The 69,932-nt window shown below is 36.7% G+C and overlaps 7 protein-coding genes, 1 long non-coding RNA gene, 6 other non-coding genes and 2 pseudogenes across 14 annotated transcripts in view; 5 read left to right on the top strand and 11 right to left on the bottom strand.

Moving 5' to 3' along the window:
* LOC110796075 (protein transport protein SEC23 D) overlaps positions 1–3,919 on the bottom strand; it is an 8,008-nt gene extending 4,089 nt beyond the window's left edge. The window contains exons 1-8 of the mRNA XM_022001105.2: positions 3,443–3,919; positions 2,498–2,563; positions 1,518–1,571; positions 1,272–1,444; positions 935–1,121; positions 622–767; positions 391–545; positions 87–168 (exon numbers count right to left, since the gene is read on the bottom strand). Of these exons, the coding sequence (XP_021856797.1) occupies positions 87–168; positions 391–545; positions 622–767; positions 935–1,121; positions 1,272–1,444; positions 1,518–1,571; positions 2,498–2,563; positions 3,443–3,770 (1,191 nt within the window). The 5' untranslated portion in view covers positions 3,771–3,919. The remainder of the gene's footprint in view (positions 1–86; positions 169–390; positions 546–621; positions 768–934; positions 1,122–1,271; positions 1,445–1,517; positions 1,572–2,497; positions 2,564–3,442) is intronic.
* Positions 3,920–16,640: 12,721 nt separating this feature from the next.
* On the top strand, positions 16,641–16,740 carry LOC130464548 (uncharacterized; annotated as a pseudogene).
* A 5,252-nt stretch (positions 16,741–21,992) lies between these two features.
* LOC130463522 (mitochondrial outer membrane protein porin of 36 kDa-like) lies at positions 21,993–23,507 on the top strand (annotated as a pseudogene).
* A 4,273-nt stretch (positions 23,508–27,780) lies between these two features.
* On the bottom strand, positions 27,781–29,533 carry LOC110796077 (uncharacterized). Its single transcript, XM_056831079.1, has 2 exons — positions 28,950–29,533; positions 27,781–28,426 (listed from the first exon to the last, which is right to left on the bottom strand). The coding sequence occupies exons 1-2, from the start codon at positions 29,041–29,043 to the stop codon at positions 28,125–28,127; spliced, it is 396 nt and encodes a 131-aa protein (XP_056687057.1). The 5' UTR covers positions 29,044–29,533; the 3' UTR covers positions 27,781–28,124.
* Positions 29,534–29,688: 155 nt separating this feature from the next.
* Positions 29,689–32,996, bottom strand: LOC110796076 (40S ribosomal protein S25-3). The gene is made up of 4 exons (XM_022001106.2): positions 32,851–32,996; positions 32,682–32,756; positions 32,455–32,589; positions 29,689–29,992 (listed from the first exon to the last, which is right to left on the bottom strand). The coding sequence occupies exons 1-4, from the start codon at positions 32,851–32,853 to the stop codon at positions 29,873–29,875; spliced, it is 333 nt and encodes a 110-aa protein (XP_021856798.1). The 5' UTR covers positions 32,854–32,996; the 3' UTR covers positions 29,689–29,872.
* LOC130464708 (small nucleolar RNA Z159/U59) lies at positions 30,666–30,749 on the bottom strand. Its single transcript, XR_008925063.1, has one exon. It is a non-coding gene; the product is annotated as a small nucleolar RNA Z159/U59 (small nucleolar RNA).
* Positions 30,884–30,955, bottom strand: LOC130464709 (small nucleolar RNA Z159/U59). Its single transcript, XR_008925064.1, has one exon. It is a non-coding gene; the product is annotated as a small nucleolar RNA Z159/U59 (small nucleolar RNA).
* Positions 31,077–31,162, bottom strand: LOC130464703 (small nucleolar RNA Z159/U59). Its single transcript, XR_008925058.1, has one exon. It is a non-coding gene; the product is annotated as a small nucleolar RNA Z159/U59 (small nucleolar RNA).
* Positions 31,483–31,568, bottom strand: LOC130464705 (small nucleolar RNA Z159/U59). Its single transcript, XR_008925060.1, has one exon. It is a non-coding gene; the product is annotated as a small nucleolar RNA Z159/U59 (small nucleolar RNA).
* LOC130464706 (small nucleolar RNA Z159/U59) lies at positions 31,900–31,985 on the bottom strand. Its single transcript, XR_008925061.1, has one exon. It is a non-coding gene; the product is annotated as a small nucleolar RNA Z159/U59 (small nucleolar RNA).
* Positions 32,324–32,409, bottom strand: LOC130464707 (small nucleolar RNA Z159/U59). Its single transcript, XR_008925062.1, has one exon. It is a non-coding gene; the product is annotated as a small nucleolar RNA Z159/U59 (small nucleolar RNA).
* A 1,965-nt stretch (positions 32,997–34,961) lies between the features above and the next one.
* LOC130462722 (uncharacterized) lies at positions 34,962–36,780 on the top strand. Its single transcript, XR_008923426.1, has 2 exons — positions 34,962–35,121; positions 36,438–36,780. It is a non-coding gene; the product is annotated as an uncharacterized lncRNA (long non-coding RNA).
* Positions 36,781–43,053: 6,273 nt separating this feature from the next.
* Positions 43,054–47,049, top strand: LOC110796080 (uncharacterized protein At2g27730, mitochondrial). The gene is made up of 4 exons (XM_022001108.2): positions 43,054–43,212; positions 45,038–45,171; positions 46,025–46,063; positions 46,633–47,049. The coding sequence occupies exons 2-4, from the start codon at positions 45,070–45,072 to the stop codon at positions 46,840–46,842; spliced, it is 351 nt and encodes a 116-aa protein (XP_021856800.1). The 5' UTR covers positions 43,054–43,212; positions 45,038–45,069; the 3' UTR covers positions 46,843–47,049.
* Positions 47,050–47,594: 545 nt separating this feature from the next.
* LOC110796078 (N-carbamoylputrescine amidase) lies at positions 47,595–59,655 on the top strand. Its single transcript, XM_022001107.2, has 9 exons — positions 47,595–48,118; positions 56,540–56,588; positions 56,795–56,886; positions 57,406–57,557; positions 57,728–57,774; positions 58,330–58,363; positions 58,548–58,714; positions 59,063–59,159; positions 59,256–59,655. The coding sequence occupies exons 1-9, from the start codon at positions 48,036–48,038 to the stop codon at positions 59,429–59,431; spliced, it is 897 nt and encodes a 298-aa protein (XP_021856799.1). The 5' UTR covers positions 47,595–48,035; the 3' UTR covers positions 59,432–59,655.
* Positions 59,656–62,731: 3,076 nt separating this feature from the next.
* Positions 62,732–64,594, bottom strand: LOC110796081 (protein FANTASTIC FOUR 3). Its single transcript, XM_022001109.2, has one exon. It carries the CDS (start codon positions 63,930–63,932, stop codon positions 62,994–62,996), a length of 939 nt encoding a protein of 312 aa, XP_021856801.2. The 5' UTR covers positions 63,933–64,594; the 3' UTR covers positions 62,732–62,993.
* Positions 64,595–67,527: 2,933 nt separating this feature from the next.
* The window catches only part of LOC110796082 (rho GTPase-activating protein 5), a 5,126-nt gene continuing 2,721 nt past the window's right edge, over positions 67,528–69,932 (bottom strand). Inside the window, exons 2-5 of the mRNA XM_022001110.2 lie at positions 69,746–69,866; positions 69,446–69,565; positions 68,944–69,174; positions 67,528–68,372 (exon numbers count right to left, since the gene is read on the bottom strand). Coding sequence (XP_021856802.1) covers positions 67,863–68,372; positions 68,944–69,174; positions 69,446–69,565; positions 69,746–69,866 — 982 coding nt within the window. The 3' untranslated portion in view covers positions 67,528–67,862. The remainder of the gene's footprint in view (positions 68,373–68,943; positions 69,175–69,445; positions 69,566–69,745; positions 69,867–69,932) is intronic.

Genomic DNA, 69,932 nt, shown 5'->3' with positions numbered 1-69,932 from the left:
ATGAAAGAGTTGTTGGCACAAAATTAGCAACTCAATAACAAGAACTGTTATCAAATGACTCAAGAAAACAGGAAGCACCAACTCACAGAGCGACCAATTTTGAATTCAGAAGACGTTCTCAATCGTAAAACACAATTGAAGGCATACGGTCGACTTAACATGCGATACCTGTAAGGTCGTTTAAGAAATCAATTAAGCTTAAAGAAGAATTTTCAAAAATCAGAACATAATATTCTTAGTTTTCAAGCTTCAACGCAATAGAAACAGTACAATTGCAATAGTTACTAACATGACTAGAGAAAAGTAATCTCACATATCTAATTTAGTACTCTAGTGAAATTTATGAACAAGAAAAGTATATTGTGCTTTTGAGAATATTTTGTTACTCACATGTCCTGAGGAAGCGTAGAATCGTCAGTACTTGGATACAGAAACAGGGACCCTCCACTTTCAATGCTGAGGAACTTAAGGGATGCCAAATCAGTATACTCATTTGTAACAGCAAATAAGTCCACACAAACACCTGCTTGAACAGCGACAGCAGCCTGTGAAATATATGACAGTGCTTATATTACCTAGTCGTAGGTAACTACGGAATAATTAAAATTGAACATAACTTACCAGTTCCTTGTAAAATGAGGTCTGCTCGGGAAGTAAAGCACGGTCAGCATCTTCTCCTTTACTAGCATATTGCTCCCCGTACCGTCTTGTATCGAGTTGCCCAGCTCCAAAATCAGGAACACCAGACAAGAAAGCAAAAACCCTAGCTGCAGTATTGTTACAGAAGAAACATATATTTTAGGTACAGAAGTTTTCAATCATAGAGAAAGATTGCTTCAACTACTAAATTATCCATTTTCCTTCATCTAGCACAGAAACTGTAGAGCCAGGGCACATCACATCACTACAGCTTGAAGCCTTGAAGCAACAATACCTAATGCAAATGTGGTTCCATATTCTGATCCAAGGTAACTGAAAAGGGCTTCCATTGCTGATCCAAAACCTCGGCCACCTAGTAGGACACCATCTAGAGATTGACTAGCAGCTGCTGATCTTTCCCATGATGTCATTGGTTTAAGAGTTTCGATGGCAGATGCAATCCGCTCTTTACAGGTCTCCACCTAGGTAATGACAGGAGGGTCCAAGACTTAGGGTACACAGTCATATACTCCGTAGAATTTTCAAAGTTATAGAAGACAGAAGTGGCTAATTAGAAATTGCAACTACTTGAAATAGAGCTACTGCTAACCAATAACTACTTGAGGACATACTGGGGCTAAGAAGGAAAACAAGGGCATGACATCTTGAAGCTCTATTTGTATAGAGCCATCTGCATCAGACGGGATGAAAACATTCTTCACAACTGGAACGGGGCCTTGCACATCATACAACCCTAATTTGACGCTGAACACAGCAAGTCCGAAGAGTGCTCCAGCAGGAAGTGCTGTACAAATATTGAAATATCAATCATCAATAAGCAGGCAAAAAGTAGCAAACAATAAGAACTGCAATCTGACCTTCCAAAGCCGCCAGTAATGCACTTTTAATAAGGTCCAGAAACTCTTCTGAAGCTGCAAAAGGGGGGAGAAGTCAGCTATTTTTGCCAACTTCCATGAACAAGAACAGAAGAAAAATGCATCTAAATATCGGGATCAACCATCTTCAAAAGTTTCAGTTATGGTTGTCAAACGATAGGTCAATCTCCCCATTCCAATAGGCCAAATCCATTACTAGGCTATCCTACATGCAAGACTCACTAATGGTTAATGAAGTTGAGAACTTTAACACTCCAATGAACCCAAGATAGTGTTTCATACAGCATTTAATTCTCAGATTTCTTGCTCAGAACTGGACTACTGGAGCATAAATGACCATAATCAGTTATCTGACCCCCTCTATGTTCGACGATGATGAATGCAACATAACCTCTTTTTACAGCCTAGTACATGCCCATTGCTTGATCCACCATCAAAACTAAACAAAATTAAAATACATCTGTTATAGCCTGGTTAGTAGTTACAATGTTGTAACAATATAAACTCTTTGCTTGAGTCACTAACTTAAATAAGAATGCACAGCATTAGAAAAAGGCTAAGAACATCCATGTAATCCACAAATTCATCTAAACCTCTGAATAACCATTGCTATCACCGCTCTTCCAAGTTACATATTACCAACCAGTTCATAAGATTATCTGATAGCAATTGACTGGAGAAACAATAGACAACATATGGTAAGTTGGTAATATGAGAGAAATATACGAGGCCAACACAACTATAGAAGTATTAAACAGAAGAGATCTACTGTGCACAAATAAGAGAATCAAACAGAAGCTAATGATACAAAAGTGAAACATTTCCCAAGTGAAGCTCCTCTAGTTTTGCCAACAGCTCTTCATCAACTTTGAGAGGACACACAGATTGAAAACTTTCAGGGAAAAATTATGAAAGTGAATGTCACTAATTAGAGAGAAGGGGAGAGGGGGGCTCAAACTTACATGATAGGTCAACTGCCGCCACATAGACTGGACAAGCTTGCATTGATTCGTCTTCATATCCTTCCACTGAAACCACAAATGCAACGATCCCAACACACAGAAGTCAAACTCAGGTGCCGATTTCAAACAATATGTTCGAAAATCAAGTTCCTTTTTATTACATTTCATGTGACCGAACATTTAAAAGATCCTTCCAAACTCATTTTTCATCAGTTCCACCTAACATACAAAATTGCAAACCCAAAAAGAAACACTTCATACCATTTTCTAAGCAACCAAACAGAATACTGCACTGTTAAAAGCTAAAAACTCATAGGCCATTTCAACCACCTCAAACATCCAAATCAGCTGAAAATGTTCAATTAAACTAGCTAATTGTCAGTTAGAATGAAAACTTCATAAATTGGACCACACATAAAACATAGTGAAGTAAGGCTGATGGCCTTTTCAAACTTTCGGTCATTTCACTTTAATTTTCTTAGATTAAAACTATACTTCAGCTGTACATAACATAAGGTGCATGGAGTATATTAGTGAGCTCAAATGACACTAATATAGACAGGATTGAATCCCAGGCAACACCTTCGAGACTTTACCAACTAAGCTAGACGTAGTCAGGTTTCCACACAAATACAGCAGTAATATCAGTACATTTATTCTGTTTTCCTTCAATGACTTGATCAAAGTACTTATAACTTATAAGTCCAAAAACAATCAAAATTGAAGGCCCTTTTTGCTGATTATCACACTTATCAGTAATCCAACATCAAATGATGTAACCTTGATTCTGCATTTCTCACTAATCAAATAAAAATCATGCACTCTAATTTTTCCAACCCAATTAATTAAAATACATCTAAATTTGACAATTAAATGTAAAACAATAATTTCCCCACAAAATTTAACCCTCGAAAAAAAATCAAAAAAAAAAAAAATGCAACTTACAAGGCAATTCGAGATCAAAGAAAGACGAAGACATCTCAGGGCAGGATTGAGGGTTAGAGTATTTGGCAATGGAGTGGGATGAAAGCCCGTTAAGAGTTCCACAAAGTGAGCAAGTCCAAGCCCATTGATCAAGCTCGCAATAAGAGTTGAAGTAAGCCCAACAATTCTCACACCTCGGTAAATTCTCGCCGTCTGATCCCATCGCTGGTGGGGTTCCGTTCTCGTCTCTCCCGGAAAATGGTGAAACCGTCACTCCCCATGGTAGACCCGACGACTCTTGCTCATCTGGGTCCATCGGAAACCGGGTCACCGTCGGCCGAACCGCCATTCTTAAGCAGGAGAGAGAAATTCAGGAAGCAAAAGATTTGATTTGGTTTGATGGGGTGAATCGGGTGATGCAAGTGTGGGAGCGTGTTTGAAGGTTGATGATGGTTGAGGTGTAGGATTAGAGGAATGGCGTATGTTAGCGATTTGTTGGGGCTGAATTGTCTTAAACGAACTCCATGTCGGACGAACCAATTGTTGATCGCCTCTTGGAGATGATGTGTAATCGAACTAGATTACTTAGAGCATCAATTATAAGGGCACAAAATCTTGTTTATAAAGGGTGTACAGTAATTTATTGTACACCAAGCCCATTTTACACAAATATAATAGACTCCCACGTGTGAGTTCATTTAGACTTTTTATTTTTTAATTTCGAAGGGGTTTTGCTTCCACTTCATTTTCTCTTAATTCCTCTTTCTTCAACCGTGTTTCTCTCTTTTCTCTCTCCTCTCCCCTTTCTCTCTCTCTCCCCTGCGAATATGTTGCGACTTTCTTGCGATTTCTTCGCGAATTGGAGCTGCTTTCTCTTCGATTGTTTTTCAAGGTTAATTTTCTTCCTATTTTTTCGTTTTTTTGTTTTTTTTATATTTAGGTTTTAGGTTTTCTACTAGGTTTTGTGAGAGATGGTTCTTCATTGTGCATAATTTTTCAATATTATGTTTTGATTTAGGTTTTCTAGTAGGTTTTATTGATTGTTTCGATTTTTAGGATTTATTCTGTGAATTGTGTTGAAGATCAATATTATGTTTTGATTTAGGTTTTCTAGTAGGTTTTATTGATTGTTGCGATTTTTGGAATTGCGTTTTTCTGTGTTTGTTTTTGTTGCGATTTACAGTTATGCCTGAATTGTTGCTCTTTGCAAGTCTAGTTGTGGAGAAAGGGCTTGCTCACGGTCGTGATGAATCCTATGTCAAACAATTGTCCAAATTCATAGTACCAGTTATTATTAGATGTGGTAGTTTATGTTTTCTTAATGCTCGACTGTTGTGTAATCCCTAAATCTAAATTGTTTGCAGGAGGCTGATGTTGAAATTTCTTAGCATGTTGGATGCATTAAATGAGTGTTTACAGGTTAGCTAGATTCTCAGTGTTTTCTTTGGAAAGCTAAGTTGTGTAATCTAGATTCTCTGTTTGTGGATACTTTGGCATATTGGTTATATCTTTGGATTATGGATGACAAGGAAGTAGAAACTAATGTTTGTTTGCTGCAAAGGGCAACTATGAACTATTGTATCATTCTTTTACAGTAGATGTTTGCTTTTAATCCCTTTGTTAAGAACTCCTTGGAGATAACTTATATTGAAAGGGCTAAGCCAGTTGAAGCTTGGCAGAGGTCCTTTGGTTGCTCAAATATTGTTTGCAACGATGTTTGTGTTGTTCTTCTCAAGCGTATATGGTCTCCTCGATGCACATTGGCGCTTCACAAATGTTGTTGCCATTAGTCCGACAGAACAAGTCCTTAAAGGTCATCACCTTCTCGAAGCAACTCTTCTTGTACACCTTGAATCAGATCCCTCGTCTGATTCTGTTGCTTTTCCCAATGATACTACAAAAGGCTATTAGCTCAAACGGCAGAGCAATGTGCATTATGTACATGATGTGGGTTCAAATCCCGCATAGCCTACATGCTTGCAAGTTGCAAACCAAGTTATGAGGTTTCACTTAAGTGAAAAATTAGGAATATCAATATACTATGTAAAAGTTACGAATTTCAATGTAAAAGTTAGCTCAGGTGTAATAAAAGTTAAGAAAAATCTTATATTAGTTAACCTAACTTTTACTAGATAAACGTTGACTTTTAATGCAAAAAATGTAACTTTTACTTCTTTTTTTTAACTCAAAAAGGCCAACTTTAACTTCTGGGTGTTCACTTAAGTGAAAAATTAGGAATATCAATATACTATGTCAAAGTTACGAATTTCAATGTAAAAGTTAGCTCTGGTGTAATAAAAGTTAAGAAAAATCTTATATTAGTTAGCCTAACTTTTACTAGATGAACGTTGACTTTTAATGCAAAAAAGGCAACTTTTACTTTTTTATAACTCAAAAATGCTAACTTTAACTTTCGTGGGTCACTTAAGTGAAAAATTAGGAATATCAATATACTATGTCGTATCAAGCCTAACTTTTACTTTTAATAACTTAACTTTAACGACTAAAAGTGTGACTTTTATATTTCTACCTTTTTTCAGCTAATGTGAGTCATCCAATCTTTTTATTGCACACATTGTAGTTTTATGTGTTAAAGTTGTAGTTTTGTAGGTTAAAGTTATGGAAATTGTTCTAAAAGTTAAGACAGTCTTTTTCATCTCAACCCTAACTTTTACCTTTTTAACTTAACTTTAAGCGCTAAAAGTCCGACTTTTATATTTCTCCCTTTCTTCGGCTAATGTGAATCATGCAATTTGTTTTATTTCACACCTATTAAGTTTATGTGTTAAAGTTGTGGTACTATGGGTTAAAGTTATAGAAATTATTCTAAAAGTTAAGACAACCTTCCGTCGTATCAAGCCTAACTTTTACTTTTAATAACTTAACTTTAACGACTAAAAGTCTGACTTTTATATTTCTACATTTTTTCAGCTAATGTGAGTCATCCAATCTTTTTATTGCACACATTGTAGTTTTATGTGTTAAAGTTGTAGTTTTGTAGGTTAAAGTTAAGGAAATTGTTCTAAAAGTTAAGACAGCCTTTTTCATCTCAAACCTAACTTTTACTTTTATTAACTTAACTTTAAGCGTTAAAAGTCTGACTTTTATATTTCTCCCTTTTTTCGGCTAATGTGAATCATGCAATTTGTTTTATTTCATACCTTGTAATTTTATGGGTTAAAGTTGTGGTTCTGTAGGTTAAAGTTATGGAAATTGTTTTAAAAGTTAAGACAGTCTTCCGTCGTATCAAACCTAACTTTTACTTTTATTAACTTAACTTTAACTGCTAAAGTCTGACTTTTATATTTCTACCTTTCTTCAGCTGATGTGAGTCCTCCAATCTTTTTATTGCACACATTGTAGTTTTATGTGTTAAAGTTGTAGTTTTGTAGGTTAAAGTTAAGGAAATTGTTCTAAAAGTTAAGACAGTCTTCCGTCGTATTAAACCTAACTTTTACTTTTATTAACTTAACTTTAACAGCTAAAAGTCTGACTTTTATATTTCTACCTTTCTTCAGTTGTTGTGAGTCCTCCAATCTTTTTATTGCACACATTGTTGTTTTATGTGTTAAACTTGTAGTTTTGTAGGTTAAAGTTATGGAAATTGTTCTAAAAGTTAAGACAGTCTTCCGTTGTATTAAACCTAACTTTTACTTTTATTAACTTAACTTTAACAGCTAAAAGTCTGAGTTTTATATTTCTACCTTTCTTCAGCTGTTGCGAGTCCTCCAATCTTTTTATTGCACACATTGTAGTTTTATGTGTTAAAGTTGTAGTTTTGTAGGTTAAAGTTATGGAAATTGTTATAAAAGTTAAGACAGTCTTCCGTCTTTTCAAACCTAACTTTTACTTTTAATAACTTAAATTTAACTGCTAAAAGTTTGACTTTTATATTTTTACCTTTTTTCGGCTAATGTGAGTCGTGCATTATTTTTATTTTCACACGTTGTACTTTTCTGTGTTAAAGTTGTAATTTTATAGGTTAAAGTTATGGAAATTGTTAAAGTTAAGAAAAGTTTTGTACCAGTCTACCCAATATGTAAATGTTTGAACACTAAGGCTATTAGCTCAAATGGTAAAGCAATGTGCATTTATGTACATGGTGTGGATTCAAGTCCCATATAGCCTACATACTATTGGGTTGCTTTTTGGTTCGATATAGAAATGACTAACAATATAAATAAAGTCTCCCCTAAATCGGTAAAAGTTACCCCAAAATGCCAACTTATTTTTCAAATAAAACCAATAGCCTATGTAGAATTTGAACTTACATCTCCACGCAATTTGCACGGTGCTCGACCAATTTGAGCTAATAGGCTTACAAAATAAAAACATACAATGTAGAACATATATAGCCAATTTGATTACTTAAAGGGTACTAAGATGTTGAACTCTTACATGATCCTCCACAATAAGGTGACAGTAATTGAACCCACAATAATGACAATAATCAACTTCTTGTTGCTCTTGTTTGGAAATCAGAGGCTACAAGTCTAAGATGAAGAGTTTTGCCACTAGTATCACCACAAGAAAGTTGCTGAATGTTGAATTGATCTTCATACCAAACAGAACACCCACCAATATCATACGCATAAGCATAGCAATTCAAGCAAGCTGCTTCGCATTTCCGTATGGTTGGAAAACTAATAAAACGATCAGATTGGGGTAATTTCATTTTGTAATACACATAAAATCTGTCCCTCTTTTTCTGAGAAGTGGAACTTCCACACTGCAATGGGGTCTTCCTTACACATCCCCTTGAGTAATCACTTAACCCCAATCACCATCAGAATTAGGTTGAAATCCTTTCAAACAGGTACAAAATGACAAAGAATTTTGGCTACAGCTCCCAAATGCACCACAATGAGCATAAACTTCACACTGTTGCTTAGGATTGGACCAAAACAATTTCCATTATTGGGTGTTCTCCAGCCATGCCAGTTGCTTAACATGACCAGAAGTATCCATCACAAACCTCAATATAATCGATGACTGATAAACACTATAGATAAAATAATTCTCATTTTCATTATTAATATAGCTGAAATTATAAGCATAATTCAACCTCATCTCAAGAAACTAGATTGAAAATCCTCGTGGCAAGAACAAAAGAGCAAAATCAAGACAACAATTGCTTAGAAAATCAATCAAAATCAAATCAACCAGGCATACAAATAGATTATCGAAATTTTCACTATCAATCTATCAAAACAATAACTAAATCCAAAGATTTTGTATATATACCTAAATTCCTCAATCTATAAAAAAGAACTAAATTTCAAAGAGATTTAATACATACCTACACAATGATCCTCTGCGAATTGGAGTGAAGATCAATCACATGAGGGATTCAAGCTCCAATTCGCAGAAATTTTTCGCCTTCTCCTTCACAATTGCAGATTTTCGATCGATCTTGCTCTCTCCTCTCTTTGCACCTTCTCTTTTGCTATGCTGTTTCTCTCTCCTATTTTGCAAGATGCTGGTCTGCTGCTTTGGTTCGCACGTGTGAATTTTTGGTGTACATTAATATTAATGTACAACTGTTGCGCGCAAGACCGATTGTTATAAGGGTCACTCTTATTTACCCACTCTTAATCTCTCTCTTCATCCACCTCATCACCCTCTCCTAATAAGAGTTACCTATCAAAAAGTCCAAGAAATAACAATCTCTTAGTTACTCCCTCTTAAACACCTTTTACATACATTTATTTTTATTATTTTTTAACAAAAATGTCAAAAACAAATATAATATTTCCACAACCATCCACCTCACCCCACTCTTATTTCTAAGAGTTACCTATTATTTAGAGGATGTCTTAATCAACCTCTAAATAAGAGGTAGCTAAGAGTTAGCTCCTTTTTATTAAGAGCTAACTCTTAAATTTTCTCTCTCTTTAAGAGTTGGCTAAGAGTCCATTACAATTGATGCTCTTAGAGCATCAATTATAGACTAACTCTTAATTTGCCCCCTCTTAATCTCTCTCCTGATACACCTCATCACTACCTCTTAACAAGAGTTAGCTACCAAAAACATCAAGAAATAGACTACCTCTTAAATACTACCTCTTATATAGTTTTTTTATATTTTAAATTTTATTTTTAATACAAAAAAATACCAAAATACACCACATTCTTCCACATCACCCCCTCTTATTTCTAAGAGCTACCTCTTATTTAGAGGATGTCCCAATCAACCTCTAAATAAGAGGTAGCTAAGAGTTACCCTATTTTTTTCAAGAGCTAACTCTTAGAGATTCTCTCTCCTTAAGAGGGGGCTAAGAGGGAGCTATAATTGATGCTCTTATCTCCCTAAGGGAAGAGTAGAGGGCATTTCATTAATCACATTTTTTGTGTCATCATATTTAAAAGACAACATTTTCCTCGGCTACTTTACAATTTTATTACTCCCTCCGTCCCACATTAGTTGATACATTTACCTTTGCACAAAATTTTAGGTGATAAGTGGTTGTTTGGTTATCAATTGTTATTTTATTGAAAAAGTAGATGTGATAGAAGTTAGTGAGGTATTTTTTTAATTGAATGAGAGAGGGTGTGGGGACAAAAAAGAATTTAGTGGAAAGAGAAAGACAATATAATAATTGTAGGGTCAATCCTGATTTAGAAGTGTAACAACTAATCTGGGACGGACAAAAAAGGAAAGTGTAACAACTAATCTGGGACGGACGGAGTAATTAATTAAAAAAAAAGAACAAAATAGTCTAGCAAACATCCAAACAAAGAAGTCAGTAAAAACGTATCACAAATCAAGAAACAATTAAGAGTATATCACACATAGAATTTCTCGAAAGTCAACAAAGAAATTAATCATTTCTTCAGCAAAAGTAAAGCAAAAAAGTCAGTAAAAATGTATTACAAATCAAATAAGAGTATATCACGCATAGAATTTCTCGAAAGTCAACAAAGAAATTAATCACTTCTCCAGCAAAAGTATAAGTAAGGAAAGAAATCAAAAGTTATGTAAATATGCCTGTAATCTCTCATTTTCTTCATAAACTCAGTAAAATATGTCAATAATACAAAATTATTACAGTTGCCATAATTAATCAAATTTAATTAATTTTTCCAACCAATTTACTGTAAACCAAATACTCCATCACTCTAAATTCGAGAAAAATACTCACCATCGTAGCGCTCAGCTTGCAATGTAAATGAAACTTTCACGTTCTTTAGTGGAAGCCATTGAAACAGCAGATTTGAGACATCGGCCAGCTTCTTCTTCCTTTAAATATCTCTTTTCGCATTGTTTTTCTGCAAAAGGTTGAAAGATGAAGCTTTCTCTCTCTATAAAAAATCTAGGCAACGATGGAAGGAGGAGAGAGAAAATAGAGGAGAGGAAGATAGAGGAGCTAGAGAAGAGAGGGGAGAATGGTGAATGGTGATGGGGAGATGTTATGTGGGGCTTACACTAATAGAAGCTCGGAATCTTTTTGGGTTTAGACGGGGTGTTTTTTTTTTCAAAAGTCTTACACACTAAGGGTACTGAGATAATTTCAACAAAATTCAACATGAACCATTAATCTTTACGTTTCCCCATTTGTTGAAATTTATCTTTATGTAAAATGTTCTCTTCCTAACAATTTTTCTTTACGGCAGTCAGTTAATTGAATTTTTTCAATGTAATTTTATAGTTTGGTTTTTGTTTATGATAGTTTTTATTATGATGATTATAGTGTTTTGGTTGTAACTTCACCTAATCAAAAATAACCTAAATCCACTAACTAAGTAGCAAGGGAAATCAGAGTCGAATCCACAGGGAAACAGGCGTTCTTTCTACTATTAATCAATTAGACTAGACTATTGGGAACAAGAGTTGGTTTGATGGTTTGCTAAAACTACGGCGATAATTAAACAACTAGGAATCAATATATTAAGGAATCTAGGGCATAGGTTCACCAACAGATAACAATCCAGGACAATAAAGAATCACGATAATCAACAAAGTAATTAATTAGACTAGCATGCTCTCTCGATTCGATACTAATCATAGACTTAGAATTAACGGGCTCTCGCTACGTATTAACTCTAATTCCACCTATTGACACAAGCCTAAACATCAAATTGCATCTCTCGAATCTTAACTTGATATTGCATAACTACCACAATTAAACCTGCGCAAATCTAATTGTATAGTGAAATAAACCAATCAATAGGAATTAATTACAATGCCAACAATCACAATTAATCAATATCCCTTCATATTATTCATGGATCCCCAAATCTTAGAAAATAGACTACTCAAGCATATTAACAATAAACAAAGCAATTAGCATGATTGAAAACATAATTAAAGCTAAATAAAGAATTGAAATAAAGAACAATACCTTAATTGAAGAACAAGAGAAATAGAAAGCTTGAATTTTTATTGAAATTGAAAACTAAGTGTTTGCATAAATTTAGAGAGAAAACAAAGCTAAGAGAAATAAACTAAGGGGCTAATACTAGAAAATAAGATGTCCAACTAAAATAACTAAGCCTAGTATTTATAGTTTGCCCATAAACATAAGGAAAAACCGGAAGAAAACCGCGGAAAAAGGGCCCAGGGTTGTCGTCGCCCGGTCGGGCAGCCTTCCGCCCGTCGGGCGACCAGCTCATAACCCGCCCGTCGGGCGCAGGTCCGCCCGTCGGGCGGAGGGAGAAATTCTGGAAATCATTGGCACGCGCCCGGTCCGGCAGCTCCCGCCCGTCGGGCAGACGTTCGCCCGTCGGGCAGCCATTCGCCCGCCGGGCGCGCGTACAAACTGCACGATCCTCTATCTTTAAAACGCCATATCTCCTTCGTTATTCGTCGGAATTAGGCGAGTGACCACTTGTTGGAAAGCTATTGAAGTCTGGAATCCAACCCAATTAGAATCACTTCATTTGGAGTTGTAGAACGTAAGTTATGATCAAAAGAGTAGACGAGTGTCGATTTTCTAGTTCTTTCACTATCCGCTTTGCTCGAAAACTCTTCCAACTCAATGTGTGTGCTCTCGAAAGTACATAATCTCTTGTATTGATTAAAATGAGTAGAAAATGCACAAAACATGCTAATTCCTATAATGATGAACCTAAAATTACAAACACACTACAAGGAGCACATTAGTACTAAAAATCGCTCCGAAGAGCTCATTTGAGATCAAAAAGTACTAAGGGACGGGGGTAAAAACACTATAAAATATGAACATATCAAACTCCCCCAAGCTAGGTCTTTGCTTGTCCCTAAGCAAAGAAATCATCGATGAATACATAAATCAACTTCACCCCAAACACATCTTAAAACAATGGATACGATTCAAGGTAAAATCCAACAAGCATGCATCAATGTCAACCGATCAAATCTATTCGACCGCTAATCCACCTTAACAATCGTCACGCAAAGCGAACCACAAATGCACAATGGAATTCAAGACTAGTGCTCACACACTCGTCACTCATTTATTTGGCGAATAAAAGATGTACCCGTTCGCTCTCCTCCCAACATATAAGTGAACAATGCCCTCCCAAACTCACAACACTCGTGTGTCTAGAAAAACATACACTCAACCTAGTAGTCGACTCGGAATGTGTCATGTCATAACTTGCATTGATAAACAACTATTTTCACATAAGTACGACTCTATGCACAAAGGTCAGAAGGTCTTCAAAGCTTGTAATGTTAGGCTTAGGTAAGGGTGCGGTAAATTTGGGGAAAATGTGAGCTTAAAGCCTTGGCTTTGGGGAGCATAAATCCTAAATACAACCATGATCAACCAATATAATGACCATAACTCTCCCACTCAACACATGACAAAACAACAAATAACCAACACCATACTTTCTTGTCTTTTTCACAATTATTACCAATCACTTATAAGGATATGAATTTGCAAAACTCGATTGAAACAATGCTTTGAACTTTTTCTGAGAGTAATAGATTTTTCTCTTTCTTTTCTTTTTCAGTCTCTCTTTTTTTTCCTTTTTCTTTTAGAAACCTTCACATTTTTTTGTTCTTTCATTTCTTTCATTTTCAACTCATTTTTCAACAACAAACATGATAAGACGAACTCCTTTTTCAACAATACTACAACTCCCTCACCTCACTACTATTAGCTCCCCCAAGCTAGGCATGGGACTAGTAACCAATGGGGTTTTCGCGGGCTTGTAATGTGGCTAGTCACCGAATAAAGGGCACAAGCAACAACATGGGTAGAAAAGGAGGGAACAAATGTATCTAATTTCATCTGAAGGCTACCTAAATAGAAAAATGCCTTCGTTCTCCACAATGTGCATGTATATGAGTCATAAAACACTACTAATAGTTGCAAATCAATACTCAAAATCAATGACACACCAGGAAGCTATCACACATTCCTAACCAAATCAACTAGCCGAGCACCAAGTCCACAAATAGTTAGTCAGAGTTGACTCATGTTAAGGCATCAAAGCAATCGGATATCAAATCATGGAAAACACATTTACATTGCTCATCATCAAATACCAAGAATCAAAACAACTTTCGATCAAGGGGCACAGGGAAGCATGGTTTTGTATTCATCGGAACGTATTTTTGTATTTTTTTTTCAAAGCAATAAACTACTCTAGAAAGCAATAAACACACAAAAATAAACACACATAAAAATAAACACACCTAAATAAGTAAATGCAAAAATAATAAGAAAACATACCTAAAATGTACAAGTGAGAGAAACACCCCTCCCCCCCAAGCTAAATCAGACAATGTTCTCATTGGCTCAAAAAGGAGATGATTTAAAGGAGAAGTGAAATAATGGGAGTGAATCCCGTGTTTAAATCAGCCTTTTCTCCTCTCGCCCGCCGGGCCAACGCCCGCCCGACGGGCCTGCAGCTCGAAACTCGCCCGACGGGCGCACGTCTGCCCGCCGGGCGGAGGGCGACAAAATGAATTTCTTTTGCACGCGCCCGGTCGGGCGGCCTTCGCCCGTCGGGCCATTTGCGAACTTGCTACTTACGATGTTTTATAACTTTTCGCACTAGGAGCTAACACCTGTACATCATCAAACACCCAAAACAGTGAAAATACCCTCTCCTCACTTCTCTAAAGCAAAGAATAAACTATAAAAACACAAACTAAACTATAGTATCGAAAGCAAAAAGTACACTACGAAAAGCAATAAATGGATAGTGAAGTACTCATCCCCCGATTAGATTGATGCAATGTCCCCATTACACAATCTCAGTTTATGCACAGACAACGAAAGGAAGGGGATGAGAGCCACGACAACTCATCGAATGGGGGCACCAAAGATGGTGCCATCTGGTGTCAAATCAATTGCCTTGGATGAGCTAGGTGGTGCGGGAAGTGACAGATCACGACCCCGATCATGAAGACGGTGCCCACCGTTTACAGAACTTTCGGCCTTTTGGGTCGCATCATTATCAAATCGTGCTTCCTTCCGAACCCATGCAAAAGAGTTGATATTCCGGTCACCTCCACCTGCAAAACAATTTGAAACACGTGCTTTCTCCGAAGGATTGTTAGAGTTAGTATGAGTCAATTCATTATTGAAATAATCATTAGAAATATTGACTCCACAACACGACTCCTCTACCATAGGGCTCTTAGCAACATGGGTTAAATTGAAAGTAACCTTGTCATCCCCCACATTTAAGGTCAACTTGCCATTCTTGACATCTATGATTGCCCCCGCAGTGTGTAGGAAAGGTCGACCTAAAATAATAGGAATCTGCTTGTCCTCTTCCATGTCCAACACAACAAAATCAACAGGGATAAAAAATTTACCTACTCTAACAAGCACATCTTCTAGAACACCTAGGGGGTATTTTACAGATCTATCAGCCATTTGCAGAGTTATGTTGGTAACTTTTAAATCACTCATGTTCAACTTAGTACATACAGACAGGGCATGACACTAACACTGGCACCTAAATCACATAAGGCTTTGTCAATAAAAAGGTTGCCAATATTACACGGGATAGAGAAACTCCCGGGGTCCTTCAACTTGGGTGGAGACTTATTTTGTACTAAGGCACTGCACTCTTCAGTAAATGCAACAGTCTCCACCTCACTAAATTCTCTCTTCCTAGTCAAGATGTCTTTCATGTATTTAGCATATGCAGGTACTTGAGTAATTAATTCAGTGAAAGGGACCGTTACCTGCAGATTCTTTACCACTTCTAAGAACTTACCAAACTGCTTGTCTAGCTTGTTCTTTAGCTGACGATGAGGGAAGGGAAGTTTGATAGGTGGAACTTGTATCTCAACTTTCTTCTTAACCCTTGTGTCAGCTTCCTTCTCTTTGATCACATTCTCACTTTCTCTTGGCACAGCACCACTTACAGATACTTCGACCCCTTCCTCTATAGTCATAGGTGGCCCATCATACTCATATCCACTCCGCAAAGTGACAGCATTTACAGACTCTCTGGTCACAGGCTGTGAAGGGAGTTGACCCTTGGGTCTCTGTGCGAGAGTAGTAGCCATTTGTGCCAACTGTTTATCCATGATCTTGTTATGAGCAGTGAGGGCATCGATTTTGGCATCCTTTTCGCTCAGAGACTTCTGCAATTCTAACATCATATTCCGCATCTCAACAAGCATGGGATCAGGTTGTGTAGGTTGAGGTTGTGGAGGAAAACCAGGCGGTCCACTAGGCTGCGGGTTGTAGTTACTCCGCGGTTGGTATGACTGTTGTGGTGGTGGTTGGTAATGTTGTTGTGGTGGTGGAGGGTGTTGAATCTGATGGGGGTTCTGGACATTACTACTCCTATATGATAGTAGGGGGTTGTTTTTATACCCCTCATTGTAAGAGTTGGAGTACGGATTGTTCTGCTTGTAGGACTGGAATGCATTGCATTGTTCGATAGAGCTCCGGCATTCTTGTGCATAATGGCCTTGCATCCCACAACTATTACAGACATTGGCAGATTGGGCACTCATTGCAGCGACACTAGCATGTTGGGTGGATTGGGAGGATGCGATCTGTATATTATCTAGCTTGTGATGTAGGGCAGTTAGCTGAGCAGTAAACTGTTCAATAGAATTCATCTCATGCTTAACACCCCGGTCGGCAAAACCTCTAGGATTCCCGTATTAGGCACTATGGATGGCCATCTCCTCAATCACCTCCAAAGCTCTAGGCACCTCAATTGCATAAATCTCCCACTGGCAGCTGAATCCAAAAGACACCTAGACTCATTACCCATACCATTATAGAACTGCTGAACAAGGAACCAGTCATCCAAACCATGGTGCGGGCACTCTCTTTGCAAGTCCTTGAATCTCTCCCAAACTTCGAACAAACTCTCATCTGCTTGTTGAGAGATACCTAGTATCTGACCCCTCAGACGAGCTGTCTTCTCAGGTGGGAAATATTTAACATAGAACGCAAGGGCCAAGGAATTCCAATCGGTGATATTCATAGCTGCGCGGTTGAGACTGTTAATCCATAGCTTTGCCTTCCCACTCAATGAAAATGGAAAGAGTATCTCCATAGTCTGCTCCGGTGTTAAATTCTTCTGCTTAATGGTGGCACAATACTGAATGAAAGACTGAATATGGAGATTATTATCTTCACCCTTTTCCCCACCGAATTGGTGTCTCTCGATCATGTTTATCGGCTGGGGTTCGACCTTGAAATTCTCGACCGCAATAGAAGGCATGATTGCCTTGGGAAGCATAGACAGACTTGGTTTAGAATAGTCTGTAAGCCTTGGCACAAGTGAGGGTGGTGGTGGTGGTGCTTGGTCACCCATCTCTGAATCTGTAAGGAATAGATTGCTAATCAGATAGTCGGATTCAGAGTCCGAATAGTCTCTCAACTGTCCAACGAATCTACGTCGTCTACGGAAGGTCCGTTCAGGTTCAGGATCGAACGAAGTCAGATCGCTGGTATGGACAGTCCTGGGCATAAACAAGCAAAAACTAGAAAACAGTCGTGAGATCCGATCTCAAGGAACGAGAGTCCCTTGAGAAGTAAAGTAACAAACAATAATCTAGAAAAACAATTAATAACAGAAAATAAAACCGTTTCCCCGGCAACGGCGCCAAAATTTGACAGGCTAAAGTCGTATCACCTAATCAAAAATAACCTAAATTCACTAACTAAGTAGCAAGGGAAGTCAGGGTCGAATCCACAGGGAAACAGGCGTTCTTTCTACTATTAATCAATTAGACTAGACTATTGGGAACAAGAGTTGGTTTGATGGTTTGCTAAAACTACGGCGATAATTAAACAACTAGGAATCAATATACTAAGGAATCTAGGGCATAGGTTCACCTACAGATAATAATCCAGGACAATAAAGAATCACGATAATCAACAAAGTAATTAATTAGACTAGCATGCTCTCTCGATTCGATCCTAATCATAGACTTAGAATTAACGGGCTCTCGCTACGTATTAACTCTAATTCCACCTATTGACACAAGCCTAAACATCAAATTGCATCTCTCGAATCTTAACTTGATATTGCATAACTACCACAATTAAACCTGCGCAAATCTAATTGTATAGTGAAATAAACCAATCAATAGGAATTAATTACAATGCCAACAATCACAATTAATCAATATCCCTTCATATTATTCATGGATCCCCAAATCTTAGAAAATAGACTACTCAAGCATATTAACAATAAACAAAGCAATTAGCATGATTGAAAACATAATTAAAGCTAAATAAAGAATTGAAATAAAGAACAATACCTTAATTGAAGAACAAGAGAAATAGAAAGCTTGAATTTTTATTGAAATTGAAAACTAAGTGTTTGCATAAATTTAGAGAGAAAACAAAGCTAAGAGAAATAAACTAAGGGGCTAATACTAGAAAATAAGATGTCCAACTAAAATAACTAAGCCTAGTATTTATAGTTTGCCCATAAACATAAGGAAAAACCGGAAGAAAACCGCGGAAAAAGGGCCCTGGGTTGTCGTCGCCCGGTCGGGCAGCCTTCCGCCCGTCGGGCGACCAGCTCGTAACCCGCCCGTCGGGCGCAGGTCTGCCCGCCGGGAGGGGGGAGAAATTCTGGAAATCATCGGCACGCGCCCGGTCGGGCAGCTCCCGCCCGTCGGGCAGACGTTCGCCCGTCGGGCAGCCATTCGCCCGTCGGGCGCGCGTACAAACTGCACGATCCTCTATCTTTAAAACGCCATATCTCCTTCGTTATTCGTCGGAATTAGGCGAGTGACCACTCGTTGGAAAGCTATTGAAGTCTAGAATCCAAACCAATTGGAATCACTTCATTTGGAGTTGTAGAACGTAAGTTATGATCAAAAGAGTAGACGAGTGTCGGTTTTCTAGTTCTTTCACTATCCGCTTTGCTCGAAAACTCTTCCAACTCAATGTGTGTGCTCTCGAAAGTACATAATCTCTTGTATTGATTAAAATGAGTAAAAAATGCACAAAAACATGCTAATTCCTATAATGATGAACCTGAAACTACAAACACACTACAAGGAGCACATTAGTACTAAAAATCGCTCCGAATAGCTCATTTGAGATCAAAAAGTACTAAGGAACGGGGGTAAAAACACTATAAAATATGAACGTATCAGTGGGTAGGTAAAATGTAATGATCTGCACTAATGAAATGTAATGAAGACTTTAAATTCAATAAAATCTAACCTCATGGTCTTTTTTCTAATCTTCTAGCCATTGCAAGATCCTGCAATGCTTGGCTTGATATTGTGTGTCCTTGACTTGGTTGAGTCTGTGACAATGGGAAGTCATGTGCAGGGAAGGAGTAGATGGTTTGCTCACCCCCATGATCAGAATAGAAAGCTGCCGGAGGTCTTTGCCTCTGTGGTGTGGGGAAATGTTGTGATATAGGCTGCATTAATTAAAACAAATTAGGAACAAGTTGGCTTCAGTACAGTAAAGTAACATGTAAGAAAGAATTTGAGTCTATTCAATGACTTACAGTAGCTATTCTTTGATACCCATTTGGGTAGGTATAAATACCCACACCCCTATTGTGCATTGGTATAGCTAAACTGGTTCTTGGGTGTTGTTGTTGTGGTGTGGTCTGCTCTGCAGTAGCATGATTGTTGCTGTGTTGTTGTTGCTTAGGGGAATTCTTGCAACCTCTTTTGTTGTGGCCTATCACACCACATAAGCTGCATTTCATAGAACAGCCTGTTCTCTTCAGCTTACCAGATACAGTTACCTCTCCAACACCATATCTCCTCTTTGTTTTAGGTCTTCCATTGACCTTTTTCACCTTTGGAGCCACAACAATGCTATCAGAAGTAGGCCACTCTTGAGGACCATTTAAAGGCTCTATCAAAAATTCATATGCCTTCATGTAGGTCTGTTTGCAGAAATATGCATTGACATATTGTTCTGGGTGGTCTACTTTATTCCATATAGCAACAATTGCATGTTTGCATGGAATCCCACTCACCTGCCATGCATTGCAACTGCAAGTATGTTGGTTCAGATCCACCACATACTTAACCTGTGTTGCACCTTCTCTTACTCCATAGCAAAACCCACCATCCCAGTATGCATTCCAACCCTAGCCCAAATTTTGTGTTTCTCTAACTGAATTTGGATCCTAGGACACAACATTATCTCCTTTTTCCCAATGAAATCTCTTTTTTTATGCAGTCTTTCCATCAAACCCTCTCTAATATCTTCCAACATGGTAATAATAGGCTTGTGCCTTGCACTCAAGATGTATGCATTAAACACCTCACTCATGTTGTTGTCTACACTGTCACAACAAGATAATGAAGTGTAGAATTCCCTACACCATTTCTTGTAGTTCCTTTTCAGTAGGTCTTCAGCAGCTTCATGTGAAATAGCCCTCATTACTTCAATGTTTTCATTGAAGTGATTTACTGTGTTGCTTTTTGCAATAGTCCAGAATTGTTTTCTGTACTCTAAACCACCTCCAAACACTCCCCTAAAGTTATAGTACACATGCCTTGCACACACCCTACTTTCAGCTTGTGGAAACACATTTGACACAGCAGCAAGTAAACCTTTTTGTTGGTCAGACATGAATGTGTACCCTGCTCCTTCACTAGTGCCTAAATCAGTAGCTAGAAGTTCTAGAAACCAACTCCATGTGTCAGTGCTCTCAACCTCACAAACAGCCCAAGCCAAAGGGAACATTTGATTGTTTCCATCCCTCCCTACTGCTACTAACAATTGACCCCCAAATGGTCCCTTTAAGAAACATCCATCAAGTGATATGAAAGGTCTGCATCCTGCCAAGAACCCTTTCCTAAGTGCCTCATAACACAAATACAGTCTGTCAAACACATTTGCATCCAACTTCAACTTCACTGTGTTCCCTGGATTGCTTCTTAGTATCTCAGCTGCATACCTTGGGAGTAATGCATACTACTCTTTGTATTCACCAACAATGAGTGCTTGACCCCTTCTCCTAGCCCTGGCAGCCTTGTCTTTGCTCACCCTTATACCCTTTTCTAACCAAATGGTTTCATGAATATCTTGCACTCTCATGTAAGGGTTAACCTTAAATAGATTCTGTAGTGTTCTGCAATCCAATGTGAAGTCATCTTCTTAGTGATAGGTGTCCTTCCACAAGTGTGCTCACTGACAAATGTTTTCACTGTAAATGACCTTCTTCCTCTCTCCCATGAAGCCCAAATTCTCCATTTACAACTTTTATCTTTGTGCTCACACTCTGCACAAACCCTACACTAGTAGAAAAAACCCCTGTTGTAGCCCCCTTGTTGCAGCGTACATGTATAAATACGCTTCAACAACCAGTCGGTCAACGCGGGTCAAACCCTTTAAAGGGTTATCGCAGCGTACATTTTAGTTGTTCGCAGCAAATGTGTTTGTTGCAGCGTACAAAATAAAAGCCCGCAGCAACAACCCGACTTTATTGCAGCGTACATGTTATTGCCCGCTGCAACAAGTCCGCGTTTCAAATTTTTTTACTTTCCTAGGTTGCAACAAACCGCGCTCAAACGATCGGGCTCAAACGTACGTTGTTCCTTCTCTTCTAGCTCCAAGCTTTTTCCCTTAAACAAATATCCAAGAAGCCGTCGAACTCAGCCCTGCGTCGCCGTCGAACTCAGCCCTGCGTCGCCGTCGAACCCAAGCGTTGCTCAGCCCTGCGTCGCTGTCTTCGCCGGTGTGTGGTGTTCTCGCCTCATCTCCCCCATCCCGTTCAATTCTCGCGCGGCCTGTCACTGAAAGATATATTCTTGGTCGGCCGGGGGTTCAGCATCTCCCCGTCGCGTCGTGGTTCCGGTGGTTGCTCGGCGTCGTGGTTCCGGTGGTTTCGGTATGGTGTGTTCAATTTCTATTTTCGTTTTTTATTTTCGTTTTCAGATTCGGGTTCAATTTTAGTTTTTGATTTTCGTTTTCAGATTAGGGTTCAATTTTAGGTTTATGATTGACAAAATCACATAGTTTTGAGTTCGATGATTTATGGGTTTCTTAGGGTTTGTTCAAATGATGTTTATGGGTTTTTAATCATTCATTACTTCATACAAAATCTTGATTTGTGCGAAATGTTGGATATTTAGGGTTTAGTTTAAGAATAGTATTGGAATTTTGGATGTTTTTGTTGTTTACGCTTGTGAAATGATGGAGAAGTTTTGAGTGGTCAAATGAGGGCTCTACAAGATTATAAGAAGGTGATTGTGTTTGAGTATAGTTTGTGTGAGTTGTTGACTTCTTTGTATGTTGCTATGGAGATTAAACTCGTTTTGCTGTCCTGCGCTTGTTATAAAAGGGAAGGTTTTGTGTTCCTGGGTTGTGATTCTCATTTATGGGGTTTGTGGAATGTCTTGTGAACTGGACAACTCCTCTTTCATTTGCCAGCATCAGCGTTACGAATTAGAATCTGTGTGCTTCATGTATTCCGTGGGTTTAGTCGAGATAACAATGTAATTTGATTAGGAACTGCATTGTGTCCTGAAGATTTAGGGTTGTGAGTCACGATTAAAGAAATTAAGTTAAGATGTATGTTTGCATTAAAGGTTGTTGTTGACTTCTTAATTTATATGTAGAGAATAAGTCAATCAGACATGTATGGCATGATTAATTTTCTAAAGTTAATGTAAACTTGTTTTCTTGCAGGCTATCACTTCTACTAGGACAAAGAAGGGCGAGTTGTTTTTGGCTGATGTCAGCACTAAGTTGACAAACAAGAATATTACCACCGATGTGAAAGTTGATACCAACTCCAATGTGAGTTTGTTTATTTGTATTACTACGAATTGATTCTATGATACATTACGGTTTCATTGGTTTATAGGTTTTTATAATTGGTAATTGTGTAAAATTTGGTGACAGATAGCATTGCTTTCTATGAACATCTTGTTTTACATAATTGGAATCTATTGTAATCTGATTCCAACTTCTTTGCTGTTTCCGTCTTCCGCTCCTAGCTTTTCACCACCATTACGTTGATGAACCTGCCCCTGGCTTGAAGGCTATTTTTAGTTTCCGTGTTCCTGATCAGAGATCTGGCAAGGTACCATACAATTATCTTTCTAGTATTTTCTTACCTAAAGAGGCATGGTTCAAGATACTACGGGATAATGGTTCTAATTTGTGGAGTATAAATTATGTTAACAGGTTGAGCTTCAGTATTTGCATGAGTATGCTGGCATCAGCACAAGCCTTGGTTTGACAGCAAACCCCATTGTCAACTTTTCTGGTGTTTTTGGAAACAGTACTCTTGCTTTGGGTACTGACCTCTCATTTGACACTGCTTCTGGAAACTTCACCAAATGCAATGCTGGACTGAGCTTTACTAATGATGATCTCATTGCATCTGTGAATGTGTAAGTAGTTTTTGTTATACTAATCAGCAGATTATCACTTTGGTATATCCATGTGCAACATTTAATTGCTGTTCAGAAATTAAAGAAAGAGAATCACTCCTATTCTCATTTAACAATTTTCATATTGGTAATTCATATTATCTCTATATGCGTGTATCCTAGAAATAAATTTGGATTCTGCTTGTCGAAAACTACTTAATAATGTTCTAATCTTTCACCTTTGGCTGTTGTTGAGTGTATCATTTGAAAGCTGGATACTGGATATACATTTCTGATACACTTGTGATTTTGTTTACTTTTGGGTACTGCAGGAACGACAAACTGGACATCTTTATACTCATTTCAATCTATTTATTCACATTTAAGGCTTATTGGGTCGTTATAGGTCATATTAAGGCTAAAATGAAGCATTTTCCCTCCCAACTTTGAACTAAAGAACCTAAGGACTCATTTTATACTTATTACATGTTTAGTATGAATAGTTTTAACTTTCTAACACTCATTCCAATCTACTTATGCAAATTTAAGGCTTGTTTGGTCGTTATAGGTCATATTAGGCTAAAATGAGGCTTTTTTGCTCCCAAATATGAAATAAAGAACCTTAGGACTCATTTTAAACATATTAAATGTTTTATATGATTAGTTTTAACTTTACAAGACTTAATCCAATCTATTTATGCACATTCATGACTTCTTTGGCCGTTATAGGTCATATTTAGGCTAAAATGACATTTTCGCTCCCAACTTTGATCTAACGAACTTAAAAACTAATTTCAAACTTATTACATGATTCATATGATTATTTTTAACTTTCTAGGACTCATTCCAATCCATTTATGCACATTTAAGGCTCATTGTGTCGTTATAGGTCATATTTAGGCTAAAATGACATTTTCGCTCCCAACTTTGAACTTAAAAACCTAATGACTCATTTTAAACTTATTATATGATAAATATGCTTAGTTTTAAGTTTCTAAGACTTATTCTAATCTATTTATGCACATTTAATGCTTGTTTTATCGTTATAGGTCATATTTAGGATAAAATAAGGCATTTTCGATCCCAACTTTAAAATAAAGAACCTAATGACTCATTTTAAACTTATTATATGATAAATATGCTTAGTTTAAGTTTCTAAGACTTATTCTAATCTGTTTATGCACATTTAATGCTTGTTTGATAGTTATAGGTCATATTTAGGCTAAAATGAGGCATTTTCGCTCCTAACTTTAAAATAAAGAACCTAAGCACGCATTTTAAACTTAATACATGTTTAATATGCATAATTTTAACTTTATAAGACTCGTTCCAATCCATTTATGCATATTTAAGGCTCATTGTGTCGTTTTAGGTCATATTTAGGCTAAAATGACATTTTCGCTCCCAACTTTGAACTTAAGAACCTAAGGACTCATTTTTAAATTATTATATGATAAATATGCTTAGTTTTAAGTTTCTAAGACTTATTCTAATCTACTTATACCCATTTAATGCTTGTTTGATAGTTATAGGTCATATTTAGGCTAAAATGAGGCATTTTCGCTCCTAACTTTAAAATAAAGAACCTAAGCACTCATTTTAAACTTAATACATGTTTAATATGCATAATTTTAACTTTATAAGACTCGTTCCAATCTATTTATGCACCTTTAAGGCTCATTAGGTCGTTGTAGGTCATATTTAGGCTAAAATGACATTTTCGCTCCCAACTATGAACTAAAGAACCTAAGGACTCATTTTAAACCTACTAAATGTTTTATATTCTAGTTTTAACTTTCTAGGACTTATTCCAATCCATTTATGCACATTTAAGGCTCATTGTGTCGTTATAGGTCATATTTAGGCTAAAATGACATTTTCGCTCCCAACTTTGAACTTAAGAACCTAATGACTCATTTTAAACTTATTATATGATAAATATGCTTAGTTTAAGTTTCTAAGACTTATTCTAATCTGTTTATGCACATTTAATGCTTGTTTGATAGTTATAGGTCATATTTAGGCTAAAATGAGGCATTTTCGCTCCTAACTTTAAAATAAAGAACCTAAGCACGCATTTTAAACTTAATACATGTTTAATATGCATAATTTTAACTTTATAAGACTCGTTCCAATCCATTTATGCATATTTAAGGCTCATTGTGTCGTTTTAGGTCATATTTAGGCTAAAATGACATTTTCGCTCCCAACTTTGAACTTAAGAACCTAAGGACTCATTTTTAAATTATTATATGATTAATAAGCTTAGTTTTGAGTTTCTAGGACTTATTCTAATCTACTTATACCCATTTAATGCTTGTTTGATCGTTATAGGTCATATCTAGGCTAAAATAAGGCATTTTCGCTCCCAACTTTAAAATAAAGAACCTAAGGACTCATTTAAAACTTATTACATGTTTAATATGCATAATTTTAATGATCTAAGACTCGTTCCAATCTATTTATGCACCTATAGGCTCATTGGGTCGTTATAGGTCATATTTAGGCTAAAATGACATTTTCGCTCCCAACTTTGAACTAAAGAACCTAAGGACTCATTTTAGACTATTAGGACATTGTCATTAGTTTCTTGAATGTTAAAATGTGATATTTAATTTGTATTTAATCTAATGTTTAATTTAAATTTCTGTTTTTGTAAAGGTCTACACTTCGAGGATTGCGCCTTATGCGAGGAATTTGATGTGGTTCGTGAGCAATGGGCTAAGTTTTTTACCAACAAGTATTTATTATTGGCTTTAGCGCGCTTGATCGAGTTGGTTTAGTTGTTATAGAATAAATTTTATATTAAAATGTATGTTTATGTTGAAATTGGAACATATATTTAAATGTAATATGTGCACTTTGGTTTTGGGATATATAGTATACAAAACTCCAGTTGTTGTTTTTATATTTGTTATACAGGTTGCGTTATTCTATTATTGTTTTGACAGGTTTCTATATTTGGTGCAAGGCACTCTAGGTATCCCTAAACAAAATTAGAATTTTCCCGTCAAAAGTGCTTTTTTGCAGCGTACATATATGTTGTACGCTGCAACAAGGGAAAAAAATTTCGCAAAAATTCAGACTTGTTGCAGCGTACAAATAAATGTACGCTGCAAAAAATTGAGTAATTCAGACTTGTTGCAGCGTACAAATAAATGTACGCTGCAAAAAGTTGAGTCTTTTGCAGCGTACATATATATGTACGCTGCAACAAGTCCAAAATTTTGCCAATTTTTTGGCACTTGTTGCAGCGTACATCTAAAAGCCCGCTGCAACAAATCACTTTTTGCAGCGAACATTGTACGCTGCAACAAGTTCAGACTTGTTGCAGGCCCCCCAGTTGCAGCATACGATGTACGCTGCAACAGGGGTCTAAAAGCCCGCTGCAATAAGGGTTTTTTCTACTAGTGCTAGTGGAATCATTTTTAGAAAATAGAATGTTTCTTCCTTTATCAATTGAATAATCTATGATTGCTTTCCTAAATGTCTTTGGATTCTCAAACTGTTGCCCAACATAAAAAGTGGCTTCCCTCTCTTCAGTTTCAGTGTTGTTTTGCTTCTGTTTCCCTCTCCCCCTCTTATGGTGTTGTGGTGCAACTAAGTAACCAACATCATCCTCATCTTCTGACTCACTAGGGCTGTCTAAATCACTGTATCCATCAAAGTCATCCCCCAAATTCAGACCACCTTCTACTTTACTTTCTGCTAGTTTTTTCAGCATTACTAACTCCTCAAAATAAGCCTTTTCCCTTCTCATATCATCAGATATCTTACACCTAGCAGTGGCTAACTCATCATCATCCTCATCTGTACCCTCTGAATCATAATCAATTTCAGGTTGAGGCACATTTTGAGGTTGAATTTGAGGTTCATGTTGAGGTTCAGGTTGAAGTTCAGTTTGTTTGGGTGGGATTACTGTAAAAGGTGGTTCCACATAATCAGAATTTAAGTCAACCACATCAGTATTCAACAACTCAAGGAAGCTACCTCTCCCTCCTCCCCCTCCTCCACTCCTGTTTAGGTTAAAGTTGTAGGTGGGTTTGATTTTATGTTCAATGTATATATGAATGCTTTTGTATTCAAAGAGTAAAGCTAAGAAAGGGTCACAAGTACTACTATCAAAACCTAAAAACCTAACCCCATTCTTGAATTCTTTTCTAGTGTCCCAGAAATGTACTTTCTCTATATATTTTTTTGGTGTACCATCCGGTTCACCCTTAGGGTTAATCCGGATTCGGGGCGAGTTCTGAGTGGATAGGTTCCATTCCCCTCCCAATTGTTGTTGCGGGGGATCGAACACGGGTCCTCCCTACCAAGTTCAGCCTCAATCACCACTGAACCAACAGTCAATTGGTACTTTCTCTATATCATTATAACCTAAACTATCCACTAATTCCTTAACATATTTGCCATCTGCATTCTCATTGATGTAATAAAAGACATCCACCCTCCCCCCACTATAAACCATATCACCTTGCACAACTCATTCACCACCATGATGCACATATATGCAAGGGTTCAAAGTCAAATCATCAACATCTGACCAAAGTTAAACAATATCAATTAAAAAAACAAAACTTTAAGAAATCAAACCAAATGAAAGCTTGAATAACAACACAAGAGATAACAAAAGGAAAAAGTTCATTCATTCATTCAAGATAATTCCAGTTTCCATTTATAAAAGGGTAGGCTTCAACCCTTACATTTCAAACCTCAATCCACTATTGAGGGAGAAGCCTACGGTTAGATATAAACTACTGTCATAGCAGTGCCAAATACCAAAAAACCAACACTTGTCACATTCACAAAAACCTAATTGCAATGACAGTAGTAATGTAATTGTCCTCGAAAATTAAAAATAAAAAAAACTATAAACAAGCTGGACCATCATAAGCTTGACAAAAGAGGGACCACCACCAGCGCCACCACCACCCACCCCTGCATGGCCTCCACCACCAGCTACTCCTCCTACTTGAAAAGGAGGGGGAAGCCGTCAAAGTAGACGGTCATGTCCTTGTCCATCCAGGCGTGGAAGTCACGACCATCATTGTCAATGATGTCCATGATCACCCACTCCCGCAGCCACGCGCGGTAGCATCCTTGAGGGTAGTGGTATGGGAGGCGGTACCGCAACTTGGCCCACCTACGCCACTGCTTGCATACCATCTGCACAGCATCCTGCCCCTCCCAATCCAGCTTGGTGAAGATCTGGGTGATGAGGATGTCTTGATGATGACAAAGGGGGTGTGCCTCCCTTAAAACAATGTCTCCTAAAGTCAAAGTAACGGCCAAAGTCAATAAAACAGTAAGTAACCCCTAATTATTAAACGGAATCTAGATTAAAATACTTCCAAATTAAGAAACAATAGTTTAAATAAACACCATTTTCAAGAACATGCAAGCATCAATTCGAATTAATCAAACTCTGTTTTTTATTTAAGTGAATCAAAAACAGTAAGTGAAACCCTAATTACTACAAAATCTAGTTTAAATTAATTCCAAATTAGGCAACAATTGTATAATTTAACATATTAAACACCATTTTCAAGAACATGCAAGCATCAATTCGAATTAAAAATTGGAAAGTAAAAACGGACGAAACCCTAATTCCAACTTCAATTGATAAATTATGCGAAATCAGCCCACGATTGTTTAAATTAACATATAAAACACCACAATCAAGATAATGCATGCACCAATTTTGGGAAAAAGCTACTTAACAAAAAAGCCCTAATTTATCATGGCTCAACTGCAAACATTTATTGAAATAACCGACAAATTGAATGAAAATACCTTCGTCCCATCTGGAAATTCTTGTTCTCTTCCTGGGGGAGGGAACTTCCCACTTGGAATCACCAGAACGTTTGTTGGATACGCAAGAACCCATTTTTGCAGAATCACCAGAGCAATAACTTCAAATTCTCTCAAGTGTTTAAGTGGGTAAATGGGAAAAAGACAACTGAGAGTGAAAATGGGGGGACCATATAAATAGGAAGTGAAAAGGGGAAAATAGGGTTGGGAACAGTAAAAAAAAATACCGCCAAAACATTATTAGGAAGGAACCAGAAAAAACGAGGGAAGTTGGAAGGGTTTCCACATGTACACATTGAAAAAGTATGTTGAAAAGGCTAAGTAATTGAAAAAGGCTTCTTTTCATCAAAATCATCTGTTTTCAATCATTAATCTACGTGTATATTAATTCTCCTAACTGCTCCTTTTGGCAAAGTTTAAGGACCTCCAGACCTATTTACTCGATAGTCATTGGTTGTGGGACCCAATAACAGAAAGTGAACAGACTTAGATTTAGATGGTGATTTCCTTAACTTTCAAAGTTTAAGATGTTATTTAAGAAAAACATACAAGTTAAAAACTGCAACTTTAAAAAGAAATTTTATCCAAAAATCCTTTTATTTATACCATCCTTTATTTCGTAAAAATTGATCATTTTTATTAGTATTACTCGTGTAATCAGGCTAAAACCTACGGAGTAGATGGTTTTAAATGAAAGAACTTGGCAAGGAAGAAGATCAACTGTGAAAAATCAATCTCAATAATTTGAGAAGACACTCGGGACCATAAAGTTCTGTAAATCAGTCTTTGTGCTTATTAACAAAAACAAACCAGATATACGGAGAACTTTGTATGACATTATATATATAACCTCCCATTACTCTAAAAAAATAGTCAGGCTCCTAATAGTAAACCACTATACGAAGTTAGGCAGCGGCATGGGTGGCCCTGGTGTAAATCGGCTGACTTGAATGTGCAGAAACCATCTTAACAGAATCTCTTGACATCAAGTCCCTGATTGCCCTGCGAGCTAAAGATCCATTTACCTGCAACAGAATGCACAATATACACTTTAGGTCTAATAATAGGAAGCAAGATTCTAGAAACCACCACAATAAGGAATCATATTAAGATAAAAGCAAAGCCTCTTCAGTTTCGAAAATCTTTTCAACATGAAAAATATCAGGTGATAAAAGGTCATATTTTAACATCATCAGAGGCAAAGGTACCTACTCGGAAATCTTATGAACTCTTAGACATCAAAATTCATCTAATCCTTTTCAGAAAAACCAGATTTTACATCGAAAAATACTTCACACACACACACAATCCATTTACTTCCCTCTAAAAAGTACTTTCTTAAAAAAATAGTATACCTAGTTCTACATAACACCTCAATTCGTAAATCCTTTGTACACATTAAAAAATGACATTCCACTGCCAATTGCACCTTCATACTTTGTAAGATAGCACTTTTGCATAAAACTAAAACAATCAACCCGGATAACTTAAACCTCTTCTGTTCAGATGTCCAGAAATTTTCCACACCAAATCTAAGAACGGAAGTTTACTTTAGATATCCTATTCACCTTATACAAGGCTCACTACATTACATATCATATCATTCTAATCATATTTCACTTGACCATTTCTGCCATTATACACAACAAGATCCGGATCAAAATAAAACTAACAAAAACAATCAGCAAACTACTAAAATCCTCTTCAGTTCAGGTCTCCACAAAATATTCTGCATGAAATCTCAGAAGAATGAAAGTTATGGTTTTCATCACCATCAGAGGCTAACAACAATACATACATCATACACCCCATGAAATCTTCTTTGAACCCATAATAATCCACAAACAAGACCAACAAGCAAAACCAGAACCAGAAGCCGCAACAAAACAAATTACTTCCAAAGTCTAAGATATATAACCTTCTCAGTTCAGGTCTCCAATTTTTTTCCACATGGAAGATATCAGAAGAAAGAAATCATCCTCAGAGACATTCTTAAACTTAATTCAGACAAAACTAATCCAAACTACATTTTTCCTTCCATCCAAATGCTCATTTCCCTAATAAATAAATAAAACTACGACAAAACAAATGCTAGAAACTCCTACAAAGGCCTCTTCAGTTCAGGTCTCCAATAGTTTTTCCGCATGAGAATATCTCGGAAGAACGAAAGTATTGTTTTAATCATCATTAGAGGCCAAGCACAACCTCAAAAATCCAACAAAATAATTATCTTACTTAGCAAAAACCAATTTCACGTATTATGAATGGTCCTTCCATTGTTAAACATAAATCACACTATTCACACACACCCATTTCCCCAAATATACAAGTACTTCTACTACAGAACCATTCTATGTATAATACTATCCATCTTCCAGCACTCATTTTAACCTAATCTCAAGCCAATATAGCTCAAAAGTGTTGACCAGAGCACACCCACAGTTGAGTATGATCTATCTTCTTACATAACTATCATAAATTACAATACAGAACTTAAAAATACAATCACATAAAGGCCTCTTCAGTTCAGGTCTCCAATGTTTTTTCCGCATGAGAATATCTCGGAAGAACGAAAGTATTGTTTTAATCATCATTAGAGGCCAAACACAACCTCAAAAATCCAACAAATACCACAACAAAATAATTATCTCACTTAACAAAAACCAATTTCACGTATTATAAATGGTCCTTCCATTGTTAAACATAAATCACACTATTCACACACGCCCATTTCCCCAAATATACAAGTACTTGTACTACAGAACCATTCTATATATAATACTACCTATGTGCCAGCACTCACTTTAACCCAATCTCAAGCCAATATAGCTAAAAGTGTTGACCAGAGCACGGCCACAGTTGAGTATTATCTATCTTCTTACATAACTATCATCAATTACAATACAGAAATTTAAAATACAATCACATTAAGGCCTCTTCAGTTCAGGTCTCCAATATTTTTTCCGCATAAGAATATCTCGGAAGAACGAAAGTAATGTTTTGATCATCATTAGAGGCCAAACACGACATCAATAATCCAAATAATTATCTTACTTGACAAAAACTAATTTGTCCTAACACTGTTCAACACAAATCACACTATTCATACACACCAATTCCCCAAATAAATGCATAAAACTCCAATACAAACAAACTAGCATTCGTACTCCAGAAAACAATTTCTATGCACAATCCAATCCATTTCCAACACTCATTTTAACATAAAAGCAGGCCAATGTAGCTCGGAAGTGATGACCCGAGCTACACTTCAGTAAGATCCATATCCTTACATTATTATGGTAAATTGCAATACATAATTCAAATACAATCATATTTAAAAGTTTAAACACACTAAGGCCTCTTCAGTTCAGGTCTCCAATGTTTTTTCCGCATAAAAATATCTCGGAAGAACGAAAGTATTGTTTTGATCATCATTAGAGGCCAGACCCAATAAAACCCTTGAAATTAAGAAGAAAAAACGAATTACCCTGAGTCTTTCGGAAATAGTGGAAGGAGTGATGAGCTTGGCCTTAGGAATATCAGACAACATCTTATCATACGTAGCTTGATCGAACAAGACCATGTTGTTCACCTTCTCCTTTTGCTTACCCTTGCTCCATTTCTGCAATTTTCATTCAAATTTTAAATAAAATAAGATTGGAACCTGAGGAATGTTCTACAACATTCTAGTGAAAATGGTGGATGGGTTTTTACCTTCTTCTTCTGCTTGCCACCGCCAGACTTAACTGGCTTTGACGACGGAGGAGGAGCTTTGTCCTTCTTTGGCGCCTGGTATAAGGAGAGGAGAAAACGACGACGTTAGATAAAAAAATTGATTTGAAATTGTAGCAAGAGAAGGTGCGGAGATATATTGGAAACTCACCATTTTTATCTGGGGATGGAAGAGAGAGAGTGAGGGAGGCGGTTGTTGCGGCAGAGAGAGGGTGGAAGTGTTTTTGGTTTCAGTGAGTGGTGGAAGTGTAGAAATAGGGTTTGTTTTTAGGGTTTGTGAAGGTGTTTAGGGTTTTAGGATTTGGGCTGAGTTGAGATTGGTTTGTGGGTTCAGACTTCAAATGCTGGGCCTGAGCCATTTTGTTTCATAGTGGACGATCCAATGTGCGGATCGGATCGGTTCGGATTGAGTCTGGTCAGGTTAAGTCGGTTTTTTTACTCACGTTGAATCCAATGTGGTTTGAATTTCAGTTCGGATCACTTCAAGTTTGGTTGTTTCTTGGCTGGGTTTTAGTTCGGGTCACTTTGAATTTTATTACGATTGGCCTTGGTTTTCTCTCTAATTGTTATCTTGCGGTTTTTAAATAACAAACTTTCACATTTTTCATTGGTATATGGATTATCTTTTGTTACCTACATGGCTATATTTCGTAGACTTTGTTGTCTACTCTAATTTCATGCGTGTAACAGACGTATGTTTTATTTATTTATTTATTTGGATACAAAAACAAGACTCTTAATTATTAGTAGAACCACTCCCTCCATTTCTTATTGATTTTTTTGTTTTTACTTTATCTTTATCATCTTTAATTTTGTATCAGTAGAAGTTATAAAAATAATGACATTTCTAACGAACTTTTTGGGACGAATCAAATAAAACTCCACAATACTATACTAAGCTAGCAATAGACCAAACCGTGAAACAAAATTTTCAATAGAACAATCTTTTATGCACACACTAGTTGTAACGCGCGATCCCCCAAGAAATTGGAATCAATTAGCAAAAAAATCTCATAAATATGTTGAATAATTATATCAGATTAGATGATTTATAAAATTTTAAATAAGTGTGTGATTGTTGTTACTAATACGTTGCAAATGAAAAGACTAATATTTCTATTTTTTCGTAAAAATCTTATTCGGGATAACAAGAGTGTACAAATCCTAACACTTCTAAAGCTTCATACTTGCATTACTATTCACACAATAGTGATATTACGTATATGCCCCCAATTTTAGTGTATTTTCGTTTTTTGTCTTATTCTTAATAATAGTGTGCATCCATTTTTACCCTTACTCCTCTCATTGACATGTGTTCATCAACTATGGACTTTTATCCTCACCTTTTTTTTTTGCAGAAGGTCAGGGGTTCGAGCTCTAAGTCATGCATTTTTTCTTTTCTATATTATTTTACAAGTATTCTTTGTGGAATTATTGAGGAAAAATAAACTTTTCTTTTTAGGGAACTTATAAAAATTACGGAGTATCTATTTTAAAACCGTTTTTTATTTTCTTTATTATTTTTACTTATATTATTTACTATTTACAAAAACGAATTAAATTGTTCGGCCCCCGTCAAGGTGGGTTCCTGGCTTCGTCCCTGCCCATCCTTTTGCGACGGGGCTAACAACCAAACAAAGACGGAAACAGCCGTCGCAAATGTCTTTTACAACGAGTTAACGGCGAAATTTTTCATTAATGACGGCCCCCTTTTATGACGGGTTCACGACAAGAAATCCCGTCATTAATCAACAATATTGAACTTTAGTGACGGAATTTCTCGTCGTTAATGGTACAATTTCTCGTAGTGATAATTGTAGTCTTATACTCCTACATACACCGTAAAATACATAATATTATAATCGTTGTACTTACTACTTTATGGAGTATGTAGACTTGTAGAGTGCATAGTATTGTAAAGAAAGAAAAAATTACAAAAGTTTACGTGAAGAAGTTGCATTATTTCCATGATAATTACTTTTGTGCAGTACTATCGATGAAAAAAATTTAATCCATCCTTATAAGTAAATGTCATTATAACCTGTTGACCAATAATTTATTTTGTATAGGAGTACACTAAATTTAATTATTTTCTTTCCCTCGAAATAGTTATTCCATAAATATGAATAAATATATATTTCAACAAAATATGTTTGACCACAAACGTCGAAATATATAAAAAAAATCAACCAATTCAACTTGAATTTCCAAAGGAATATAAATAAATAAATATGTTTTCTCTAACACCCATTTTTCTGCTCATCTGAAATTCTAGATTAGCCTTGATGTGGCTGAGTTGGTTGTTCATGACTCCGTAGAAGATTGGGGAGATGGGGGAATTATGCATTGTCTAAAGGTAGAAATGAGCTCTCGTCCAGAATGCATACCCAGTTTTTTGGAGCTCCTGAAGATTTGGCCCGAGGTATACATATCCACATTGTTTCTGTTTTCTCTTGTTGAGTTGTTGGCTTGGGCTTTGTTCTTTCACTAGAAGACTTTTTTGTGATGATTTTATAGGGATCGGGAAGAAGTAACATTAGTGATTGTAAAGGGAGAGCCTTCGGTTACAGATTAGGGGTGTAAATGGGTCGAGCCGAGTATTATCATGTTCATGTTTAAGCCTATTCAATTTAGTTGTGTGTACAAGGCTTTAAGCCTGAGTTTGGGTTTCAGATTGATCTCCAAATCTCGCTTATATATCATGAGTGATTATAGGGGGGGGGGGGGGGGGGGGCTAGGTGTGTAAGCGAGTTGAGTCGAGTATATTATGTTCATGCGTAAGCTTTTCTAGCGTAGTTATGTTTTTAAGTCTTTAAGCTCGAGATTGAGTTCCAAATCTTTATGAAACTTAGCTCATTTTTTGATTTAGAATATTCCAGCTCAGTGTGTTTATCACTTGTATAACTTTACATATTCAAAATTCTTTTATAGGTTGTAGGTTGGCATGAACGTGCATGATCTGTGCTCGTTTTGGTTTGTTATATTTGCATGTTGTCCTATAGAAAATTTGCATATTACATTGTTGTAATATCAATTTTTTAATTGTTAATGATTTGCCGGTTCTCTTGTAAAAAATGCTTGCAGTTCAGGTGTTCACCTATTGGGTGTCATTCAGTAAAGCTCTATTATTGTAGTCCTGCATTTTTTAGAACTCCCTGATCATTACCTTTACTAATCAAGAGCCTTCATTTGAGCTATTTCCAAATGATTAGGTTGTGTATGTTTCTTATGTACTATTTTGATTCGTTTGGGTAAACGTGTTCAAATCCGGTAGGAATTTGGTATTGTAGCCTTGTAGTAGGTGTTTTTTTAGCAATACAACCTTTGGCTAATTTTTTTTGGGGGGAGAGGTTCCATTTTCAATAATCCTGAAAATAGGTTGCACCTAATTCCTAGGAATTTTTTATAACAATTAAAGACGGTAATCCTGATTTTCCATTAAACTCTTTCTGTTTTATTTTGAAAATTAATCATGGAATGCTTTTATCTGTATATAATATATGATTAGTTTTTGTGCACTTCAATAGTATTTTGATTTGTGTTTTAGGGATCTGGAGTTTTTTTATTCAATTTAAGGATTTGTTTGTTTCTTTCTTTGTGTTTTAGGGAGCTTGAGTTTTTGTATTTAATTTAAGGATTTTTTTTTGTTTTCTTCCTACCTTAGTTGTTGCCATGCGCCTACAAATCCCACTAGTAGTAGGTTGGTCACGAGATTCAACAACATCCATATACATCCAGGTACTCTTCTTCGGGTTTAAGATTGAAGGACATTACCTTCTTTCCTCTAAGTATTCGAACAAGAAGACCCGTAGTGCCTTTATTTTTACGGTTTTTGCTATTCGAAGATATTTTGCTCTTTCTGCCGGCCACGGTCATGTCAGAGTGTCACGGTAGAGACACTTTACTAGACTTTAGTACTTATTGTGCTTCTGTCAGGATAAGGATTGTATCTTGTATTCCTATACTAGATTAGCTCCCGTGCGATGCACGGTTTTAACCAAAATTCTTTGTTAAGATTTGTATAAGAAGATATATCATCTACATGCATTGTTAATTGTTAGTTGTTAATATTCTTATTGAAGTTAGATTTATCGAATGTTATAAATCCTCGATAAAAAAATGTTTGACATAATCTCTGTGATTATTTTATTTATTTAACCTATATGCTAATCTAACTTAAAGAAGAATAGTAGCAATTTATAAAACATATACTTCTTAGATGATAAAATGAAATTTGAATTAAGATATCATGTATTTGATCATTATTTGATCACAAATTTGAAACAAAGCTTTTGTCTAAAAATGCGAGTAACAAAAGTTATATTGTTAGAGTGGTAGTTAGAGAACGTATTACCTTATTAACACAAAGATCATAGGTACAAATTGATCTTAACAATCATTAATTTTATCGTGTTCCTTAAAATCGTTACCATTAGTTCATTATAATTAGACCATAAGAAACAATGTTTATCTTGTTTCATCGGGCTAATTAACATCAAAATTATAATTTGACTGGGTTAAGTTGCACCCTCACATTAACCAAATTTGTACCAAAGCATTAGAAAATAGCCAAAAAAAATTCAGTCACAAAATTTAGAGGCAGTCCAAGCTAAAGATTACAAAAGAAGAAAGGACATTAGTCTCTTTATCGCTGTCAACATTATAACTATTCTTATCAAGATTTTTAATGTCCTGTAACTCCATATCACCCTCACAAAACCAAAAATTAAAAAGAAAAAGCCCAGGCGACAAAAATAACAAATTGAGAATTTGAGATAGAAATCTATAAATAATTCCCAAGAAAACTAAAAAAACAGAAGTAAAAATTGAAATTAAGTAAAAGTTAAAACGAAACTCATTATTTTTTACAGGAACAAAACATCTTCTCTGTATTTCAAAACTAATACATTTAAATTAGAAAACAAAAAAAAGAGGAAATTTTCTCACAAAACCCAATATTTTCCTAGAAAAACTATAGTCAAGAAATAATTGACCTTCAAGGATCCACGACCTGCGATATTCACCAAATTGAAGTTTAAACAAAATTTAGCAAAAATAATACCAAGAAACTGAAAAAAGGAAAAAAAAATATCCAAAATAAGATCGTTGGAACTGTAGTCCCCGGCGCATCGAGATTGTGCCTGATCTATCCAGATGAAAAAAAAATCTCAGTTCATTCCCTAAATTGGATATTGTGCTTGAATTTGCAAAATAAAGTATTTAATTAAAAAATTAGAAAAGTTTGATGTGGTAAGATATGATCCTATACTATAGCTTGAATTTTCATTAGATATTTGAGGAAAAGGAAGCGAAAAGAATGGACATGGAGAATTACAGAGGGAGAAGGGGAATGAGCAGTCACTTCAATTCCCAAAAGAAAGAAAGAAATAGTTGTGTCCTACTCCTTGAATATTGTCTAGTGAGAGCCAAATACTCCACAATCTATATAACACACGAAAAAGGAAAAAAAAAAAAAAAAAACTCGGTAAATATTAAGTTTAGGCAGGAAAATATTAAAGGAGAGAGTGACATGTGTACAGTTTGGAGGGAAGGATGATGTCAGCGGTATTTCTTTTAGTAATAGTTATAGATGCTGCAAGCTTTTGGAGACAAAATGAAGCATTGGCAAACGCATGTTCAAATGGCTATAAATGTGGATTCGAATTCTAGGTTGGCTATCCAGAATGGGAAAAACAAAAAAAAAACAATGTAATCCGGTGTTTTTGTTTTAAGAATTACAATAAGATTTTATTGGATAACGTAATGTAAGTAGTACAAGGCATAATAGCATGAGTACACATGTAATCAGGTTCGTATTATCAACTACGTGCAAATAAATCATCAACATTGTTTTTCAAGCATTTATCATAAATTTGTAATGCTCGTTTATTACATAGTATCTTTACAAAATAATTTTTTTATACTAGTTATTTTAAAAATCCAAAAACATGAAAATCTCATAAGGAAAGTAATAAAAAAAATCACTGGGAATGAGGCACCTTAATATTATGAGCAATATCATACATGGAGAGTATAACAATAAGGGTCTTCCAAGTTCCAACAATTCGTTTCTAAAACAACAATCATATTTTCATCTAAAGCAAATTACAACAAAAGGGCTCCGTAACGTACCATGAGTTATTACACGTGCAATATTAGTAGTGTTCCTATTACAAAAGTTTTAAGGAATATTTGAAAGGAACACCGCATTACATGCTTAATCCTATCAAAAGCCTCTGGCTAATGAATCTTTTCCTACCCTATATACTGCTTGCAACAACAGAAAACCATTTCTTTTGGCAAAAAATTTAGGGGTCATTAACATGTAAACTGCAAAAACTATATTTCTTACAAGTTCCTAACATAGACTAAGCAAAAAGGAGTATGAATTTATCAACAACCGAGTCGCTAGCCAGAAAACTAATTGTCTTTTAAGTTCTCAAGATATGGTATTGCAAAATGCAAACTAATTTCCAAGTGCCTAAGATAAGCTAAGCTAAGCAAAAGGGAGGATGAGTGTTGTCCTCTTCATTCTCTTGTGTTGAAGTGTGTTTCTGCTTTTGTTGTATGCCCGACCACAATAAGGTTATCACGAAGTTGCTCCATTTCTCCTTGCAATGATACAGAAAACAACATTTTTCATGTAGTTAGCATTTTTTCCAACATTTTATATTCAGAAGAATGAAACACAAGAGATGTGAAAAGACGAATGAGCAAACAAAACCAACCAAAAAAAAAAATAGAACTAAAAAAGGGTTCACAACAACTTAGTTTAATCAACAAACGCAAGTGACATAACAAGAGTTGCATTAAACTTGAACACAAACACGTTTATAAGATTGACTGCATATTAACAACATCTTCATGGTCAATACACGTTCAATGCATTGGAGCCAATTTGACAAACTAGAACATAGTAAATGATATGAAACTATGATTCTCTCACAACTATAGACAAATTTTACCACCACTATCATCAGAACAAGCATCATTGCATAACCAGAAATTACAATCACCTTCCCCCTCAAAAATCAGCGCTATAATATTAGCATCAAGCACCTAAAGTGGAAAACACAATAATATTTGCGTGAAATCTAGATCAATAACTCAACCCTAATTCTCTATATGCCTCCATTAAAGTGTTCTTCCCAAAAGAAAATATCTTGAGTGACTTCTAAGTCATCGATCTCAAGACGGATCTGAACGTGTCGGTGAACCAAGTAGAGGAACGACACCTGGAGTTATTGTTCGTGTTCGTGATACGTTGAACTAGGGAAAACACGCTACAAACGTAAGTATTGCTTGATCTGTACTTTATACATGATTCCTGACATTGGGGTTGTTCCGCTATTATGTTATGTATTTAACTGTAATCCCCTACAGTGTACATGTTCACCCTACATTCCTTTTGCCATCGAGCATTTCAAACTCAAAACAACTATTAAGTCTCTTCTTCGGTATTGGTTTACTGTTGTTGGCTGGGCACTTGGCTTGACAATTTTTTTACTTCCTAAGCCCGATGATAAAATTGTTCATGACAATGGCAATGGCAATGACAATGACGATAAAAAAAATATAGGAGTGCGTAAATAATTTAGATTTTTTTTTAATAATTAGGCATAAAAGTACCGAACCGTCACGTAATTACAAAGAAGATTGGTCAAGAAACTAAGTAAAAGAGGCTTATTATTTCGGTTCCTTTTATGGGCTTGACCCTCATTCACCACAAAAAATATTGATAATTTAAGCTCCAAAAAAAAGATTTTCCCTATGTACTTCTGTAGTACAAACGCCAAATTTAGTGTAATGTTTCTTTATTTTCTTATTCAAATAGGGATAAGGACACAAACGTCAATTGATACACGAAAATATTACGTATTTTGTTGTCATAAAAGAGGAATTGAACTAAATAAACCACAACGCGACTAGCGCGGCCCGTTCGTAGAACAGGCTCAAAAGCTAGTTAATATTGAATTAGGCATTCAAAAAAAATAAAGGAAAAAATATGTAGATGATGGATAAGTGGACACATGTCACACATGTAAGGGTGCGTTCTGTTCACCTTGAAAAATTAAGTTTCAGTTCCAATAAGTTCAGATAAGTTCAGATAAGTTCCAATAAGATTCAATAATAATAATAATAATAATAATAATAATAATAATAATAATAACAATAATAATAATAATAATAATAATAAAAATAATAATAAATAATAATGATAATAATAATAAATAATAATAATAAATAATAATAATAATAAATAATAATAATAATAATAATTAAATAATTAATCTTATATTCTTCTTCTTCTTCTTCTTCTTCTTCTTCTTCTTCTTCTTCTTCTTCTTAATATTATTACTATTATTATTATTATTATTATTCTTATTATTATTATTAGTGATATATTACTATTATGATTATAAATAACCCGAACCGATAAAAACCCAAATTCGACGAAAATTGACCCATTACATTCAAACCCAATTTGCCCGATCTGACATGAAGATGACCAATATGATTCTCAAATCCGTTTAAACCCAACCCCTTTTCAACTTGTTCCCGTTTAAACCCGTACCCGTTAATATCCGAAACCGTTTCAACCCGTTCCTGTTTAATCCAGGATCTGTTAAAACCGAACCCGTTTCAACCCATACCCGTTAAATCCTAAACTCGTTAAAATCCGAACCCGTTTCAACATATACCCATTAAAACTAGAACACGTTAAAATCCATACCCGTTTCAACCCGTACCTGTAAAAATCTGAAAACGTTATTTATTACTCCGTATTTTTTTTATATATATACTTCCTCCATTTTTTTATAATTGCACCGTTTTCCTTTTTCGGAAGTTGCATATTAATTGCACCATTTCCTTTTTTGGTAAGTTTATCCACATAAAATGACATTTCTATCCTTATCATCATTTGTTAAATCACATTTGTACTTAGATCACATGGGTATATTTGTCATTTATCACCTTTTAACCCCCATTCTTAAATCTTGTGCCCAACCCAAATGGTGCAATAATAAAAAAATGGAGGAAGTATATATTATTAATTAATTATTATTAATAATTATTTTTTTGTTTAATTTATTATTATTATTATTATTATTATTATTATTATTATTATTTATTATTTATTATATTTTTTTTATTATTATTTGTTTTATTTATTTTATGTTATTAATAATAATCATTATCATTATTATTATTTTTATTTTTAATTATTATTATAATAATAATAATAATAATAATTATTATTATTAATATTTTAATAAATTAATTTAACTATTATTATTATTATTATTATTATTACTACTATTAAAAGTTTCAATAAGTTCCAATAAGTTCAGATAAGTTCAAATAAGTTCCAATAAGTTCCAATAAGTTCAGATCAGATAAGTTCAGATCAGATAAGTTCAGATAAGTTCAGACAAATTCAGATAAGTTCAGATAAGTTCAGGTCACATAAGTTGAACAGAACGCACCCTAAATATAGTTTGCATTTTTAAATATTATTAGGTATAAATAGATAGGTATAGATAAAATATGTAAAATAATTAGTTTTCTATATTTATTTTTTCTTCTTTACCCTATTTTGAACTCGGTAGAAAAAAATAAAGTTAGTCCACAACCAGTCCAAAACGGCCCACTCTTGGTCTGCTATTCAATCTTCAATACTCGAAATTTCCTGTCGTGAGCACCCTTACATAGACAATACAAAACACCTTATATATTCAAATGTTCCACACCACAAAACACGAACAATTAAGGCAATCACGAGGCTGCAAATCGTAAGATGCATCATGCCTTAGGCCAACTACTGGCCAAGTCTAAACCTACCCGGAACGGTAGCACGACAAGTAGCCACCGGTCTTCGGAGAATGAAAAAAGGGACGTACCTAAAGATGGCTTTGGGCCGGCCCGACCCGAAGCCCGACCCGCCCGACACGAAAAAAGCCCGGCCCGGCACGGGCACGAAGTCATAGACCATGATTTTTTGGAAAAAGCACGACTCGATCCGACACGACAAAACACGTTAAGTTTAGTAAAATTAGCCTTAGGCACGACGGCCGGCCCGACACGGCACGAAAGCCCGTGGACTTGGGCCGGGCCCGTGCCTTTTTTTAAAAACTTTTCGGCCCGGCACGGCACGAAACAACGTGGACCTGGCATGGGCCCAGCCCAATTAGGCCCACGGCCATGGGCTCGACCAGAAGTCCGGCCCACTCCGGCCCACGGTCATCTTTAGACGTACCCGGACAATAAAAGCACAGTATGTATAGAAATGGACAAGTAGACAATACGAAAATAGTACACCGAAAACCCAGGTGGCATCAAATCCATAGCTCGAAGCCAACGGCTGGATGGTCCCTTTCCCTATTTTTGCAAAACGCCTTATTGTTGCTGACCGTACCACATACCCCCTCACATCTCCATTTCGCTCTCCATCTGCCTGAATACCAGCTAGCTCTTTCTCTCTCTTCCAAAAACTTCCACCGCAATTACTTGGGTAATAATCCTCTTCTTTCTCGTGCATTTTCCACTTCATTTGACCTGATTTTGTTGATTATCTTGTTAATGGTTTCCGTTTGCTAGTTTAATCTTGACTTTTTTTAACAGCTGATTAACATTGTTATTAGCATTTTGTGCGATTTTAAGCTCGGAAAATCTCCTGTTGAAATTTATTATAATATTTTTTTTGTTATAACCGACTTTTTCACGCCAGTTCAAACGATTAATCTATTGTTGCTGCATTTTATTTGATTTATTTCCGTGTAAAAATTACTGGGTTTTTCGTTGTAATGTTAGGGTTTTGTCAGTGGAATAGATGATCATTTTCGCTGTATATTTTAATCTGTTTGCCTTTTATATTTGGTCCTATGCTGTTGAAGTTATTGAGCAGATTTTTTGTGTGGGTATGCTGCCTGTTGGACTATACTCTGGCCGATTTTATTTCTTTCATTACACTAATGTGCAAATGGGTTTATTTGCACTGAATGCGGGTTTCTTGCTAGAGGGTTTTGTTTGATTCTTTTGATGTTGTGTGGATTGTTTGTGCTGTAGTGATGCAAATGGATTTATTGTCGGATTGTTCTAGTTTAGCTGGATTAATGCTAGGGAAGATTGCTCTTTCAGGTTACTTTTGGACAATGAATTTGGATACTCGTGTCAGACTCGGTTATTTTGTGAACTGTTTTAACACTTTTCTAGGCCATTGTTCTAGTTTAGCTGGATTAATGCTAGGGAAGAATGGAAGATTGCTCTTTCAGGTTACTTTTGGACAATGAATTTGGATACTCGTGTCAGACTCGGTTATTTTGTGAACTGTTTTAACACTTTTCTAGGCCTAAAATGAGTGTCCATACCCTGGTACCCATGTTGTGGTTACGAAAATCCAACATGTGTATGTGAGGTGAAATGTGGGGGCCAAATACCATAGCTTATGGGTTCTTTTATTCTTTACTTCTTTTTATTGTTTTATTTAGGATTTTGATAAATTGCAGCTGTTGTGTGTGAGTGTGTGTGTGTGTGTGTGTGTGTGTGTGTGAATAGAAGGTCATAGAGATGGAAAAGAATCATGCTTACTTAAGCTTTAATCACTGAAATTTATCTAGTGCGGCGATAGAAGCTTGTTTAAAACTTGCTTCAGGTAGGTATTTACGTGGACTGTAGTGGTGACTTGAGAATGTTCTAGGTATGTGCGTATTAACGGGGTTGGATTGAATGTGGACTATTGAGGAATTATACTCTACTTAAGCTACTATGCTATAATAATCCTAAATGGATTGTCTAGTATATCAATCGGTTGCATGCTATTTTTTTTGGATTGTTCAAACTTGAAATTTGGAAGGAGGCTGGGATTTTGGCACTTGTGTGAGTTTCCTATTTAGAAAGAGCTGTAATAGTGGTAAACTAGCACTTAAGGCCTTGTTTTTTATGAAGAGTCAGGAATCTATTAAGTGCATCAATTGCACTATTTCCTTGTTCAAAAAGATGTCTACTGTGGGTCTTATCACTGATGCCATAGCTTATTTATGTATATGACTACTCTTTGTATGTTACGTGGAGTTTGTGATTGTTAAGATGCTCGTTTGTGCTTTATGGGTTTGATGCTCAATTACTTTCAAAATGTTTACATAACTTGCAGTCTGAAAGATTTAACTAGATTTTTACACGCTCTCACACAGACACGCTCTCACACAGGCACGCTCTCACACATGCAATATTGAACTCATTCTGCTACACCAGTGACAAGTACCATGAGGTCTATGATCTTACATCGATTTGATGTATAAAAATAATGCTCATGTTGGCCTGATGTTGTCTGTATGCAGGTGTATTCTTGAATTTCTACTTGTGATAAAAAATGGCAGGAAGAGTTGCTGCAAGATACGTATCTAGGAGGTTTTCAAGTGGCGGCAAGGTGCTTGGTGAGGAGGAAAAGGCTGCAGAGACAGTCTACATCAAGGTATTGCATTTACTTCAACTTATATAATTATGATGATAACCTTGTTGATTATTTTTAAGAATCTTGGAAGTTGGGAGGTTGAACCTGCCATCAATGTTTTTCCAATTCGATAATGTATCTTTCTCTGATGTGTAGACTGAAGGTGTTAGATGCAATTGTGCACATTTTTTGTACATCTTGTGTCATACTTGATGGCTCACAGTTTTTAACGCACATCTTTTTTTGACTAATATAATCTTTAAGACTGATTAGTATTTAATTTATTCATAAATGATCAACTCGTATTTCTTACCTCGAACTCACCATCTTGTGTGTAAAATTGGAGTTATTTTGTTAGTTTGTTCTCAAAACTCAAGTGAGACTATTGTAGTATATAAGATCAGAGTGGTTTCTGTAGAATGAATATGCTTGTTAATTTAATGTAGTTAAGAGTCCATGCATATTGGCCAGTATTGCAGCTGCTAGAACTATGATTATTTGTTACTCTATGGATTCATTTCTGTACTATGCCTATTCAGGACATTTTTCTTGAGATGAGGGGTTTGGAGGAGATGAACAGATGGTTTGTTATGATGAATATGCTTGTTACTTTAATATAGTTAAGACTTAAGAGTCCATGCATATTGGCCAGTATTGCAGCCGCTAGAACTATGATTATTTGTTACTCTATGGATTCATTTCTGTACTATGCCTATTGAGGACATTCTTCTTGAGATGAGGGGTTTGGAGGAGATGAACAGATGGTTTGTTATGATGAGATTGCGAAATCCGTTTATTATGATTTAGTACTTGTTTGTCTAGGCATGAGATTCTAGGTTCTGTAAGTCTGATACCAATTTGTATTTCTTTGCAGAAAATGGAGAAGGAGAAGCTGGAAAAGCTTGCTCGTCAGGTTTTCAGTCTGTACCCTTTATTTGTTTGATTTCATTTCTGATGTGTGTGTAACTGGTATTATGTTTGTCCTGTCAAGTAGTTGAGGAGACGGGAGGGTTGGAGACCGAGTGTGTATATCGCTGTTATGTGATTAACCTGCTTTAACTGTTGGTCTCTCCTCTCCGTATGAGTGCCACACTGCCACGTTATACTTTATAAAGGAACCGCACTAGCCGGGGGTGTTTGGGCTTGTAGACCTGAAGTAGTTCTTGTTATTTGAGCAACCTGTATGATACCAGTAACATTGATGAATCTTGCAATGTATGATCATCCCCTGGCCCCTTTTATTGACATACCGAAGTCATCTGATTTCAATTCCTTCAGTGTTGGTCAGAATGTCACAACCAACATTTTGGCATAAGCGGCATAACTATTTCTCCAGACCTCCACTACATTTGTCATTGTTCTTGTTTATTCTTAAGAATGTTAGCCAATCTTGTGAATGATACAAGTAGACCTTAATTTATCTTCTCCCACATTATGAATGGTCGATCTTAATTTATCCCTCCCACTTTGTGAATTGATCAGGGTCCTAAACAAGCAGAGACACAAGCACCGAACTCAGGGGCTCCAGCAACTGAAGCAGTTAAGCCAAGTGGTCCAGAACCTTCAGCTCCCAAGACATCAACTGACAAACACCGGAACTATGCTGTCATAGCTGGACTAGTCACTGCTTTGGGTGCCGCCGGGTGGTACTACAAATCTGGTTCGAAGAAGACTGAAGAAGTCCATGACTGAAAAGCTTCATGAATGTTATGGTTTCTTATTCAAGGGTAGTGCTTAGACACATCTGATAAATAACAGTGGGGTTTTTGTTAGGCATTCCCTTGTTTACACATGCAGTGAAAAGCGGGTGATATACATTATACTGTTGAATGGAAATAGGTTGATTGGCAAAAAGATCATCTATTGTTTTGTTAATATGACATGTTTTTTCTAAGCCAATCCCTATTTGATTGTGTTTCTTCTTGGCTAATTGTATTCCGTATGAACTGGGAATTTGTTACCCAGCTAACGCCGTCAGGAATCGGATATGGGTTCAAATTTTATTCTGCAGGTTGAAGAGTGAACTGCAAGTTCTTATTTCTGATCCCTGACATGTTTGATGGTCACTATTCACCTGAGCAACTTAATCATTCGTTGGCCCTGTTTAACGAAGCTGGGGTTGTCATCATCTCTTTAAACAAATTCTCTATAAGACTGTTCGTTCTATCAGCAGCTGAGTCTTACTGATTTTTCTGCACCCATAGGTAGTTCACTGTTGTTACATGTACTGATGTACTCAATAGTTATATTTGGTGCTGCGTCTGTAATTCTTGTTCGTGCCTTGCGAATGATACTAACTTTTACGTGCACTTAATCATAAAATGATCTCCCTATCATCCTAAACACAGCCAATTGATTGTACAAAATTTTCAGATCAAAACGACTCAACTCTCGAAACATGCCCTATTCCCTGTTCTTGTCCTAATTCCGTGCGATCACAATTCACAAGTAGAATGGTTGGCTGTATAAAGTCTTTTTTGATGTAACAGCTAACAACCTAACACTATTTAGCCAATTTAGTAATTTACTACGGTGTACTCAAAAGTCAAAACTGCAAACTAGCTTCGTGTTCAGGGTAAGGAAGCTTGTATTTTAAAATTTAATTTAAAATGCAAAGATCAAAATAGGGGAAAAGAGAAAAAGAATCATCTAAAAGAAAGCTTGTATTTCCCTGTATTGATTCCGATTCCTTCACCGTCGTCCAATAGCCGTTAGTTTCACCGCATCAGTCATCACAATTGCCCCACCCTCTCCGGAAAACCGTCAACCAAGCCGACCTACACTTCATTCTCCTATACCTCCCCTCACCTGATTTAAACCCCTGCGTCACTGTCCATTCTCCAAGTGAGCGTTATTGAGGAGAGAGAAAACTGAGGAGGGCAAAAATGGAAGGAAGATTGGTCACAGTGGCTGCTCTCCAGTTCGCTTGCTCTGATGACGTCTCTCTAAATGTTGCCACCGCTGAAAGGTTTTTCTTTTCCCCAATTTTAGTTCACACTAGAATTTTCAGGCTTCAATTCTTCATTCTAGGTTTAAATTTTTGTTGCTGAATTTGTTATTTTACGTTATGCTGTTCAAATTATCTTTAAGTTCACTTCAATTCAACTAATTTCATTTCAGTTACTTGAAATTGTGGTTGATTGGCAAAATTTTATTTCAGAAGACTTCTGCGAATTCAGTTGATTTTATGTGTTAAAAGGCTTGGAATTAACAGTGGTATCCGTAACCTCATTTACGGTAGAATTTTAGGCTGTACAAGGAATTCAGGTTGAAATCATTGTCAAAGGGTGTGGAGGGAGCTTTGGTTTTTATGTAGGTTATTGCTTCCTGAGGGAGATTGGATATGAATATGGAAATACTCTTACTATTCAGCATTTAACTTACTTTTACCGCCTGTTTGGTAGGTCGTAATGTATGGTGACCATACTAATTGTTTTATGTGTAATCTTGTGAGGAAAGTCCCGTGATGACCGTCTACCAAACCTTTTATTAAGTTTTATGCACCACATAATAAAAAACTTGTTAGTTATTGTATTGCTCCGGTATTCAAAACCGTTTCATAGTAAATCATTGGTAATTTCAAAGTAACAAGTAACTTCACATCGATATGTTAAAGTGACAAGTACATGGAATTAGAAAAGTTGGATAAGTGAACACATAATATTGGTTTGTGGGAGTAAATATCTGTGTTGTGCCTTGTTTTCTGCCTTAATCCTGGATGTTAATTGTCAGAAAGAAGCTGCACTTAATTTAGGTTTAATCCTGGATTACTCTAAACTCTTAAGTCTAAACTGATTAAAGCAAAACTCCCAATCATCATTAAAAGAATTCAATTGCACACTCCACCTTTCTCCTATTGTCTCAAAAAGTGTCGAGGAAACATTGTTATTTTCACCTGAAAACTTTATTGAATTGATTTAAACCAAACTTATCTGAACTTGTTAGCCTTTAGTTGCACTAATCACTTCTTAGATGTTAAACATTTGAATATTTGATCCCTTAAATACAGCATATTAGGTGTGAAGTAGCTGCTGTTGAGCTTATTAGACTTAAAATGCATTTTTTTTTTTGATTCATAGGCAGAGCATAACTCCAAAGGAAGGAAAAAACAGAAGAAAAGAAAAACAAACTACAGTTATGGAGGAGCTAAGCGTGGCAGTGCCACACCCCTAACATCCTCTTCTAAAATACGACTAAGGTCTACGGGAATACTATCTAGAATATGGAGCCTGCAAGCTTTGGAGACGCCGTGATTTGCAAGCCAATCCGCCGCCCTATTTCCTTCGCGAAACACATGAGTGATGATTACCTCCCATCCTTCTGTATCAATCAACTGTCTACATCTGTTTAGTTCATGAGTGCACAAACCTCTTCCATTCTCCTTGCCATTCAGGAACTGTACACAGGCCAAGTTATCCATGTGGATTTCCAGCTTTTTGATGTCCAAGCTTTTTGCTAGTTCCACACCCCTGACAAGTGCTAGTACTTCCGCTTTGTACGCCACACAGTGGCCAAAGTAAGCATGATAGGCTGAAACAAGGGTTCCTTGATGGTCTCTAATTACCCCTCCCCCTCCTGCTGGGCCTGGTACCCCTTTAACTGCACCATCACAGTTAAGTGCATACCACCCAATTTGAGGAGACTTCCATCTTATATACTTCTGAACTCTGATGACTTTGATGGTCTGTTCTTCTCTAGCTGCTGCTCACATAGCCTCATCAAATCTTATCTGAAGAAATGCTCCTACATCTAGTGGCATCGAGAAATTAGGATAAAAAACAAAGCTGTTCCTTCACCTCCATAACCACCAAAGCGTAGTCCCAAAATACGTGGCCCAAATGTCCTCATGGCCTGAACCACCACCACTGCAATTGGCTGTAATCCATTGTTTCATGTGTGCTTGGTAAAAGCTTTGTTGCTCGGCAGGGCCACCTAACTTGTTCCAGATTAGGCGGGCAGCAGGGCAATCCCTTAAGATATGCAAAGTTGTCTCTTCCGCATCTCCACATATGTAACACCTTGGATTATCTGTCATCTTGCGCTTGAATCTATTAGCATTGCCTAGGATACGATCGTGACAGGCCAGCCATAAGAATGCTCATGCTCTTTGTTGTATAGGAGTTTTCCAAATTATCTCCCAACATTCATCATCAATACAATCTGTTTCGTGTCTCATTAAAGTCAAGGCAGGCTTAATAGAAAATTTACCTTGCGAAGACCCTTGCCAATACACCAAGTCCCCAACACTGTCATCAATTCTGAGTGCAAAGGCCTGAATTTGCTTTAAGGTATCCTGACTTAAATAAGGAGCGAAGCTTTCCCATTTCCAACCAGAATCTTGCTCCCACATATCTTGGACAATCGCACCACTTAGCTCCATGGGAACTTCATGAGTAGTCAGCTCATAGAGGTTTGCTTGTGGCCCATTTGTGGTCCCAAAACAACGTTCGAGCCCCATTCCCTACTGCTATCCTTGTACCCTCACCTAACAGCTTTGCATTTTCCGTTATTCCGTTCCACACATTAGACATGTTTGGTTTGGGGTTGAACATGTCCACATCACATCTCCCCTTGCAATGTTTAGCGCGAAGGACACGAGACCAAAGTGCCTGGGGTTCAGTTAGAACCCTCCAACCTAGCTTTGTTAAGAAAGCTGAATTAGCTTGCCGTGCCGATCGAATTTCGATACCTCCTTGTTCCCTTGGCCTTTGCAACATTTCCCATGCTATTAGATGAGTCCCTTTTTTCTCTTCATTCCCTCTCCAAATAAATCTTCTAGTTTTCTTGTCAATATTATCACAAACTGACCGAGGGATTTTCGCCGTTTGCATCAAATAGAAGGCCAAAGTATTCACTGTGGATTTGGCCAACGTGATTCGACCCGCCAATGAGAGATACTTCGTCTTCCATCCCGCAAGTCTGCGATCAATTTTTTCACACAAGTAGCTGAAAGTCTCCTTCGTCACCCTACTAGTTATTGTTGGCATGCCTAGGTATAACCCTAGGTCGTCTGTTCTAGCCATACCAAGTGCTGCACTTATTTCTTCTTGACGTTCTAGAGGTAGGTTATTGGAGAAATAAACTTGAGACTTCGCTAGACTTACCTTCTGGCCAGAAACTTGGCAAAAGCGATTTAAGCAATCGTGAATCGCTGCTGCCTGCTCCAAGTCAGCTTCTGCGAAAAGAATTATATCATCCGCAAAGAACAAGTTCGAGAGTAAAGGTCCATCTCGACTTGCCCTAATCGGTTTCCATTTTTTATGCACTGTCGCCTCTTCAATGGTCTGGTACAATCTCTCCATGCACATAACGAATAGATATGGTGATAGGGGATCCCCTTGTCGAATGCCACGGGTCGGTTTAAAGCTTTGAGAAGGCTCATCGTTCCATAGTACCTTTAAGGAGGTTGTTGTTACGCATTCCATGATGACATTAATCATAAGGATATGGAGATTCATTTGCAGAAGGGTGTCTCGAATGAAAGACCAACATAGCCTGTCGTACGCTTTTTCGAAGTCTATTTTGATAGCCATCAAACCTTTTGCACCTTGTTTTCTTCTCATAGTATGAAGAACCTCCTGAACTATAACGATGTTGTCAGTGATTTGCCTCCCTGGAACAAAGCTCGATTGTGTGTTTGATATCAGAACAGGCAAAATTGGCTTTAAACGATTGATGATTACCTTTGTAATGATTTAGTATATTACGTTACATAAGCCAATAGGGCGGAATTGTGAAGCTGACTCTGGATTATCTACTTTCGGAAGAAGCACAATGTGAATATCGTTAAGTGAATCTGGAATGCCCTTCCCTTCCAACACTCTAAAAACCAAGTCGTACACCTTCAAGGCGACAAGTTCCCAATTTTTTTGGAAGAGCAATGCTTGGTATCCGTCAAGCCTGGCGCTTTCAAACTGCCCATATTCTTTACCACTAAATCCACCTCTAATTTAGTGTAAGATTGGGAGAGATAATCCCAATCCCTTCTCGACAGTTCATTGAACACGTCTTGGGGATATTGTTTACCTCCATGTCCCCCTCATCTGTAAACAATGTTGAGAAATAGCGTACAATTTGGTTTTTGACGCCCTCATTGTCATTAATCCATTCCCCATCATCTCCTTTTAATGCTGTAATTTTGTTTTTCCAACGTCGAACGATCGTGCTCAAGTGGAAAAAAGTTGTATTTCTATCGCCATCTCTTAGCCATTCTACTGAATCTACTCTCGATTTTTGATACCATAGAAGCTCTTCTCTATCAAGGATCATGTCAAGTTCTCTTCTGATTTTGGCCTTCAGTTTAATTAAACCCCTATCTGAACGATTAGCCAAGGTTTTTTGAAGGCCTTCCAGACGAGCCATGAGGATTCGTTTTTGCTTGAAGATGTTGCCAAAAACCTGTTTGTTCCACTCTTGTAACTCTTTGGATAAATGGGTTAAAGTTGGAATAAGGGTCTAGTGACTATTCCATTTTTCCCCCACAAATTCCTGGAAGTTCTCATGAGTGAGCCACGATGCTTGAAATCTGAATGGACGATTAATCGCTTGCAGGGGGACAAATCTATTAGGGGATATGAAGATTGGGCAGTGATCAGATTGAAAGGCTGGTAAGTGCTTGACCTTTGCATTCTCAAATCTCAACCCCCAAGAACTGTTACAAAGAGCTCTGTCTAACCTGCCACTTTGTCGAGTTTCTGGTGTTAGACCTCGCGCCCAAGTATGACTGGCTCCTGAGAATTCAAGCTCTAGCAGGTCCATATCCTCGATCCACTCGTTGAATCTCGCAGATCTTCTGTTTCTTTCATTGCACGAAGTGTTTCGCTCAGAAGGGAATCTAGTATCGTTAAAATCTCCCGCTAGTAACCATGGTCGATTGTGAGTAGTAGCAAATTCCTGGAGTTCCTTCCATAGTTCTCGACGTTTGGAGGGATCCGGGCTAGCGTATATCGCAGTGAAATACCAGGGCATGGCCCCTACTCGTTTAATGTCCATAGTGATATGTTGATGATGTTTGATTATTGGTTCGACAGTAACAACTTCAGGTCTCCAATAAATCCATATACCCCCACTAAAGCCCATAGCATCGACTCTTGAGTGCCCTGTGTAACCCAACATTGAAGCAATTTTCACGGCTTGTGCTCCACCCATATGGGTTTCTACTAGTGCTAGGACATTAGGTTGATGGGTTTTCACTAGATCTTTGAGTGCTGACATGAATGTTCGACTTCCAGCACCTTGAACATTCCAAACCATGCATGAAATTGGAAGTGAGTCCGGAGCCAAATTGGGGGTTCTTTGTTCCATAGACATAGGAATCGAGGGAAGGGTATACGCTTGATTAATCATCCTAATGAGTCTTTGGACCTCATTGGGGAGCATCATTGTAACCACCGAGTCCGGTGGGTTCGAGATTGGTGGTAGGTATGAGTCTATTCTCACCTCCAAAACATGGGTCAGGGGGGTCGCTACTCCCAAGTAGGGTTTCTCCATTGGTTGACTGACAAACACCGTTTTTTCCGGGGGGATCTTCACCTTCAGGATGTCTAGGTGTTGGTGAGACATGTGTGAGATCAAAGGGTTCTTGTTGCTTTGTGTGATAGCTTCGAGATCCTGAGTGTGTGCTTCTCCAAATATCAACGAGTTTTCTTTACCAGTTGTTCGGGTTAGGATTTTGGTAACTACACATTCCTTCGAAATGTTATTGTTCAACTCGAATAAGGCATTGAGAGATCCTTGCTTGACTGGAGTCCTCTTTTGTTGGTAAGTTTGGGTGATAATTATCGAAGGTTTAGATTTTGTGTGATGCTTAGGAATATTTCCAAGTGTGAAAGAGATATTCTGTGAATTAACACCCAAATCAACCGTTGGAGGGGAATTTTCAGTATTTCCAAATTCTTGATTATCTTGTTCTATTGTAATCTTACTGGACTCCTGATTATACTCACCTTCCTTATCTCCTTGCTCAACAAGAATCGCAAATCTTGACCCTTTCCCATTATTTTCGCCTTGATTGGCGTGAGGATGTGGGCCTGTTTTCAAGCCCGATTGGTTAGCTTGTACCACCTCTTTGCCCGACACCTTGGAACCACCATTAGCGGTGGTGTTGGCCCCACTATTAGTGTTACCCTGCTTTGTAGGACGTTTCCTCACCGGCTTCTTGACCAGCATCCAAGAGCCAAATTCCTCATGTTCTTCTGGTTTATGGTGATGTGTTTGATCCTTGATCGATGTATGTTCTAACTGTTTATTGATCTCCACGACCTCCAAATTCATATCTTGGATGTGCATTGAACAATCTTCCCTTGTATGTCCCAATTTTCCGCATTTAAAACACAACATTCGAATCCCTTCATATTGGACTCTCCATATGCGTCCCTTAAGCCAAAATTTCGAGAGTAGAGGCTTAGACAGATCAATTTCGACACTTAATCTCGTAAATTGTCCACGTTCTGCCTGAGCCGTTGATTTATCAACTCGCATGACCTTCCCAATCTTCGAACCAATTTTGTTGAGGAAACTGATATCGAAGTATTCCACGGATATGTTCGGGATTCGCACCCATGCCGTAGGACCTTGATTGGAGCTTCGTCGGGTACAAAGTTGGGAACCCATTTTCTAATTGTTAGATAGTTATCATCCAACATCCAAGGGCCTTGAGTGAGTACATAATTGTAATCTGCCTTATTCGTGAACCGTGCTATGAAGTACTTGCATCCAATATCAGTGAGGGAGAGCTCCCCCTTGATGCTCCATTTCTTCTTTAGGCGACGCATTAGCCCCATGTAGCCTAGATTGCCATCAAACATCTTGATGATTAATGAGTTTCTCCATGGTTGTCTCATTTTTTGCTTTCTCTTCCTTGGTGAGCAGTATTACTGGGCATTTGTCATCCAATTCGAGGTCTTCCGGTGCAATATCATCATCAGAAACATCCTCATCATCGCTGTTTGCTGCCCCTTCGAATTGTGAAGAGGTTTGCTGCAGATTCTCTCCTCTTAACATATCTCTAAATGAGGGTTGGTTAGGGTTTCGTGAGATTGATTTTGAGATTTCAGTTTCAACTCTATTGGTCTCCTCAGCTTCAATCATCTGTTCGTCCGTTGAGGCATTTCTTTCGAAGATTAGATGAGTGATTTTCCTCTTATGTTTTTTATTGGATCTAGACAGTAGGTCTCTTTCCTTGCTTGATTTGGTTGGGTTTCCATGGTTTCCTGCTTCTTTCTCCATTCTCTCTCCTAAACCCTGCAGGACCCTTTTTTAAATACCCATTTACCAAACAATACTTAAAATGCATTTATGTATCTTAAGTGGAACTTATTTGAACTAAATTGGACTTAGATTGGACCTATGCGAATTTGTTTTTCAAAAGTGAAAACTTTAGCATTATAGGTTTTGTCAAAAGGAACAATTAATGTGCATAACTATATATTATTGGTTAATCTGAATCGTTGAATTATCTATATCATAATAAATGCCCACTTTATGTTCATGCTGTTTCACTCATAAAAAGATGATAAGGAGCTTTATATAGGTGACTTTTGAGGTTGTATGTGATATCCTGGAGTCAGTAAAAAGTCTACTGTTTGAAAGAGAGTAAAACAACCTGAAACCCCAAGAGCTAATCCAAAATCACAGACTCAATTGACAAGCATAACTTATTATGGCTGCTTATCTTCCTGAAGACGTGTAAACCAAAAATGAATCAACGAATATAGAAAAGGAGTGCTCTCTTGATTAGTATAAGAAATACTTCGTATGAGTATCTAAAGTTGAGGATTGCACGTCTTTGAGCAGCATACTGTTAGAACTCAGTAGAAGAGAAGATAACTAGCTGAAGGTCGGTGACTTTTGAGGGTTGTATAGTGATACCCTGCAGTTTTCAACAAGAGTGCTCCCGTAGTTACTAATTACTAAACCCTAAGTCATAAGAGTATAAGACCATAAGGGATTCGACAAGCATAACTTATAGATAGAATGATAAGTAGTTGGAAGTAGGAGACTTTTAGGTTGGTAGTGATACCTTGCAGTTTTTAATTAGAGCATCTCCAGACGTTGATTTACTTGACAAATCAGATACTGAAGAGTTTTCTCATTTTTCCTCTCTTGCATCCTTATTGCATGGTGAACCGAAAACATAGTAAAGCTGCGATCGTATTCTTCCTGTGAGTTTCATCCATCTGTTGCTCTTTTGATCTTTTCAACTGTGATGAACTGATGCAGAATATAAGTTTGAGCTCTCTTTTGTTGGTTAATCTCCTTCTCCCCTCTGAGCTTTTCAACTGTAACGGGAGATAAGAACTAGAGTGCCATCATTATTACTAGTATTGTGATGTTATTTATGGTTTTGGATTGCTGTTTACCTTGTATATTGTTTTACTTCTCTATGCAGGCTTGTGAGAGCTGCTCATAAAAAGGGTGCAAATATTATCCTTATCCAGGTGTGTTTAACTTAGCATGTGATAAATTTTGCTGAACTGGCGGCCATCTTGAGTTCTGTGTGGATCTCTAGTCGTTAAGTAGATATTGGCACTTATCTACCATTGTCTTCTGCTATTTAACCCCCTCCCCCGGGTTTATCCTTGTGAGGTACACCCTGTCGCATCCTCATCCGTGTGGTGTGCTTTAATTTTTGTTCATATTTCAGGAACTCTTTGAAGGTTATTACTTTTGTCAAGCCCAAAGGGAAGATTTTTTCCAGAGAGCCAAACCGTACAAGGGCCATCCAACAATTGTTAGGTAAAATCATTTCCCTCATCATCATTATCATTACCCCATTGCCTCAAAGAGGCTCCTGCAAGAAGCGGGGTAAGGGGGGATCGGGTGCACGCAACCTTACCCCTGCAATTGCAGAGAGGTTGTTTCCAATTGACCCAAAAGCGATAACGGGACGACAAAGGGAAGAACATCTTCTACTTCATGGAAAGGAAGCGAAGAGGTTTTAAGAGCCATTTTGATTTAAAATCATTTCCCTGAATGAATAAATTTGTATGAAGTCACCATCTACATAAAAAAGCAGATTTTTTTTCCTATTTGGTTGAGCCTTAATATATTTTCTTTAATCGTCATGTCACTGGATCTCTTAGGCAAGCCTTGAGTGATTTTCTCTTCATGGTACTAATCGGTCATGAATTTAGTGTCGTGTAATCTCAGAAACTTTTGAGAGCATTGTATAAGTTTTTTACATCTTAGGTGGTGCTGTGTGGACCTTCACTTGGATTATTGAAATTAAATGGTGCTGCTTACGGTTACTGACAGGATGCAGAAACTGGCAAAAGAGCTGGGGGTAGTGATACCGGTTAGCTTCTTTGAAGAGGCGAACAATGCTCATTATAATTCAGTTGCGGTTGTTGATGCTGATGGAACTGATCTTGGACTTTATCGCAAGTCTCATATACCAGATGGGCCAGGTATATAGAATGTTCAACCCTCTCTCTTTTTTCCCCTTGTTCCCACTTTGCCACCTCTTTTCCCTTTTGTACTACTTTTCACGGTGTTTTAGGAAGGTTTCCATGGTATTATGTATTATCCTTTTTCTTTATTTTTGCCAATTTTGTTAACACCCTATTTCACACTGTAGGTTATGAGGAGAAATTCTATTTCAATCCCGGTGACACTGGCTTCAAGGTGGGCTCCTATTCTCATGTTGGATATTAATGCCTAGTTTAGGGCTTACATGCTCAAATTTGAGATCACTAGATCCCAGGCTACTTTTAAATAGTCATATTGAAGTTCAGCTGTATTCTTATCTCTTGGTTTTGCTCTTGAAATTGATTTGTCAGTTTGATATGTCCAACGTCATCATTGAATGTTTATGTTTTTGTGTTATAATTTTCTGAATGGTAAGAAAAAAAGACGTTACTTATTCACATTAAGTAAAGATCCGAAGGTAAGATGATGAATGTGTAAAGTTAGAAGGGGAAATATTACATTTCTCAAACTGGTAAAATAGTTGTTACGCTAAAACAGTTCCAATTTGCTATAAGCACAACCTCCGCACTTTTCTATGTTAATATTTAGTGAGTAGTTACTGGGGGATATAAAATGGTTGGAAATATATTTTGCACCCATTTGAGTGTATGCATTTGGCTTTTTATCTTCTGAGTTCCGTTCAATGCTTGGATTTCTAATCTGTAATCTGTAATAACACTTACAAACTTCTTTTGTAAATGTGGGGTACAGGTCTTCCAAACGAAATTTGCCAAAATTGGAGTTGGTAAGTCAATTTTTTCGCATATTCTGTATTTTCTCGAATTTAGACGTGTGCATGCATAAATGGGCTTTTCTAGCCTCCTGATTCGATCCGTATTTGGATTTTCCCTAAGGGAATCCAAGGTTTCATAAATGCAAGTGAAACTTTTTGCAGCCTTCCCAATAATCCAATGTACTGGTGTATGTAGGAATCTGTTGGGATCAGTGGTTCCCGGAGACAGCCCGAGCAATGGTACTTCAAGGTGCAGAGATATTGTTCTACCCCACAGCAATTGGTTCTGAACCCCAAGATGAAGGACTTGATTCTCGTGAACACTGGAAGCGAGTGATGCAGGGACATGCAGGCGCTAATTTGGTACGTGAGCTTGTGCAATTCAGTTTCTGCCAATTCTTAATTTCTAAGCTAGTGTAACCCAGTTCTTGTGTGTTTCCTCATCCTATTGATGATCTCGGTTTATTAATGATAGTCGTACTCTGGTTCTATATTTTTTTCTATCATTGCTGTCCATTCAGGGTTGATAAATGTAGAAAATTCTTTTTACTGATTCAGGATTTCAGTCGGTGGTGAAATTTTGTGTACAAATATGTCCTTTCTGAAATACGCCGTTTATGGATTTGGACATTTCTCTAGGAAACAGTGTTGAGATTACTGCCAGCCTAAAATTGATCAGAATTGATTAACTTACATATTTTATAACTTCAGGTACCATTAGTGGCTTCTAATCGCATTGGAAAGGAGACAATTGAGACTGAGCATGGTAAAAGTGAGATCACCTTTTATGGGAACTCCTTCATAGCAGGTACTAATACATTTTTAGAAGCTTCTTTCATTTTATTTGAATTCAAAGCTTTTAATGTATTCAAATAACTTATGAAGTTGGAAATCTTCTAAATAGGCCCCACTGGAGAAATTATTGCTACTGCTGATGACAAAGAGGAAGCAGTCCTTGTTGCTCAATTTGATTTGGAGAAATTAAAGTACAAGAGATGTAGCTGGGGAGTATTTCGAGATCGTCGTCCAGAGTTGTACAAGGTGCTCCTTACATTGGATGGTGGCAATACCTATTCATGAATTTCCTTCTTTTTTTATATAATAAAATAAGTTTCCTTCTAAAAAATGAATAAATCCCTTATGCCGACTTACAATAGGCGGGTAGTATTAACAAATTTTTAAACGATCCGTAAGTGACGTCATGGATAAACTTATAGATGATACTTTCAGGGGTTTCCTCATGTTGATGCACTTTCAAATATTTGATTGAAATTCATGATTTGCTATTCCATTCATTTAATATCTGTTCTGTGCTTTTTTTACGTCAAGTGTTTAATTATTTTTCAATTGGCCCAATTATTTTGGAGTGAGTCCCAATGGGCTGTCTAGAATTGCTCAATTCTGCTGTGACTGCTGAATTTAGATATCTGACCGACTTATTCTATGCACAATTCCCGAGATGATTGATACTGCTACATGTTTCTGTTTGTTTATTTTAGCTTCATTTTGTTAACATTATTGCTGAGCATGTCAAGCTCTGACCCGATCACTTAGAGGTGCGGGTTAACGGTGATGATTGAAACTTTGTCACGCAATAATGTCATTATGTGGTATAAACTTTTAAGGAGCAAGTACCGGAAGAGGACGTCTCAGTTCTCCTACAGAAATGTTTGGTATAAATTTAGGAAAAGAAATGGAAAGAAAATAAATAAATAAGAAGGGAAAGGGTATTGTTAACTATTACCATTATAAGTTGTTTGATGAGGGGACCAATTTTGTTACCATAGAGTTGGGAGATGTAACAAATGATGGTAGTGGCTACCCTTAGGAAAGGATTGTGTTAGCCACTTCTTATAACAAACATGAAGTAATAAAAATAGTTAATTGATTCAATTAAAAACACTATACCAAACATGCTCGAAAGTTACTCTAACATAAGAAATCATTTATAAACTAGAAAGAGTCACTCTGGACTCTAGTCTTGTGACTCTCTACTCTCAAGTGTCATATTTCTATATGTAGTTACTCTGTATTTACAACCTTGCTTTTCTAAAAGGTAGTAAGATCCTGTTAAACTAGGATAGTTCCCGACTTCCCGTAGGTCTTCCTTCATGGCTTCATGTCAAAATAGAAACATGCCTCCTCCCTGAGCGGATAGTTCCCCTAGGGCCTAGGTATTCCTTCATGTTCACGAGTCTAAAAGAAGACTTAGATAGTTTTACAATTAGAATTTTTGACTCCCGTCATTATATCCCAACCCTTCGTAATTAAGTTCATTTTTTTTAGTGTTACCACCTAGTTCACCTTAGGGTTAATCCAGATTCGGAACGAGTTTTGGATGGATATGTTCCAATCCCCTCTCAATTGCTGTTGTGGGGGATTGAACATGCAGTCATCTCTACCAAGTTCAGCCCCAATCACCACTTAACCAACAGATCATTGGTATGATCTTTTATTAGTTTGCACCACAGACTTAATAATTAGGGACATCCTTGTAATAAACTATTATGGTTTGGGAAGGTGATAACTTTCCGAACATACTAAACTAAGATATGTGACGATTACGTATGGATGGAGAGTGTTATATTTGTGTGGTTTATCCACTTATGTCATTCGACGTAATCCATAATCATCCTATAGGTTGTAGATAAGAGAGTATATATGCAAAACATTACACACACACTCTGCATTACTCCAAAATTTTCGATTATCCTGGACCCCTATACGAAAGATGCGATATTTCTCTAGCTAAAAGATTTTCTTATACATTTTAAATTTGTGGGTTTGTGTTGAATGAGATGGGAGGATTCAAAGCAATATCTCAAAGCATCTCATCAATTTCACTTTAAACTTTTCTTTACAAAGAATCGAAACGTGATATAGTATGTGGTATTGTGGTCTACCAATGCTTCAATTGTTGAGGTGCCAAGTGATGTCAACCTTTTTCTTTTGTTTGCTAGTTATTGCTAAATCGCTTTGTGATGGCAATTCAGCCTCCAATTCCACTTACTTTAAACATACATATTTTCTGCTTTTGCTGGAAGTCTGGAATCAACTCTCCTCCGACCTGTGGTTACAAAATCGGATGCTTTTGCTCTTTTAGGATGATCATTTATGCATTTGAATTCTTTCGGACCGTAACTTTATGTCCATGTTTGTTATTCTTTAGCTTGTAGGATTACCTAAGTGTTGCAAATTCTGATTTCATAGGTAGAACAAGATTTTCTTATCCAGAAAATAAAGAAAAAAGGTTTCCACTGTTCCATTTTATGTAATTATGTTCTCCGTCGTACATTATTCGTCAAATTGTAAGTACTGTTTTCATGCTATCTGTCACCCGTCCCATTCGATTGGACTTGTGATTTTAATAGCCATGAGAGTCATATCCTATCTCAATTCTCAAGACTCGAGCCGTGGAACCTTGATACTACTTTGCCTAACACATCTTGTTGGAGTCCTGAGATCCTTGTTTTTCCTCCTTTCAGCTGTGATTGGAGGAGCAGGACGTATTTGTTCCTTGAGTGAACTGTTGTCGGACTCTGTCAAAATATTACCCGTGTAACTTTGATATGGGTGCTCATGTCCGACATGAGTATGTGTCCAATTGTTGGACTTCGCTGTTGTATCCTGTACAAAAAGTCTTCACTTACATGGCAAATAATGAAGAGAGTCCTAAAAACATAGGATGTTACCTACATCGTCCTTTGTTTAAAAATGAACTTTCTATTGTCAGCTGTCTACTATAGGAATGCATATAATATAATCGTCAGCATGTGTGTCACTGATTCTATTCTTGTCACTCGGAATTTCTTTTTTCTTTATTATTGTGATTTTTTTTTAATTATGTCAATTTGTACACATGCACACAAACTTTCAGTCAATTACTGATTGATTATTAAGAAAGGTGCAGAGTCAGAGATGAGAAAGTTTTTGTGCCAAATGCCACTTGGAAGTATCATGTAATTGGCTTTATCACAAATTCTTTAAAACACAAGAGTGAGGATAAATGTGACTTTAGAAAGTAGAAGTAACTTTCTGATCTCTATTGGTTGAAAATTTGTAATGCTTATAATGAAAAAAGTACTGCTGTTCTTTTGGCGACTGTACATGAATTCCTAACTACTTAACTAGTCTTAATGTACAAATTCGTGCACATATGTTGCTGTCTTGTTCTTAAATCTTAATGTACCATTTAGGCTTTGTTGATGCTAGTCAGTTGAATCCTGGTTCTGAATTGAGACTATTGTTCCTAATTCACCTGCAGTGATAACCTGAAACTTGAATCAGATTGATGCTTCTGATGAGTCTGATACTTTTATCGCGACTCAATGACGAATGAGGATTAAGGGATTTAGCGGCAATATTGGCATAATTTAATAGTGTCTGAAATATCATCTGTCTTTCAGCTTTATTTTAATACTTTCAGTTTCATCTAGGTTAGCATTATAGAATTGTAGTAATAAGGGTTAGTGTACAAAAACTACAGTACTAATGAAGAGGATCAATTATTGTTGCTGCTATCCTCTTGTTTAGTAAATCTGAACAGAGGGAAAGAACACAAATTTTGAAACCTATTGACTCCGGCAGGCTGCAAGCAAGACCTTACGAATTTCTCACAAAATCATCCCTAACTGTAATAACTTCATCTTCCTCCTTTAACACCATCTCTTATCTGTGTCTCTTCTTCTACACCATCTTCTATCCTTTCAATATCATCCATCTCTCCTTCTCCGCCATCATCACCCTCAACAACAATATCATCGTCATCAGCAGCGATGTCATCATCATCTTCATCATCTTCTTCTTCTTCTTCTTCTTCTTCTTCATCATTGCCTGGTTGGACAATGCTTAAACGAAGCCGTCCATCTTCCCTACTAGCTTGAAGACACTCATGTGTGGGTATCCTAACCTCCTTCAACACAAATCTCCCATCTTGTCTGTAAGACTGAAAAGAAACAGAGGGTTTTCCTGCCTGTCCAATGTAAGGTATAGGCGGAGGGAACATGGTCTTTTCGTTAACTCTCATCTTCCTGCAGTAACAATCACTTGAATGTCTTCTGACAAGCACTTTTTCATCATCATGACTCTTTGTGTTCTGAACCTCCATTAACAAATCTTCCACATCACCCAAGCTCTCAGAACCGAGCCCTTCAGTGCACAACTGCAGGCTGTCAGAGTTCAGAGACGAGAAACTTTCGCTCTTCCGATGGTATGGTGCTCGCGAATACCCATCATTAGACGAATAACTCTTCTCATCCTGCTGTTTGTCTATAACAGAACTACCTGAATTAACTAAGTCAATAGGAAATGCTGCTGGTACTGATGATGATGAGGACAACGACGGTGGTGGGAAAAACGACGACAGTGATGACGATGTGGGGTTGGGATGGGTTTCTTTGAAATGAAGCTCGCCGAAAATCTCAGTGAAAGAGTGATCAGGATGTGGTTTGATAGTTTTGATATGATTCCAAGGAGAGAGAGAGTCTATCAAGGAAGAGGTAGAGGTAGAGGAAGAGGAGTGGTTGTTTTCTGGTACAATTGTGTTCTCAAAGATGTGTCTTAAGCTTCCACAGGTTGCCATTGCTATTTTTGTGGAAACTCTATATATTTTTTTATGGCTATAAATTTGAGAGATGTCCTATTTTCGAGTTTTCTTTTTTATTTTTTTTAAAAAAAAAAATAGGATTAAAGATGGAGGAAATTGTAAGGTGTCAAAGGAGGGAAGTAGAAGAGAAGATCACGTCTCACGGGATAGATGTGAAGATGTTATATGGGGAGGAGTTGATCTGTTCAAACTTAAAGAAGCCGGTGAGCTGATAACAAGGCAATAATTTATTCTTTTATTATTTTTTTATTTGGGTTTTTGGGGATAGGAAATATCACAAATGCAAAAGAATTGTTGGGTTGCAAGGTTGGACTTTGTTGTGTGTTCTACAGGGGAGGCGGTGGAGAAACACTTATATGAGACAATGTCACCAAAATGTTGCTAAATATCGTTATTTAGCGATGAAATTTATTGTTTTGAGTTTTTGAAAATTTTGTTTGAGTTTTAAATTTTGGGGAAATTTTTTGCACATTCAGGTCATTTTTTCAAGTATTGTCGTTGAATTTGTTGAAAATTTATACGAGGGAAGGTTTGTGCAAAAACGACCCTTGTGTTGGGCGTTGGGTTGGAACTCGGGAGAAGGGGAAGAGAATGGGGGATTTATGTGATTGTATCAAATAAACTTATTTACCCTTTAGGTAGTTGCATGAGCTCACTATTTATAGGTGAAGTTAGTAGAAAAAGGGGGCCAAAAGGGAGAGAATAAAGAAAGGAGGGTTTTTTTTCCTCCCAATTAATTTAAGCCATTTGTTTTCACCTCCATAGAAAATTGATGTGATTTGCATGATTTGGGTCATGTGATGTCAAGTCTAGATTCTCAATTTGTCTATATTATTTTTAAATTCAAAGGCAATGATATTTTCACACATATACGTATGGAGTTTTTTCTCAAGGCGATGTAGCTATATCTGCAATAACTTAACTATGTTCACAGCCGACATACTATATAATGTATTTCTTACTACATATTCATTTTTAGTTTTGAACCCATGAAGCTATAATCATTCAATGTTTGATATCATATTGTAACTAATTTGATACAACTCACATTAATTGATGTTGTACTCTACTCAATTAATTATATAAATCAATTCGTTGTTATCATCATCCATACTACGTAGTACTCCATAATAGGGATGACAACTATTAATCATAAGGTCAAATATATCTATATAATATAGTTTCTTTGAAAAACCAATGTTTTAACTGTCTCAATATTTACCCTTTTTCTTAAAGTTTCTCATTGTGTTAATGTTCTTTTAATAAATAAAAAGAATTCATTTAAACATTATACTCCGTAGGAAACAACTCTTTTTATACTTCGTAGAGAAAATGAATCAAATGCTAATTTTATGTTCGTTCCCTTGAAAAAATAAAATAAATACTTCCTCCGTTTTTCTTTACTTACACCGTTGTCCATTTATGATAGATCCATATTAGTAGTACCACTTCTTTTATGGTATGTTTACATGCTTTTTAATGTATTCACCCTATCCACTTTAGCCTTAATCGCATTTCATATTTACCATTGTTACCTAACATTTTATATGGACAATTTTAACATTTACAATTTTTCTTAATATTTGTGTAAATCGCAAATAATGCAAGTTAAAAATAGAGGAAGTATTCATCAGACGTCTATCCGATAAATGTGAGTAAGCATTTTCTATTTTCTACATAGTACAAAATTTTCTCTCCTAGTCTTATTTAACCACCTTTGTTTTTCTTTTAAAAAAAAAATTATTCAAACGAGGAAAACATTCCAATTATAAGAGAAAAAACAAGAATTAACAAAAACAAAAACACACAAGAATTAGACATGAAAAGGCCACCATTATTGAAATCCTCATTTAAAATGCCACTCAAACTTTAAAGGGATACTTTCTAAAATTTGAGTCAAAATTCTCTTAATGCACGTCTTGGTTAGCGAGCTAATTCAACCTGGTGACATATTTTGACAGCTCTGGTTTGAACACATGATATGTTATCAGGCTTAACAACTTTTCGATTTACAAGTCCCTCGCCAACTCCAAGCCTCGGACCAATGCCATGAATTCCATCATCTAGTAATTTCTTTTTTGTTACACTTAACTCTATATTTGGTGCATCTTATTATTTTCTCCTCAACTATTTTTTTTTCCTTAAACGAGAAATGCTAACTTCAATTTTCATACATGCTGAAATAAATCAATTATCACGAACTTTGATATGATTTTTTTGTCCTACACAAATACACAACATATCTTACATCACGTGTATCTCATGGTGCGCTTAAGAATTTTTTTCCCTCTCATAATCTCATTTAATTAAATACACATAACTTTATGTGTATCCGGATGTAAGATAGATGGTCTTAGAAAATCCAAATCTCAGCATAGATCATTTGTCCTTTGGGTATGAAAGAAAGTCACTCCCCTAAGGAATAAAAAAGGGAGGTTCCATATCTTTGCCTTTTTATCTCGTTTGATTATGATTTTCGTCAACGTGAGAATTAATATCCCCCACCAAAATCCCTAACAAGTGTTTTTCCTTTTTGGAGAGGAAATCACTGGCTATTCATCGTCTTTATTGACAAACTAAGATATTCAAACAGAAAAAAATTGTGATGTTAACCACTACTGAAAGCGTGACAAATCTTTTACCTAATTATTTTTCATATTTTGATAAAATGTAAGTACTTTGTATTAAAATAAAATAAACAAATACGACTATGGGAGGAATTTCAATAGAAAAAATCTCCTTTGATTTACTTTCACAATTATTTGAAATTTAAAAGTGCTCCGATATTTTATGACTCTGTTTGACTATTTGTATACAGAGTACAGAGTACGATTCTAGTCACTTTTAGAATGGTAAAATTGATGTTTACATTCTAGATTTGTATTTATGAATTTAGTCATCATAAAGGGTAACAAGGGTCATTTTGTTCTTTTAATAATTACTACGGAGTATTATTTATTACAAGTATTTTTTTTTAAAATTATTGTCGAGAGACCCATATTAGACAAATGATTCAAATTCTTACGAAAATACAGTAATTCTTCACTGCTGAATTATGAAAAGGATATAAAGAAGCTTTGACTGTATATGGGTCCTATGTTAAAAAAAAGAAAAAAAAAGAATGTATATGGGTCTTCTTTGGCCCCAAAGCTTAGAGCATCTCTAATGGCAAGCTAGTTTGACAATTAGCTTGTTATGCCACATAAGATTTTAAGCTATTTTATTGTCTAGCTAATTTATGCTCTAATGGCTAGCAAATAGCTTGTTATTTAAATTGGTCATACTTGTTCCACTTGTCAATTATTTATTTGGAAAATTTGGGAGCTAGTTGTCAAGCAAATTAGCTTGTTTAAGCTAATTTGCTTGGCCAAGCTAATTTATTATCTTCACTCCAATGGTCTAGCTATTAGCTTGAAACTTTTATAAATTTCAAGCTAGTCCCTAGCTACAACCATTGCAGATGCTCTAAGGAGTTTTAGGCTGTAATTTGTAAACACTTTGTTTTACGTAAGTTAAGCCTATGTCAAAAAAAAAAAAAAAAACATGAAAAGGATGGAGGGTGAGAAAGAGATGAAGAGAGAAACTACTAGTCCAATAATCAGATATACAAACTGCCATTTCTCTTACGGATACAGTACAGTGACTAGCACTAGTCTACGGACACCAGAGAGTTCTGTTAATTATCCATGCTTATGTCACAAGATATCAGAAAACAAGCCAAAACACCCAACAACGAAACTGGGTGAAAAAATAGAGAAAGGTAAAAGAAATTGAAAGCAATTAAGAGTCTTGAGTTTTGTCTCAATACCTTGTCCATAACATGCATGTGCACTAGGATTTACGAGTACAATTTTGAATCAAAGGCCAAATGATGCTTAGACAAGCAGTCTAAGCAGCCCGCTGTTATTACCGCCATGCTTCAATACGCTCTATCCTTGAACTCACACAACTCAGGTTGCTCATAGTCTTCGGTTTCTCTACTATTGGTCGCACAGGTGGCCGTCCGTTTAAACTCACGGGGTCCTTCCTGACAATGGAGGTATTTGATTGAAACAGAGGTCCTGTACGGATCTTTAGACTCGCTTGTAATCCCTTAAAAGACTGCCAATGAAACGGAGAATCATCAGACTCATCTCCATCTTCAGACTGCTTAGTATCATGGGGACTATCAAAAACGGGTTCATCATCAGATGAATAGTGTTCGGCCTCTGATCCCTCAGACTCTTCACCAAGATAATCTCCCAAACAAGGCTCTGACGGGCTTTGATGTCCGCTCCCGTCAGAAGGTCCTGCACAGGAAGCAAAAGGAGGGTCCATTCCTGCATCTTCTCTGTCTTGCAGTTTTTTTGTAATAAGGGTTTTCAGGAAGTTCATCACTTGGACAGCGTACATCAATGCAGTCAAAGGATCTGCCATCTACATATAAAAGGAAGGAACTCATGTAATAATGTAGAAAAATTAAGAAAATAATGAGATGTAAAGACATTTTGAAGTCTACTAACCCAAGCCCCAAACATGGCTCTCAGACACAAGCCGTTCATTAATGAAACGCCATTTGACTCCCTAAAAGCTTCCACAACAAAAAGGAAAATTTCCAATACATGCAGTGAAACAGATGACCTTAGCCATAAAATTTTCAAGTGGTTTAAAGGCATGTATATCAAGTACTTCACATTTTCATTCACCAAGGTCGTTATGTACATTGTTCATTTCTATACATCTATACTACCAGAAACTATTGCTGATCGTTAAAACACCTGATGGTCTCTGAATGTTAGGCCTGAAGAATTATTGACTTGAGTGTGTTCCAGAATATAAGCATATCAAAGTGCCTCAATTAAACCAAAAATTATAAAAAGCAATTTAGAATTTAAATGTCAGAGTCAGAAATGGCAGCAAAACTCTGTTTTTCTGAGAAAATGAGCATCAAGATCAAGAAATCTTACTACTAATTTAAGGCTAAAGGAGCAGGTAGCAATTAAACTACCTGTGTCATATTTGGAGCAAACACCATAGCAATGTTGTGAGCATTCATCTTATTGTACTGTTCTTCTTGAACAACATCAGCCATCAAGTTGATGGCCCAATCAAGCAGAGAACTCTCAGTTGGAGGAAGCAGCCTCACAAGCTCAACACAATCTTCTTCAGCCTGGCACTGCATCACATCATCAGGTTCCAAGGGATCCAAAACCCCAGTTGGGAGTTCTCTAAACCACGCCTAGAAAACGGAGTGGAAATGAAGTCAGCAAGAGAGCTTGATGGGAACGAGGCAGTTCAAGATAATTGGACATTTCTGTTTTGAGAGTAAGAGTTACAGACTTCTCTAAGCATTTTACGTCAACTCGAACAATGACACAAGTCAGGTGAGCCCTCTATGGGGCACTTTTTTAATATCGGCAAGTTACTCCAATGGTCTATGACTTTAACATCTAATGAGTTCCAAACAGTTTTCTGCAAAAGATATGCATGCAAGAAACTTATAGTCATACCTTGATAAGGCCAGCTAGACAATGAACATCTATGTTATCTGGTATAATACCCCCATTTAATTGGTCCCTAACAAATTCCTCCTGACTGTTATCTGCAGTAATTCTAAAGATTCCCTCCTCCTGCAAATATGAGTTACAAGTCTGTTAGCCCCGGAATGCAAAAACGTATACAAGAAAGCACATTTGAAAGGAGTGGATCACCCACCAATGGATAATCTCCATTTCCAAGACTCCAATGAACAAAAACTTGCGGGTTTATCCCATGAAATCATTAGGACTAATTCTAGAGATAACATGTACCTGCAAGCCTCCTTGATCACAAAGACGCCTTTGCATCAATATAAGTATTGTTGGCACACAGTTGCCTCTAGAGTCATATGAGAGCTGCATGGATTCCGTGGAAACACCAAAAACAGATGTACTGCACATGGAAAGGAGTCCAGGATAAGAAGAAGCCAAAACTACGACGCAGCAGTAACACCAATGG

The sequence above is a fragment of the Spinacia oleracea genome, chromosome 6 (assembly GCF_020520425.1).
Source record: "Spinacia oleracea cultivar Varoflay chromosome 6, BTI_SOV_V1, whole genome shotgun sequence".
Lineage (NCBI taxonomy): Eukaryota > Viridiplantae > Streptophyta > Magnoliopsida > Caryophyllales > Amaranthaceae > Spinacia > Spinacia oleracea.
The sequence above is the reverse complement of the archived record's forward strand: the minus strand, read 5'-3'. Positions and strand labels throughout refer to the sequence as shown.

Bases quoted from the DNA above. Each gene is read 5' to 3' on its own strand.
- LOC110796080 (XM_022001108.2), top strand. From the start codon at position 45,070: ATGGCAGGAAGAGTTGCTGCAAGATACGTATCTAGGAGGTTTTCAAGT. The intron at 45,172-46,024 runs GTATTGCATTTA...ATTTCTTTGCAG, and splicing joins CAGAGACAGTCTACATCAAG to AAAATGGAGAAGGAGAAGCT. The intron at 46,064-46,632 runs GTTTTCAGTCTG...TGAATTGATCAG, and splicing joins TGGAAAAGCTTGCTCGTCAG to GGTCCTAAACAAGCAGAGAC.
- LOC110796077 (XM_056831079.1), bottom strand. From the start codon at position 29,043: ATGGGTTCTTGCGTATCCAACAAACGTTCTGGTGATTCCAAGTGGGAA. The intron at 28,427-28,949 runs GTATTTTCATTC...CTTTGACTTTAG, and splicing joins AATTTCCAGATGGGACGAAG to GAGACATTGTTTTAAGGGAG.
- LOC110796076 (XM_022001106.2), bottom strand. The intron at 32,590-32,681 runs GTAAAAACCCAT...TGAAAATTGCAG, and splicing joins GTGGCAAGCAGAAGAAGAAG to AAATGGAGCAAGGGTAAGCA. The intron at 29,993-32,454 runs GTAATTCGTTTT...ATTCTGTTGCAG, and splicing joins CTATTTCCGAAAGACTCAGG to GTAAATGGATCTTTAGCTCG.
- LOC110796081 (XM_022001109.2), bottom strand. From the start codon at position 63,932: ATGGCAACCTGTGGAAGCTTAAGACACATCTTTGAGAACACAATTGTA.
- LOC110796078 (XM_022001107.2), top strand. From the start codon at position 48,036: ATGGAAGGAAGATTGGTCACAGTGGCTGCTCTCCAGTTCGCTTGCTCT. The intron at 56,887-57,405 runs GTAAAATCATTT...GGTTACTGACAG, and splicing joins GGCCATCCAACAATTGTTAG to GATGCAGAAACTGGCAAAAG. The intron at 57,775-58,329 runs GTGGGCTCCTAT...TGTGGGGTACAG, and splicing joins CCGGTGACACTGGCTTCAAG to GTCTTCCAAACGAAATTTGC.